Source organism: Anomaloglossus baeobatrachus, chromosome 4 (assembly GCF_048569485.1).
Source record: "Anomaloglossus baeobatrachus isolate aAnoBae1 chromosome 4, aAnoBae1.hap1, whole genome shotgun sequence".
Classification (NCBI taxonomy): Eukaryota; Metazoa; Chordata; class Amphibia; order Anura; family Aromobatidae; genus Anomaloglossus; species Anomaloglossus baeobatrachus.
The window spans coordinates 144,452,638-144,524,726 of record NC_134356.1 but is presented as its reverse complement, the minus strand read 5'-3'; positions in this window follow the sequence as shown (position 1 = coordinate 144,524,726).

The window sequence follows — 72,089 nt, the reverse complement described above, 5'->3', positions numbered from 1 at the left end:
AAGAGGTGTGTAAAATGCACGTCACTATTATAGTTACGGGAACGCTATCACTATCTCCCCAAGGCTAATCAATGTCACAGGTACATCATTCCCTGCTATATGCGCTAAACCGCATGTCTAAACCACATGTCATCCACAGAAAACCCTGGTCTAACAGCCTTAAAACTGCATTAAAATGAATTCCCATAAAGATATTACTGACATCAGTTCATATCAAGGTATTGCAGTCTGTAAACCTGCCGACAAGGGCGGCAACTTAGTTGTCTGGCCTTGTCGGCTGTATGAAAAACAAGCATATCATCTGCTTAATGATGCAAAATGTTATAAAGTGTTAGATAGGAATCCAACTGTAGAGTTTCAGAACCAATTGGTAGCTATATTAGAAAGAGCCTTATTTGAAGGTATAATCCCTAAGACCTTTTTGGACAGCATAAAGAAGCTATTACCCCGCATGCCTACATTATACCTAATCCCGAAGATTCATAAAGATCCGCTTGACCCACCAGGGAGACCGATAATTTCGGGTAATGGCAGCCTGAGTGAAATCGTCGCCGTCACCATTGACCACTTCCTCAAACCTCTAGTATCAACACTTCCATCGTTTATAAAAGATACTACTTCAGCATTGCAGAGGTTAAATCATATTCGTTTGGAGGAAGAAATGGTCATGATGTACCTGTGACATTGATTAGCCTTGGGGAGATAGTGATAGCGTTCCCGTAACTATAATAGTGACGTGCATTTTACACACCTCTTATGCTGTCCATTGGACACCTGCCGTAACTATAGTGGTGACGTGTACCCGACACACCTCTCAGGTCGCTCATTGGACACTTGCCGTAACTACAATGGTGACGTATATCTTACACACCTCTCATGTCGTTTATTGGACACTTGCCACACACCCACCTTTTTTCCTTATTGGTTGCGGACTGATATATTAGCAGCAACTTTCTCCCTACCCGACATGCCCCTCTTGAAAAAGCTGGCGCGAAACGTACGTCGGGGAAAGGAGAGAGTCATCCACTGCTCAGGTATTCATTGGAGTTTGGTTAATGTTTAATCACAAGTATTGCCGATTGCGGCGGAAAAGTGATGTTATGTTGTATGCGATCCGCATGATGCTGTATGATATTGTCAGGCATCCCTCGTGAATTCTATATTGTCAGGGCCATACCTATTACAACCTTTTGCGGTTTCAGGCTGACGGAATTGATCAGCCAGCTGACAGGTGGAGATCCGATTTACTATAGGGGGTATGACAATTCCTCCCCCAATCTGCTAGGTTCACCTCCTGATATAGTGTGAGCCTGGAGCGATTCATGGCCACATAGATCATAGCCGTATACGGTTAGCTGGCTATGAATTAATTAGTCGGCTGAGTGGTAGAGGTGTGTCACTAGTACATATGCCTAAGGTTGGGTTAATTTGCAAAATACTATTTGCTTAACAGCTGATTTTGAGACTTTCTGTGCCATTGAAATTTTTTAAAAAAAAAATATATATATGAGATTTATTCGATGCGGCACAGTGACCCTACCTCTTAACCGCTAGGCTGTATGTTCCTGATATATATCTGTATTGATTAAAAACAAAAATTCGGCTATTTGTATATGTATTCATTACTTCCCATATGTGAAACTTGGCTGCCTTTTTATAACTTAGAAACGATTTTTTCTGACAAAATGGAGATTTTCAGTGAGTAATTCAGATACACAATAATAGTAAAAATCACAAAATAAAATATGTGTATATGTATCTTTTACAGATAGGTAAAGCAATATATTTTCAGTCATTTGCTTTTTGAACCTCTATATAAATCTGTATATATATTAAAAAAATTTTTTCTAAGAAATAATTAAGATGTTGATATATTTCTAAGACAGCCAATTAATGAAATCTAAACCTGGGAATGATGCATAGTAAGAGTACATCTTTTTGATGATGAATTATCGCATCATGTAAATTGAATCGTATTGTATACAAAAATTTTTTTTTTTGTCTAAATGTTCTATAAGATTTTTTAATGCCAAACTTTTGTCAACCTGAGACAGGTTTTTGGATGTAACATGATCTCCTTTGTGGTGTGGTTTATGTTTGAATAAAAAATGATGGAATAAAAATATTTTTTGAAATTATTCTATGATATTTTCATTATTTATTAGCGTTGTTTCAATATACCCAGGTTGTTTACCTAAGGGTGCCTTTCGTGTTTTATGTTCACAAGTTGCATTTTTGATGCATTTTTTTGCATTTTTTCTTCAAGAGTTTTGTGTAAAATGAAAAGCTGATTGGTACAGTACCAGCAAAGTTAAATTTTATAAATCTAATCCAGATCATTGTTTTTTTTCTGACTGAAATAGAAAACTGCTGCATTCTTCAAAGAAGCAGCATGTCACTCTTTCAGCATTTTTGCAGCGTTATTTACACATTCAAAGCAATAAAAAAGTACTAAAATGCAACAAAAACACCATGTTATGAACATAGCCTAAGGGGATGAGGATGCATATTTTTTTATCTTTTTAATTTTTCCTTATATACAGTAAAGAAAATTTCTTAATTTTTTTTTAATTTTAAATCCATTTTATCTTTGGTTTTGTTTATTTTATTGTCAGTCCCTAAATGTGCCTTAATACTAGGGCAACATTGTTCCCAGCAGCAACCTGGGAGTCAGAGATGTGTCAAGGTGTCTTCCACATGCTGTTCCCATTCCATCTAAGCACTGTTTCCATCCATTTCAATGATTTTACTGCCCCCTAAGCACTAGAGATGAGCGAACCGGTCGCGGTTCGGCTCGAGTTCGGTTCACCGAACGGAGGTCTCGTACGAGTTCGGTTCAGCGAACGTTCGACGAACAACTCGAACCGCATAGGAAACAATGGCAGGCAATCACAAACACATAAAAACACCTAAAAAACACCCTCAAAGGTGTCCAAAAGGTGAAAAACAACTCACAACACAACACAAACACATGGGAAAGTGACAAGGACATATACTCATGCGAAAACAAAAGAGCAGGACAAGGAAAAAGAGAAGGAGACACAGATATAGGCATGGCACGCCCTTCTAAAATCATGTAAAACACCGCAAGGTGACTCCAAGCGGAGTCTCCCTTTTTTCCAAAAATTGGGCCACACACACACACCCACCCCTTCAGTGGCAGCACTTGTGCCCCAGTTGTACACTTCACAGCTAAATTTGCATCAAGCACATTCAAAAATACGCCATACTTAACCGTCCCCAGGATGACACCGGGGTAGGTAGCAAAGTCTTTCCTGATCCCAGCTCTGTGCATCTTGGATCATTTTTAAAAACAATGTAAGCAAGGGTTACTCCAAGCGGAGTCTCCCTTTTTTCCAAAAATTGGGCCACACGCACACCCACCCTTTCAGTGGCAGCACTTGTGCCCCAGTTGTACACTTCACAGCTAGATTTGCATCAAGCACATTCAAAAATATGCCATACTTAACCGTCCCCAGGATGTCACCGGGGTAGGTAGCAAAGTCTTTCCTGATCCCAGCTCTGTGCATCTTGGATCATTTTTATAAACAATGTAAGCAAGGGTTACTCCAAGCGGAGTCTCCCTTTTTTCCAAAAATTGGGCCCCACACACACCCACCCCTTCAGTGGCAGCACTTGTGCCCCAGTTGTACACTTCACAGCTAGTTTTTCATCTAGCACATTCAAAAATACGCCATACTTAACCGTCCCCAGGATGACACCGGGATAGGTAGCAAAGTCTTTTCTGATCCCAGCTCTGTGCATCTTGGATCATTTTTAAAAACAATGTAAGCAAGGGTTACTCCAAGCGGAGTCTCCCTTTTTTCCAAAAATTGGGCCACACACATACCCCATCAGTAGCAGCACTTGTGCCCTAGTTGTACACTTCACAGCTAGATTTGCATCAAGCACATTCAAAATACACAACCATTTACTCTCCCCAGGATGACACAGGGGTAGTAAATTCCTTGTGGATCCATGACTTGTTCATTTTGATGAACGTTAGTCTGTCCACATTGTCACTGGACAGACGCGTGCGCTTATCTGTCAGCACACACCCAGCAGCACTGAAGACACGTTCAGAAACAACGCTGGCAGCTGGACACGACAAAAGCTCCAAGGCGTAATTGGAGAGCTCTGGCCATTTTTCAAGATTTGAAGCCCAAAATGAGCAAGGCTCTATTTGCAAAGTAATGGCATCGATGTTCATTTGGAGATACTCCTGTATCATCCTCTCCAGCCGTTGACTATGTGTCAGACTTGTTGTCTCTGGTGGCCTTGCAAAGGAGGGTCTAAAAAAATTATGAAAAGATTCAATAAAATTGCTGTTACCAGCACCAGATACGGTGCTACTGGTACGGGTAGACTGTTGAACATGACGAGACCGTCCCATGTTTGTCAAGTTACAACTGGGAGATTCACTCCCTGCACCTGCACGGTTGTTTGGTGGAAAAGCCGAGCTAAGATCGAGTAACAGCTTCTGCTGATACTCCTGCATACATGCGTCCCTTTCTATGGCTGGAATTATGTCACAAAATTTGGACTTGTACCGGGGATCTAATAATGTGGCAAGCCAGTAGTCATCATCACTTCTAATTTTGACAATACGAGGGTCATGTTGGAGGTAGTGCAGCAAGAAGGCACTCATGTGTCTTGCGCAACCATGCGGACCAAGTCCACGCTGTGTTTGTGGCATAAAGGTGCTAACCGTTCTTTCTTCCTCTGACATCTCCCCCCAACCTCTTTCAACTGAAATTTGACCAAGGTCTCCCTCATCCGCTGAGTCTTCCATGTCCATGGACAGTTCGTCCTCCATTTCTTCATGTTCTCCTGCACCTTCCTCAACATTTCTCCTGCTACCATGCGCCCTTGTTGATCCCTGTCCCCCATGGTCCCATGCCTGCCGCGTTGGTGATGATGAACGTCTGGACCTTGGTGATGTTGTTGTGTCTTGCGCATATGAATCCTCCTGTAGTTCCTCCCCTTCCTGTTGTCCCCCTGACTCCGAATAGTGTTTAGCGTGTGCTCCAGCATGTAAATAACTGGAATTGTCATGCTGATAATGGCATTGTCAGCGCTAAACATATTCGTCGCCATGTCGAAACTGTGCAGAAGGGTGCATAGGCCCTTGATCTGAGACCACTCCATCAGGGTGATCTGCCCCACCTCTGCATCTCGTTAGCCCAGGCTATACGTCATGACGTATTGCACCAGGGCTCGGTAACACGTGGAGAGTCGAATTCCAGCGTGTCGCCACATCGCTTTTCAAGCGATGAACCGGCAGGCCGAAAGACGTCTGGAGCAATGCAAGTCGCTCAGCAGCGGTGGTTGAACAGCGGAAGTGAGCAGACAGTTTTCGTGCCCTGTTCAAAAGGCCATCTAGGCTGGGATAGTGTGTTAAAAATTGCTGGACAACAAGGTTCAACACGTGAGCCATACAAAGCACGTGTGTCACCTTGCCCAGGCGACTGGCCGCACCCAGGTTTGCAGCATTGTCGCACACGGCATTACCAGGCTGCAGGTTGAGTGGAGACAACCATTTATTAAACTCAGTCTCCAGAGCTGCCCACAACTCAGCCGCTGTGTGACTCCTATTTCCAAGACATGTCAAGCTAAAGACCGCCTGATGCCGTTGCACTCTGCTGCCAGCATAGTAATGAGGGGTGCGTGATTCCTTCTGCGCAGTGAGAACGCTGGTGGCCTGACCAGGCAGGCTTGGGGCGGAGGTGGATGACCCAGATGAGGTGGAGGAGGCAGAAGCAGTGGCGGAACTTGGACAGACAGAGGATTGACACACAAGTCGTGGGGATGGCAAGACTTGTGCAGCAGACCCTTCACCATCTATCACCATAGTTACCCAGTGCCCAGTCAGCGACATGTAACGTCCCTGTCCATGCTTACTGGTCCAAGTATCGGTGGTGAAATGCACCCGTTCACACACAGAGTTTCTCAAGGAAGCGGTGATGTTGTGTGCGACATGCTGGTGTAGCGCGGGCACACCTTTCTTAGAGAAGTAGTGGCTACTGGGCATCTGGTACTGGGGCACAGCGACAGACATAAGGTCTCTAAAATCCTGTGTGTCCACCAGGCGGAAAGGCAGCATTTCGGTAGCCAAGAGCTTATAGAGGGATAAAGTCAACCTCTTAGCTTTGTCATGGGTCGCAGGAAATGGCCTTTTATTTGTCCACATCTGAGGGACAGAGATCTGGCTGCTGTGTGTAGACTGTGTTGAGTAGGGTGTCCCTGGAAAAATGCAGGTTTGTGAGGAAAGTGCAGGCGTAGACATGATGTTGCCTTCATCCAACGTTGGTGCTATCGATGTCTGAGAGAGCTATACACACGCACTTGTTTCCCCTTCCAAACCTACCAAGCAAACTGCCTGTTGCGGTTACAGTGGTGGAAGTTGTGCGTGGAAAACCAGGTGTGACAGCTGTCCCCACAGTCCTAGAAGATGAAAAGCGCGCGGATGCACTGGAAGGGGCAGGCGGTGGATGGTTCGCTCCGCTAGGCCGCATTGCAGCACGGTGAGCTTCCCACTGGGACATATGATATTTATTCAAGTGACGGTTCATGGAAGAAGTTGTCAAACTGCTAAAGTTTTGCCCTCTACTAACAGAATCACGACAAATTTTACAGATCACATTATTTGGGCGATCTTTTGCTATGTCAAAAAAGGACCAGGCTAGGCAAGGCTTAGAGGGCATGCGACCTGCTGATCTACCCCGACTAGTGCTCAGAGGCACAGTGGTGGCTGAGTATGCAGTTGTAGACGTGCTACCAGTACTCCGACTCTGTCCAGGAAGGCGCAAGGTAACTTCGTCGTCAGTTGCATCCTCCTCCACCGTCTCTGTTGACCCCCTCGAGGGCCTGACTGTGGGTTGACAGTAGGTGGGATCTAGAACTTCCTCATCAATTGTTGTGTTTGCACTCCCCTCACCCTCAGACTGAGCCTATTCTTGCCCTGACCGAATATTTAAGTTGTCATCCCAATCTGGTATCTGCATCTCATCGTCATCAGTATGTTCCTCATTGTCTATTACAACAGGTGTTTCAGTTTGTGAATAAGGGTCAACATTATGCTCAGAAACTTGGTCATCACGGCCTGAATCAACTACGGCCCTTAAACTGGCAGCATAGTTTGCTAGTATAATGGCTTAGTAACAATGAGTTTGAGTGTGCAATGCAGAGGTGCTGCACATAGGTTTGCACCAGTGGGACACTAATGGAAGTCCAACAGCCACTTTTAGGATGCCACTAATTTTACTCAGTGTTTGCTAGTATAATGGCTTAGTAACAATGAGTTTGAGTGTGCAATGCAGAGGTGCTGCACATAGGTTTGCACCAGTGGGACACTAATGGAAGTCCAACAGCCACTTTTAGGATGCCACTAAGTTTCCTCAGTGTTTGCTAGTATAATGGCTTAGCAACAATGAGTTTGAGTGTGCAAAGGGCAGGAGGGTACAGTGGCAGGGTTGTGGGTCTGGGTAGAGGAAAGGAAGCCTCCCTTTCTATCCCTCCTAATGGGGACATGCAGCGAGGAAATTCCTGACCTTAGCTACACAGACGCTGTCATCTTGTGTAGCTGTTAAAATCTGTTTTCACGGATCTGACTGTCACCTATGGCTCTGACCCTGCCGGTATTAGCCCTTACAAGAACTAATAGAAACTTCTATCCCTATTCTGTATAGCGCTGTGTATAGCGCATACACAGCAGTATCGGAGACAGGAGCTACGCCAGCGGTGACTGACACCAAGACGCAGAAGGCAGATAATGGCGTGCTGGAGGAAAATGTCCGTTTTTATAATGCATGGACATTTGACATGGACATCCTATCACACATGCCGTTGCTTCTCTGGCTAAAAGTCCACTTAGCTGTGTGTGTGTCTGGGATTGGCTGACATGCTGGCCCGCCCCACTACATGCGCGCGCTTAGGGAAAGAAGACAAGGAAAAAAAAAAAATGGCGATCGCCATTATCCAAACAGCTGTGATCTGAATGCGCTGTTCCCGCACACTATACGCTGAAATTTCATAATAGTGTGAATCACAGAGTGACTTACACTATTACAGTGGAAAGCGAGCTAGTAATTAGCTTGTCTTTTTGCTGCTAGAACCGTTCTCGAACGTATCTAGAACTATCGAGCTTTAGCAAAAAGCTTGAGTTCTAGTTCGATCTAGAACAGCCCCCAAAATCACTCGAGCCGCGAACTGGAGAACCTCGAACCGCGAACCACGCTCAACTCTACTAAGCACGCATGGTGGGGTCTGCCGAAAAAATGCTCGACTTTCCAATTGAGCCCGTCCAAGCATCTGACCTGCTCAATTCAAGTATCGAACACTCAAGAATTTTAGTAATTGCTTATCACTAGTCTTTTCATATAGTCTAAAGGGATTTTCTGAGCCCCCTAATCTCCAGTGCCTAAGTGCGATTGTGACCCCTGCACGTAATGTAGTTGCATAGATTCACACCCATGCTGGAATACATTAGGAATTGCATTGGAATACATACTGTATATACAGCTCTGGCAAAAAATTAAGAAACCACTTCAAAATTTACAGTTTTTCTGATTTTTCTCTTTATAGGTATATTTTTAAGTAAAATGTAAATTGTTATTTTATTCTAAAAACTACTGACAACAAGTCTCCAAATTTTCAAGCAAAATATTTGGTATTTATGTTTTGAAAATGAGAAATGGTCAAAATAACAAACAATTGCATTGCTTTCAGACCTCAAATAATGCAAAGAAACAAGTTTGTTATCATTTAGAAACAACAATACTAATGTTTTAACTCAGGAAGAGTTAAGAAATCAAAATTTTATGGAATAATCATGATTTTTAATCACAGCTTTCATGTGTCTTGGCATGCTTTCCACCAGTCTTTCACACTGCTTTTGGGTGACCTTATGCCACTCCTGGCACAAAAATGTAACAGTTCTTCTTTGTTTGATGGCTTATGACTATCCATCTTAGATTCGGTTGGCCATGACAGGGTTTTGATGTGGTGGTCCTTCATCCACACATTGATTGACCTAGCTGTGTGGCATGGCACATTGTCCTGATGGAAAAAACAGTCCTCAGAGTTGGAGAACATTGCCTGAGCAGAAGAAGCAACTGTTTTTCCAGGATAACTTTTTATGCGGCTTGATTCATCCATCCTTCGCAAAGATGTTTGCTGAATTTTCTTTACCTAATTTTCACCTTTGCCCAACACCTGGTCTTCTAATGGTTAGATGGAGACCTGGAGAGGCACACAAGATAGAGTGACTTGCACTCACTGTGAAATTTGGTGGAGGATCGGTGATGATCTGGGGATGCTTCAGCAATGCTGGAATTAGGCAGGTTAATCTTTGTGAAGGACGTATGAATCAAGGCATATACAAGTGTATCAAGGAAAAACAGTTGCTTCCTTCTGCTCAGGCAATTTTTCCAAACTCTGAGGACTGTTTTTTCTAGCAGGACAATGTGCCATGCCACACAGCTAGGTCAATCAAGGTGTGAATGAAGTACCACTACATCAAAACCTTGTCACAGCCGTTCCAATCTCCAGACCTGAACCCCATTGAAAACCTCTGGAATGCAATCAAGAGGAAGATGGATAATCACAAGCCATCAAACAAAGAAGATCTGCTTACAATTTTGCGCCAGGAGTGGCATAAGATCACCCAAAAGCAGTGTGAAAGACTGGTGGAAAGCATGCCAAGACGCATAAAAACTGTGATTAAAAATCATGGTTATTCCACAAAATATTGATTTATGAACTCTTCCTGAGTTAAAAAATTAGCATTCTTGTTTCTAAATGATGATGAACTTGTTCTCTTTGCATTGTTTGAAGTTTGATAGCAATGCATTTTTTTGTTATTTTGACTATTTTTCATTTTCAGAAAATAAATTCAAAATTTTTTGCTTGGAAATTTGGAGACATGCTGTCAGTGGTATATAGAATAAAATAATAATTTACAATCTACTAAAAAAATATACCTATAAAGAAAAAAAAATCAGAAAAACTGAATATTTGGAAGTAATCTCTTATTTTTTGCCAGAGCTATATATATATATATATATATATATATATATATATATATATATATATATATATATACAGACCAAAGGTTTGGACACAAGGCATAAAAACTGTGGATTGACACATGTGGAATTAAATACTTAACAAAAAAGTGTGAAACAACTGAAAAGATGTCTTATATTCTAGGTTCTTCAAAGTAGCCACCTTTTGCTTTGATTACTGCTTTGCACACTCTTGGCATTCTTTTCATGAGCTTCAAGAGGTAGTCACTGGAAATGTTTTTTTCTTCACAGGTGTGCCCTGTCAGGTTTAATAAGTGTGATTTCTTGCCTTATAAATGGGGTTGGGACCATCAGTTGTGTTGTGCAGAAATCTGGTGGATGCACAGCTGATAGTCCTACTGAATAGACTTTTAGAATTTGTATTATGGCAAGAAAAAAGCAGCTAAGTAAAGAAAAATGAGTGGCCATCATTACTTTAAGAAATGAAGGTCAGTCAGTCCGAAAAATTGGGAAAACTTTCAAAGTGTCCCCAAGTGCAGTGGCAAAAACCATCAAATGCTACAAAGTAACTGGCTCACATGAGGACCACCCCAGGAATGGAAGACCAAGAGTAACCTCTGCTGCGGAGAATAAGTTTATTCGAGTCACTAGCCTTAGAAATCGCAGGTTAACAGTAGCTCAGATTAGAGACCAGTTCAACACCATACAGAGTTCTAGCAGCAGACAGATCTCTAGAACAACTGTTAAGAACAGACTTTGTGCAGCAGGCCTTCATGGTAAAATAGCTGCTAGGAAACCACTGCTAAGGACAGGCAACAAGCAGAAGAGACTTGTTTGGGCTAAAGAACACAAGCAATGGACATTAGACTAGTGGAAATCCGTGCTTTGGTCTGAGGAGTCCAAATTTGAGATCTTTGGATCCAACCACCGTGTCTTTGTGCAACGCAGAAAAGGTGAACGGATAGACTCTGCATGCCTGGTTCCCACCGTGAAGCATGGAGGAGGAGGTGTGATGGTGTGGGGGTGCTTTGCTGATGACACTGTTGGGGATTTATTCAAAATTGAAGGCATACTGAACCAGCATGGCTACCACAGCATCGTGCAGCGGCATGCTATTCCATCCGGTTTGCGTTTAGTTGGACCATCATTTATTTTTCAACAGGACAATGACCCCAAACACACCTCCAGGCTGTGCAAGGGCTATTTCACTAAGAAGGAGAGTGATGGGTTCTACGCCAGAGGACCTGGCTTATCAAGAGAAGGCCAAGAGTGGCAAAGCAGTAATCAAAGCAAAAGGTGGCTACTTTTAAGAACCTAGAATATAAGACATATTTTCAGTTTTTTCACACTTTTTTGTTAAATATTTCATTCCAGATGTGTTAATTCATAGTTTTGATGCCTTCAATGTGAATCTACAATTTTGAGAGTCATGAAAATGAAGAAAACTCTTTGAATGAAAAGGTGTGTCCAAACTTTTGGACTGTAATATATATATATATATATATATATATATATGTACCAGTGCTTGTCAATACATTTCAATGTCCTAAAAAACTTAATTAAGTTCAGTAATTCAATACAAAAAGGGAAACACATATAGTATATTATAGACAGTCATTACAAACAGAGTGATCTATTTCAAGTGTATATTTCTGTTAACGTTGATGATTATGGCTTGCAGCCATTGAAAACTCAAAACTCATTATCTCAGAAAATTAGAATAATTACCACAAAACACCTGTAAAGGTTCCTAAGCTTTTAAAATGGTCCCTTAGTCTGTTTCAGTAGGCTACACAATCATGAGGAAGACTGCTGGCTTGACAGATGTCCAGAAGGCAGTAATTTTGCACTCCTGACAAGGAGGTAAGCCACAAAGAGTCATTGCTAAAGATGCGCTCGCTGTTCACAAAGTGCTATATCCAAGCATATTAATGGAAAGTTGAGTGGAAGGAAAAACTATGGTAGAAAAAGGTGCACAAGCAACTGGGATAACCACAGCTTTTATAGAATTGTTAAGAAAAGGCCATTCAAACATTTTGGCCAGATTCACAAGGAGTGAACTGCTGCTGGAGTCAGTGCTTCATGAGGCACCACACACAGACGTATCCAGGACATGGGCTACAATTCTCTCATTCCTTGTGTCAAGCCTCTAATAACCAAAAGACAATGCCAGAAGTGTCTTACCTGGGCAAAGGAGAAAAAGAACATGACTTTTGCTCAGTAGTCCAAGCTATTGTTTTTCGATGAAAATAAATTTTGCATTTAATTTCGAAATCAAGGTCTAAAGGAAAGAGTCTAAAGGAAAAGTTGAGACGCACACAATCTAAGCTGCTTGAGGTCTAGTGTGAAGTTTCCAGTGATGGTCTGCGGAGCCATATCATCTGCTGGTGTAGGTCCACTGTGTTTTATCAAGACCAAAGTCATTGCAGCCGTCTACCAGGATGTTTTAGAGCACTTCATGCTTCCCTCTGCTTTTTGGAGATGAAATTTCATTTTCCAGCAGGACTTGGCACCTGTCAACAATGTGAAAAGTACCAAGACTTGGTTTAATAACCACAGTATCACTGTGCTTGATTAGCCAGCAAACTCACCTGACGTAAATCCCATAGAAAATCTATGGGTATTATCAAGAGGTAGATGAGACACCAGACCCAACAAGGCAGATGAGCTGAAGGTGCTATCAAAGCAACCTGGGTTTCTATAATACCTCAGCAGGCTACAGGCTGATCGCCTCCATGTCACGCCGCATTGGCTCATTCAAAAAGAGCCCCGACCAAGTATTGAGTGCATTTACTGTACAGACTTTTCAGTAGTTTTCAGTGTTTAAAATCATTTTTTTCAGTTGGTCTTATAATTTTTTTTCTTTTCATGAGATAATGAATTATGGGTTTCCATTGGCAATAAGCAAAAATCATCAACATTAGCAGAAATAAACACTTGAAATAGATCTTTCTGTTTGTAATGACTCTATATTATATGCCTTTCCCTTTCTGTATTGATTTTCTGAAATAAATTATATTTTTGAGGATATTCTAATTTCTTGAGATGCATATATATATATAATAGTAGCTGTAGTAACGCCCAGGATAGTAACTAAGTGTCTCTATGTCTCTCTCACTGTCCCTCTCTCTCTCCTTCTCTGTATGTCTGTCTCCCTCTCTGACTGTCTGTCTCCCTCTCTGTCTGTCACTCTCCTTCTGTATGTCTCCCTCTCTATCTGTCTGTTTACCTCACTCTCTCTCTCTGTGTCTCTGTCTCTCTGTGTCTGTGTGTTTGACTCCATGTTTGTGTCTGTGTGTGTCTCTGTTTATGTGTGTGTCTCTGGCTCTATGTGTCTCTGTATGTCTCTTTGTGTGTCTGTTTCTCTCTCTCTGTGTCTGTATGTCTCTATCTCTATGTCTGTGTGTGTGTCTCCGTGTGTGTCTGTGTGTGTCTCTGTCTCTGTGTGTCTCTGCCTATGTGAGTTTATGTGTGTCTCTTTCTGTGTGTCTCTGTGTATCTGTCTCTGTGTGTCTGTGTGTGTCTCTGTGTGCCTCTATATCTGTCTCTGTGTGTTCTTGTCTCTGTATCAATCTCTGTATGTCTCTGTGTGTCTCTGTATCAGTTTCTGTCTCTGTATGTGTCTGTCTCTGTGTGTGTCCGTGTCTGTGTGTGTCCATCTTTGTGTGTGTCCGTTTCTGAGTGTGTCCATCTTTGTGTGTGTCCGTTTCTGTGTGTCTGTCTGTGTGTGTCCGTCTCTGTTTGTTTCTGTCTCTGTTCATGTGTGTCCCATATTACCTCACACATCAGCTGTCTTTTACTAAGAATGTCCTTTGTTGCTGATAACAACTAATCAGAGCTGCTATTAATGACCTGTAGTCTGTCTTTGTGCTTTTGTGTGTCTGTTTCCCTCTGTGTGTGTGTGTGTGTGTTCATGTGTCTCTGTCTCTCTGTATCTGTATATCTCTATCTGTGTCTGTGTGTGTGTCTCTGTGTGTGTGTGTGTGTGTCTGTGTGTGTCTCTGTGTGTCTCTGTCTCTGTGTGTCTCTGTCTCTGTGTGTGTCTCTGTTTGTCTATGTGTTTGTGTCTGCGTGTATCTCTGTATCAGTCTCTGTGTGAGTCTGTGTGTCTCTGTGTGTCTTTGTCTCTGTATCAGTCTCTGTGTGTTTCTTTATCAGTCTCTGTATGTCTCTCTCTCTGTGTGTCCGTGTTTGTGTGTGTCCATCTTTGTGTGTCCATTTCTGTGTGTGTCCGTCTATGTGTGTGTCCGTCTTGCTTGCAGTTGCATTTTATAAGGTCTATTTAGGAGAAAAAACCATTTTTTTTTACTATATGTTATATTAGTAGCTATCTTGGATCTTTACATAGGTTACGGCAGTTATGCTATGCTGTACATTTATATATAAGTAACTAGACTCTGTTTGTATTTCATCAAAAGTAGGTACTGCAGTGAAACATAGAATGGCAGATTACCCAGTTTATCAAATGTGGACATTTAATTGTTTTATAACAATTTTAAAAACCCTAGTCTACGTAATTAAAATTTTGAACACTTTCATATTCATGGTCTTTGATGTGAATATTTTTATGTGTTGCCTTTTGTTTAGTTCCCACATGATTCTACGTTGTGTAGGAATTAATATACCTCTGAAAGAAGAATACTTGGAAAATGGATTCCATAGCAATATCTGCATGTCAACTTACCAACAAAGGAGAAAAACACGAGACAAATATTTTACACGAACTAAAGTTGTACAGTTTTGGTTTAAGGTTGGCTAACTCTCACATAGCTGCAAAAGACTTGCAGCAAGGTTTAGTAGCAGCAAGTACTGAGGTTTTAGCTTACACAATGAGGCGCATTCTAAAAACCTGAAGGTCTTAGTGCTCAAACTCCAAGTCATACTCTGCTACTGACCCCAAACCCCCCCCTACCCCCCAAAGAGATGGCTCCAGTATGCTTAAAACCAAATAAGTTACACAAATTTTACTATTTTTTTCTGTGGAGTGGTGAAACAATTACTGAAACATTTGGCTTTAGATCAATGGTATGTCTGGAGGAAACAGTGAAACATGTCACAAATGTGACTAATAGAGTAAAACCAGATACCATAAAAACCCAGTAGGTGTCACTACTCACAGGGCACTCAGGGGTCATGATACAACAGTGGTCCACAGCACTAGAGTGAGGGGAGCGGGGTCACCACCTGCACTCACCTGCGGTTGAAGCATGCACTCCTTGATGTCCCTACACACGTTGTTTTACCCCGTCACTAAACACATTCCTAAGACCTCATTTGCCATAAACTCCGCCTGCCTAGTGAACAGGCTGACGAGTTCACTAGTCCTGCTTCTACAAAACAGAAACACATGGCTAGGAAAACAGACAGGGGAAATAGACACAAAAAGGGAAAACACTCTAAGCAGCTTCAGTGCAGCAAACACCACTGCTGCACACAACACAACAAATGTCTTCCAGAGCAGGCTCCTTCCAAAGTGAATTACCTATCAATGAGGATTAAATTTCTATCAAATCCATCAGCTTATCAGGCACATGACCTTAAATAGTGAAGAGGAGTAAGCTCATAGAGCCGCACCTAAAATTGAAAACTACAGCCAGCAGCCAGGCAGGAAAGGGTGCTTAACCCTTATAGTGCTATTTGCAAAAAGATGTAATTCAAATAACAGCAGTGGATCTGCCAGAAGCAAGGCGTTGTGACCTTCTGATGCCACTCGCCCAAGGTCTCCCGTGGAAGGGATAAACTCATGACAACAGGGCTTGCTGATGTTTGGGGGCTGATTTGCTTTCTATGACACTGAGAATCTGCAGTGTGTGAAGGACAATACTGGTTCAATCAGGAAATCCTTGTAGAAAATGTCAAGATTTCCATGAAAAAAGCTAAAGGTAGTGCATGATGGAACCATCCAATAGGAAAAAAGATTCAAAGAATACCTCAATGTCCATCAGAGATTGGTTTCAGAAAAAAATCCTGTAAGAATTTGGAGTAGCTCTTACAATTAATTGACTTTAACCCCAACGAAAAAAATCTTTGGTGTTCCTTGAAGAAATTAGTAGGATGTAAACTCTTGAATATTAGTGAATTGCAGGCAATTGCATATGAGGAATGGGCTGAGATTGCTCAGGAACAATTGAAGAAGCTAATGACTTGCTATGCATCACACTTAAAGCATTGTCAAAACATCCAAATGGTGCTCTACTAAGTACTAAAGGCGATTATGAACAAGGGTTGGAATCAGGGGTGTAATTATCGTAATCACAGAGGGGAACATATACACCAGAAAGGGGCCCAGAATGGGAGACGTATACCAGAAAGGGGACAAGGATGGGGCCAAGAAAGGTGTCATATATACTACGATCAGGGACAGATATACAGTAAGAGGCCCTTGAAAAGGGGTATATATACCAGGAACAGGGCCCAGGATGGGGGACTTATATTCCAGAAAGGGGACCAGGATGGGTGACATACAAGGATTGGCATATATACCTGGAAAGCACCTACATCTCAATAAATTAGAATATCATCAAAAAGTTAATTTATTTCAGTAACTCAATACAAAAAGTGAAACATATACTGTATAGCATATGGAGTCATTATAAATAAAGTGATCTACTTCAAGTGTTTATTTCTGTTAATGTTAATGCTTATGGCTTACAGCCAATGAAAACCCAAAAACCATTATCTCAGAAAATTAGAATAATTACTGAAAATCACCTGCAAAGGCTTCCTAAGCATTTAAAATGGTCCCTTAGTCTTATTCAGTAGGCTACACAATCATGGGGAAGACAGCTGAATTAACAGATAACCAGAAGGCAGACATTTGGCACACTCCACAAGGAGGGTAAAGGCCGCTTTACACGCTGCAATATCGTGACCGATATCGCTAGCGTGGGTACCCGCCTACATCGGTTGTGCGACATGGGCAAATCGCCCAGACCCGTCACACTCCTGCCCTGCGACGTCGCTGTGACCGGTGAAACGCCTCCTTTTTGGGGGGCGGTTCGTTCAGCGTCACAGCGACGTCACAGCTGTGTCACTGAACCGCCGCCCAATAGAAGCGGAGGGGCGGAGATGAGCAGGACGAACATCCCGCCCACCTACTTCCTTCCGCATTGCGGGCGGGAGGCAGGTAAGGAGATTTTCCTTGTTCCTGCGGTGTCACACGGAGCGATGTGTGCTGCCACAGGAACGAGGAACAACTTCGTTACTGCTGCAGCAATGATATTAAAGAATGGACCCCCATGTCACCGATCGCTCAAAGGTGTCACACGCAACGGCATCGCTACAGCGACCAGATGTGTGTCACAAATTTCGTGACCCCAATGAGATCGCTAGAGCAATGTCGCAGCGTGTAAAGCGGCCTTAGGCCACAAAAGGTCATTGCTAAATAAGCTGGCTGTTCACAGAGTGATGGATCCAAGCATATTAATGGAAAGTTGAGTGGAAGGAAAAAGTGTGGTAGAAAAAGGTGTGCAAGCAACTAGGATAGGCTTGCTGGATTGTTAAGAAAAGGCTATTCAAAAATTTGAGGCAGATTCAGAAGGAGTCGTTTGCTGCTGGAGTCAGTGCTTCAAGAGCCACCACACACAGATGTATCCAGGACATAGTTTAAAATTCTCACATTCCTTGTGTCAAGCCACTCATGACCAATAGAAAATTCCAGAAGCGTCTTACCTGGGCCAAGGAGAAAAAGAACTGGACTGTTGCTCAGTGGTCCAAGGTGTTGTTTTCAGATGAATGTAAATGTTGCATATCATTTGGAAATCAAGGTCCCAGAGTCTGGAGGAAGAGTGGAGATGCACACAATCCAAGCTGCTTGAGGTCTAGTATGACGTTTCTACAATCAGTGATGGGTTGGGGAGCCATGTCATCTGCTGGTGTAGGTCCACTGTGTTTTATCAAGACCAAAGTCAGCACAGCCATCTACCAGGAAATATTAGAGCACTTCATGCTTCCCTCTGCCAACAAACGTTTTGAAGATTGAAATTTAATTTTCCAGCAGGACTTGGCACCTTTTAACAATTCCAAAAGTACCAATACCAGGTTTAATAACCACAGTATCACTGTGCTTGATTTGCCAGCAAACTCGCCTGACCTAAACCCCATAGAGATTCTATGGGGTATTGTCAAGAGGAAGATGAGAGATAGCAGACCCAACAATGCAGATGAGCTGAAGGCTGCTATCAAAGTAACCTGGGCTTCCATAACACATCAGCAGTGCCACAGGCTGATCACCTCCATACCATTCCACATTGGTGCAGTAATTCATGCAAAAGCAGCCCCAACCAAGTATTGAGTGCATTTACTATATGTACTTTTCAGTAGGCCAACATTTCTGAGTTTAAAATCATTTTTTCAGTTGGTCTTATATAATCTAATTTTCTGAGATAATGACTTTTGGGTTTTCATTGGCTGTAAGCCATAATCATCAACATTAACAGAAATAGACACTTGAAATAGATCACTCTGTTTTTAATGAGTTGCCTTTTTGTATTGAATTACTGAAATAACTTAACTTCTTGATGATATTCTTATTTATTGAGATGCACCTGTATAACGGAAGCGGCTCAGGATGGGGGACATATATTTTTGGAAGGAGGCCAGGATAGAAGAAATATATATTTGGAAATGGCAAGGGATGGGGGACATAGTACAGGATAGGGGACATTGCTACATAATTGGGCGGCAACACGTATGTCTTATAGTATTTAGAATGCATACATATTGCCAACATGCAGAGATGAGTCTTGTCCAAATTTTGCACAGGGGCCCATCAGATTTTAGTCACGCCTTTGGGACTGCAGTGTTAGTGACAAGGGATGCTTGAATACCTCAAATATTCGGCAACACCCATATTCGCCGAATAGGTCGCCACTATTCGACTATTTGTGAATATTCGATGCACAATGTAAGTCTATGGGAAACCCAAATAGTTGCCGAATAGCAACTATTCGGGCTTCCATAGACTTACATTGCACATCGAATATTCGCATAGCGGCGACCTATTCGTCGGATATTTGTGAAGCCGAAAATTGCCGAATATTTGTGATATTCGATCATCCCTACTACTGACACTTTAAGTTACATTTGTAGAAACCATGTTAGATTAATGCTATTTAAATTGTTCTTCTTTTATTGGCTTATTGTAAAGAGTAGAAATATACAGTACTTTCTGTGTGAACTTTCTTGTGTGGTCCTTTACAGTTGCAGAAAGTATGGTCTCTGGAATTTCTAATAAATACAGCACTGTTTTAGGCTTTGAAACTCATATTAGTATTACAGTAAATATCTGGGAGGGTCACTTTATCACTCAGCTATACAAGTATTTTGTTATCTAAAATATACTTTATAAAAAATTCAACGGGTACAACTTTAAATCACATATCTTTGTGTATTTCAGTTTAATAATAGCTTATAAATAACAACCTGTGAAATATGACTCTTCCAAGCCAAGTGCATGTGTTAATCAGTTCTTTTGTGCATGTTCACTGTAACCTGCTATTCCTACAAATAATTAAGGAGGGAGATTTTTGGTAGAAACACCTTAGTGGTTTCAAGAAAAAAGAAAAACACCTGAAAACCCTTCAAGCAGTGCAATATCCAGCAGCTACATGGCATTATCTACAATGTGCGTGGAAGGAATTTTTTGTTGTTGTTGAGCTAAACATGTAAATGAGAAATCCCCTCCAATGAACACTGAGAACTTGTGTATTTGCCAGACAGATCTTTATATACACTATTTTTACTTTCTAATCTACTGCTCATAGCATTGTTTTTGAAATTAGAAGCCTTCATCTACTTTTAGTCCATAGTCTTATAATAATTTTACTAAAACAGACATACCTTTTAAATTCAAGAGATATATATACCATAACATATAATGATGTAGTTATGATATACAAGGTCTGAAACCAATAATTCCTCCATAGAGGACAAAGAAAAGGTCAGGCTCAGGTCATAAAATAAGCACAATATAGTATATGACAGGATATTTACAAATACTAATAATGTTTAATAGATAAACAGTGAACTACACTGCACCGTGCTTAAAGCTACTATTACTTATATAATCCAATATTAACAAAAGTTGCCAAAAGAAAACTACCATAATAGAGTACCTGTTGCAAGTAAACTAAAACAATATAAAGTATGTCTAACGTTTGTGCTGGTTACTGCTTCAGCTGCTAGGCACCGCCACATTGATGTTGTGAGGGATGCTTGATATAGCAATCATATTTTTTTCCTGGCACTTATGGTTTTTGTCCAGTCTGAAAGCTACAGGGTTAATCTTGCTGTTGTGATTTCTGGTTGTTGCCAGCACTGTTCTATATAAACCCCAAAGAGCCAGCTCTCACTGCCAGTCAACAGAGATTCAATCCTGGTTTTTGCCTCTCTCCTGAGTGCCAGTATTTTGACTTGATTTTCCCATTCATTTTCCATTGCTTTACATTTATCTGCTCGCTAATAGTTTGATTCTGTACCTTACATGACCTCCTGAATCTGACCTGGCTTCTTGATTATTCTTCTTGCCAGCTTGCAACACCGAACAACAGCTGACTCTGGGACCCTTACCCAGGGACCTCTGTTTAATTCTAGATTCCTGTACAGGGGTTAAACCCTGAAGGCCAGGTCAACCCTTGGGTTCTGGGAAACGGAATAGCTTGCGCCGAGCCTGATCGTGGTAGCCATCTTGGAGCTGTAGGCTCGTGACAGAAAAACTGGCCTAAACAAATAATGGATATACTCCAGCTTTGATCCAAATTTGGTGGATCAAATGTAGGATCTGGCCAATTCTGGCAAATTCTGGCCTGTTCTTGTACTTCACCAACATTAAACTACTAAGGTCCAAACCTCTGCAGCACCTGTCTTGATTATTCCTGAACTCAAAGTTCACTTCCCCAACCGATTTACATTTCATCATAAGGATCATTTAGGAATAGTTGTCATCTGTATTTCAAGTTAAGCCTACTTTTTGTCTGGTTCTGACAGCCAGAATATGGGAAAAATTATTTCTCTGCTGCAGGCTGACCCCCAGGCTTAGGTCTTCTCTCTATCCCCTGACTCTAGAGTTGATTTTTTTTTTTTAAAACTTTAGTTCTCCTATATGACGAACCTCACTGAGTAACCTTAGGCCAAAGTAAATTAACCGCTCTCCACAAGAGGCAATGTCCTGCAGAGGATTACTGTACAGAGTTTCAATACTGGGCTACTGACTCACAGTGAAATGACTAAGCCCTTTGCTGTCAGTTTTGGGTTGGATTTTCCAATAACATTAAACACACAGCATTTTTTATTTATTTTACACCAGTATAACGCTGTCAGAGAGGATGGGGGTGTGGTCTGACTGCAGCCAATTAGAGACGCCAGTAGGTGAGGAAAGCAGTGAATATGTATGAGGGATAATTATCAGCCCCAGAAGTAGTGGTGCCCTGCTTTAACCCTTTTGCTTCCTTTTATTTTTTACAGTGATGTTTCTGGCCAATCATAGCCATGCCAATACTTAACATGGCTGTGATAGGGTCAGGAGAGAATGGTTTCTGCAAACTGAACATGTACCAATCCAAACAGAACATTTCCAGTTTTTCAGTGAAATGTTTGGTTTTTTGATCCCAGCGGTTTTGTAATTTTCCGATCAAGATCGCTCATCTTTCTTCTCTACTAATCACTACCCCTTGTGTCCTTAAATACCTGCATTTCCCATTGGTGTTTGCTGGTGATAAAGTTAAATTTCTATACCATCTTAAGTGCAAGCAGTCAGCTTGTAATCAACTGGAGAAACATTGTTGTATGTTGCTGTACCTCTACATCCTGCTCGGCGCATGGGTGCATAACCTAGTCTTGTAGGGTCATTGAAGCCAGGGGCCAGTGGAAGATTTAATCAGGGATCAGCATCTCCCCCTTTCTTAGACACAGGGTTTCCCTTCCATCCCTTTTCAGTGTTTTCTTGGTATTTCCTCATACCTAGCGTACCACCTGCCCACTACTCTGAGCAGTTACATCAAAGATTATATTAAATCTTTAAAAATAGTGATTCAGACAATATTCCCAATGGAAATGTTACTGTTATGAGGCAGAGAGAGTCACTTTGAACTTTTGTTTGGCCTGTGGTCCAGGGTTTTCCTTCTTTTGCATCTTTTTAAGCGTGCACAAAAGTGTGGTCAACAAGAGTTTTGTGCTCCCTTGATAAGACAGACACTGATAAACAGAGGCCACTCAGTGTCTGAAGTAACTGCAGCCTAATTATAGTGAATGGATCTATTGTGGGTTTTACCTGAAACGCATATTTCAGAGATGTAGATGAAAACCATGATGTAAGTGCTCAGTATAGAGCACAGGATAAATGTGAACTAATCTAAACTGTTCTGTACTCAAATTGCCACAAAATAGTATTGCGGGTGGAGGGGTTGGGAACGCCGCTCGCCTGGGGGTTTGCTGGCGCTCGGGTCCGGTGCTTCTGCTCCTCGGTGGCTCGAGCACGGGGCCGGACCCGGGGGCTCGAGCAGCGCCTTTTCACCCACGAGTGAAAAGGGGGGAGGTTGGTGGTGGGATGTCGGTTGTGACGCCACCCATGGGTTGTGCTGATTGTGGGCACCACCGCTGCTGGTGACGGCGGATCCCGGGAGCGATGGCGGAGAGCAGCTAAGATGTTGACCCCTCCGTGGGTAGGGGCTGTTGGTCCCGGGGCCCCGGTTGGGCAGTAGGGAGGAGGGATAGGTGCAGGTACCGATGCAGGGAGGCAGCGTGGACGCGGGTGCGACGTTGCGGTGCAGCGCGGTGCCGGATGGCACTGGTGTACTCACTCAGGTAGACAAGAACAGAGTCTCTGGTAAACCAAACAGCTGGAAGGACGGGGTCCGCAGTCGGCTGCGATGTCTTCACTCTCCCTGGACGGGTTGATGGTGGCTGTCATTCCCTGCACCTATGTGTAAGTGTTTGACTCCTATGGCATCCCACGGGTGGTCCGCTCCCCGGCGTGTACGTGTCGGGAGAGCCCGTTTTGCCCGCAGGCGCTGGCCTTTGGATCTCTGGCCCTTGGCGGTGGCTCTTATCCGGACGGGTTGGGCTGTTGCCTTCTGACGGGGACTTGGTTGGGAATGAACCCCTGAGGTCCAGACCGCAATCAGAGAGTTTGACCTTTATGGCGGCTTCCGAGCCTAGTCAGGGTCTGAGTACCCTGCCTTGGTGCTTGGTTTCAATCTGTTCCCCAGTTCGGTACCGGCGGGCCACCGCCTGGCCCCGGTCCTACGGTTCCACTGACTTCCACCAACTCCTGCAGATGGCCACCACCATCTGCCGACCTTGCTGATTGTGCCTGGGCTCCGACCCAGACACACACAGACTTTACTCCTCTCACTTTCACTGTCTATTACAATATGACTACTTTTCCCGCCTCCAGGCCTGTGAACTCCTTGGTGGGTGGGGCCAACCGCCTGGCTCCGCCCCACCTGGTGTGGACATCAGACCTTGGAGGGAGGCAACAAGGGTTTTGTTTGACTGGTGTTCCTGAGGAGGATGTGTGTATGTGGTGTTATTCTGTGACCCCTGGGGTCCAGGGCGTCACAATAGCATTCACCTAAACCCACAAAAAAAACAAATCCACACTCATATCAGTCATTTGTTAACAGAAACATATTGGGCTTTTGCGTTATTGGTAGCACAAAAGGCTATGAAAAAGTGCTATGTCTAGACCCCTCAAAAAAAATCCCTACAAAATCTGCTCTTTCAAATTCAAATGGCCCACTCCATTTTAAGCACCACAATGTGTCTAGACCAGAGGTTCCCAACTCCAGTCCTCAAGGCACACCAACAGTGCATGTTTTCAGGATTTCTTTTGCATTGCATGGGTGTTGGATTCAGCACCTTTGCAGGTGATTAAATTATCACCTGTGCAATACTAAGGAAATCCTGAAAACATGCACTGTTGGTGTGCCTTGAGGACTGGAGTTGGGAACCTCTGGTCTAGACCACCATTAATGTCGACATGTTGAGCATTTTTGTAGTGAGGAAAGCTAACTTAATGTAATGGATGTGTGTCTTCAGAAGCAGGAGCTAGGCACAATGTATGGGCATCACAATGTACTGGGCACTGCAAAGGTTCATTTGCATTTTTAATTCTGCAACATTTACTGCATTTGACTCTATAAGTGTTTTTTTACAAACAAAATCATCACTACACTCATAGATGAATTCCCAGAGGGGTGTAATTTCCAAAATGTGGTCACTTGAGGGGTTTATGCTGTTCAGGAACGTAGGGGCTATGCAAATGGAGTCTTCAAGCTATTCTAGGAAAATCTGTGCTACAAAAGTCAAATGGCGCTCCTTCCTCTCCTAGCCCTGGCGGATGGCCAAACAATACTGTATAGTCACATGTGGGGTATTGCCACATTCAGGGGAAATTGCGTAACACATTATTTGGTCTCTTTTACCTATACTCCTTGTAAAAATTGGAAATATGGGGTTAAAACAACATTTTAAAGTTTTGTGACACCTGTTTTGTCAATATGTTCACTGCACCCCTAGATTAATTTATTTAGGGGTCTACTCTGTAAAATTAGGTTGCTTATGGGGTGTTTGCTTTAGTGGCACATCATGAGCTCTAGCAGTGTGGCGTGGCACCTGTAAACCATTCCAACTAAATCTGAACTCCAATATAGCACTCATTCCCATCTGAGGTTTGCACTGTGCATCAAAAGTAATTTTGACTAGAGATGAACAAGCTTGTTTAAAAAAGTTTGCAAATCTCACATTTGGATTCCCAAACATTTTTCTCAAAATTGTCAAAATTTTGTTAGGTAACTTTGCCCGTTTGCACTTAAGCTTTTCTTCTACCTTATTATGACTTTGGCTTGGATAGTAGTGTTGTATGATTCGGGGGGAGGTGTTTGATGGGGGAGGATGATTATTTACCAGTCTCCACGCTTGCGGCTGTCACACTGCTTCCGGGTCCACTCATTACATTTTACTTTTATCCAGCGTAAATAAAGCAGATGGCTACAGGCTGCAGCCCCCAGCTATGCGTGTTATCTTGGCTGTGTATCAAAATATGATGGACTCCATGTGGCTTTTTTTAAATTATTTAAATAAATAATTTAAAAAAACAACATGCAGTCACCCCAATTTTGATACTTAGACAAGATAAAGCCAACAGCTGGGTGCTGGTAGTATCAGGTTGGGGAGGCCCATGGTTATTGAATGCCCTCCAGCCTCAAAATAGCAGCCCACAGTTGCCCAGAATTGTCACATCCATTGGATACAACAATTATTATTTATTATTAATATTTATTTATAGAGCACCATTGATTCCATGGTGCTGTACATGAGAAGGGGTTACATACAAAAAACATATACAAATTACAATAGACATACTGAAACAAAGAGAAGAGGACCCTGCCCTTGCAGACTTACATTCTATATCATTTTGTGGAGGAGACAGTAGGTGTGGTGTTGGTCTGGTGGCAATTCCAGCACGGCGGTGAGGCAGTACCTATGATGGTGATAAGGCGGTAGGGTCATTGGAGACTATAGGCATCACTGAAAAGATGAGTTTTTAAGTTGCATTTGAAGCTTGCAAGTGTAGCAGATAATCTGACATGTTGAGGCAGGGAATTCCAGAAGACAGGCGATGGAGAGAAGTCTTGGAGGCGGTGGAATGAGGATAGAGGAGGAGAGAAGTGGGAGGACCGGAGATTACGTGTTGGAGTGTAGCGGGAGATTAACTCGGAGATGTATGGAGGAGAAAGATTATAGACGGCTTTGTAGGTCAGTGTTAGTAGTTTGAATTGGATACGGTGGAGGATTGGAAACCAATGGAAGGATTTGCAGAAGGGAGAAGTGGGGTGTTATTGAGGAGACAGGTGGATCAGTCCACCAGTCCGGCAGCAGAATTAGGGATGGACTGGAGAGGTGCGAGGGTGTTAGCAGGGAGGCCACAGAGGAGGATGTTGCAGTAAAGATTGCAGGAAGATTATGGGGGAGGAGCAGTGGTCTGTTATATGAAGGGGTTGTGGTGATTGAGCAGAAAAGACTTGCCTTGTTTGGTCAATCTTTTCTTTGAAATATGTGGCAAAGTCTTGTGCAGAAATGAGGGAAGTTGGAGGGGACAATGGTGGGCGAAGGAGGGAGTTGAAAGTATTGAATAACTGTTTGGGGTTGTGTGTTAAAGAGCATATAAGGTTTCTGAAGTAATCCTGTTTAGCAGAGGTGAGGGCTGAACGAAATTTGTGAATTGCATTTTTGAATATGGTGAAATCTTTCTCCTTCTGGGAATGTGTTTTCTTCCACCGCCGCTCAGCAGACATAGACACTTGCCGAAGTTTTTTTGTGAGGCTGTTGTGCCAGGGTTGTCTATTGATTCATCTCGCTCTGCCATGCATGAGAGGTGCGACTGAATCAATAACTGATGTGAGGGTTGCGTTATAGAAAACAGTGGCACTGTCTGTGTCATGGAATGAAGATATGGAGAACAGCGGTAGGATAGAGTCAGAGAGGGTGTGCATGTTGAGATGTGCAAGGTTTCTACGGGGGTGTGCTAGGTGCTGGACGGGGGGGGCAGCTGATGAGTACAGGGCTGAAAAGGTCAGTAGGTGTTGGTCAGATAGGGGGAGAGGGGAGGTTGTGAGGTCAGATAGAGAGCAGAGACGGGTGAAGATAAGGTCTAGTGTGTGTCCATCTTTATGGGTGGCAGAGGTGGATTACTGAGATAGACCAAAAGATGAAGTGAGGGAAAGGAATTTGGAGGCTGCTGTCTGGCAGGTGTAAGTGTGGATGTTGAAGACACCCATGATGATAGTGGGAATGTCAGTGTGATGACCTGGACTCTGTCAATGCTTAGCAAGGGTTAAATTTCTTAAAATTCAGCCAGACATGAAGATAGTTTGTTTATAGATGGGGGATAATCCCTCATTGTTTCTACAAGACTCTTGTTGACTCGTGTAATTGTTTTCGCCACTGAAGGCCAGACACCCAGATAACTCAATTATGCGAACTTCCCATTGTATTACTAAGTGAATTGCTAGATGTGATGTAACATACCTGTCTCACCCTTGTCTCTGGATATTTGAATATAGCTTGAAATCTAGCCAATAAGAGCCCAGTCTTTTCCACCAATCGTGAAGACCCCAATGGTCTGAATGGAGAGCTCAGGGGTATAAGAAGGAAGACTGTCCATTGCTCAGAGAGACTCTGGCTACATGCTACCAATCTAGGACCTGCGGATCCGATTGGCAAGCCTGGATTACAACACTATATGGACTTCAGCCCTGAATGCAAGGAATCGGCTGTGATATCAAGGACTACTTAAGGAGGAAACCCAGGTTGGGACAATCCAGTCACCTTGTACAGACTTTGCAGACCTCAGCCAGCTTCCTAAATCTGGAGTTATTCCAGTCTCGGTGGGTGCCCGCCGAAAGCGGGGTGCTGCTGGATTGGAGTAAATAGCCCTGGAACTTCTGAGGCACGGACATTCTAAACCCTGGTGAGCCAGCGGAAGGGTGACTCTGTTGCCTTTTACATTTGTGTGTTTTGCTGGTTATGTGCTATGTGCTGTTAATATTTTGGGATCCAATAAATGCTTAATATTGTGATTCCCTCACCCTGTGTTGTCTGAGTAGTATTCCGCCCACGGTTAAGTAGATCGGCGGTCAGTTGGGATGAGCCCTGGGCCATGCTGTCTTTCTAATGGTGGCTGAGCCAGCAGACGAGAGCACCCACTGAGCCCTGTGTCTCCACAGTCAGCAGAGAAGAAATTTAGAAGCCAGGCAGAAAACTGGTTGATGAAGACAGTGGTTGGGCCCGGGGGGTCTGTATATGACAGCCACTTGGAGGTTTGAGGGAAAATAGATGTGGATAGTGCACTTCAAAAGAAGGCAGGAAAAGGGAGGGTAGAGGTGGGATTGGGTTAAAGCTGCAGTCGTTAGAAAGAAGGAGACCCACTTCTCCACCCTGTCTATTGCCAGGGCGAGGAGTGTGGGTGAAGTGCAGGCCGCCATAGCACATCACAACAGGGGAGTCAGTGTCGGAGTGTGTCAGCCATGTTTCAGTCAGGCCCAGGAACGATAGATTACTAGAGGTAAAGCGTTTGTGAATGACATGCAGGTTATTACAGACAGAACAGGCGTTCCAGAGTGCTCCAGAGAAAGGGAAGGGGTTTAATGTGTGAGAGGGGAATGTATTTTATATTGGAGAGATACTAGATACTAGTAGGTGGGGGGGATAAGTGGGTGATGAAGAGGCGTGTACCATCTGCGAGGGCCTAGGATTGGGAAATATGTCGCCAGCAGTGAGAAGAAGTAGAGAAAGGGAGAGCAGGTGTGAGGAGAGCTGTCTGCTTTATCTGTGCTTGGTATCAATATATGTGGGACCCTACAACATTTTATTTATTTATTTTTACACCACTATAGGGATGGATACAGCATGTGACGTTTTAGCCAATCATAGATGCTGTCAAAGCGAGTGGGACTGTGTTACGTCACCACCGGAGTCCGCTCCAGCGACTTCTGCTCTGATCGCCAGGCGACGCCGTGTTCCTGATGTGGATGGTGCTGGTGATGGGAGAGGAGCCGATGCCAGTGGCACCGGTGGGCGCAGGCTCCGATCATCCACTGGGCTGGGTTATCTTGGGATTTGCAGTACCACTGGCTGACTGTGGGTGGCGTGTGTCTTCCAGCTGAAGTTGCCAGTGTTCAGCTACAGCCAATGAGAAGACACCACACCCTTCTTAGTTACTCTCCTGTCTGCTGACCTCTGCCAGAGATAGGTCTGATTTCCTGGCTCCTGGTCCACCCTATACTGTTTAGTGATTCCTGTGTGCTGACTTCTGCGTGTTTTCTGACTACCCTTCTGCCTCTGTTTTTGTACCTCGCTGCCCGATCCGGATTTGACCTCTGCTACGTTTTCTGATTACATCCTTGCCTGCCGATTCTGTCCCTGTTCTGCTATTCCTGGTTTGACGCTGCCTGACGACTACTCTCATTGGACTGTAGCCTTCCACAGGTAGTGATCTCTAGCGCCCTGTGTAATTCCAAATCCCTGTATAGGGGTTAAAGGGTTTCAGGGTTCTCGGGGTCCTGCTTGGTGAGTGGCTTCCCTCTAGCCTGTCCATTACATCCCATCTGAGTCTGTTGATCCAGGCAGGCGTTACAGACTGCTGTCTAACTGCCACCAATCGCAGATGCTGGGACTGATGGTGGGTGAAGCAAAGAATATACAGTATATCAGAGCTAATGATCAAACCCAAAAGCAGGGTTACAGCTTTCTTTTCTATATTTTCTTTCTTTTACAGCCACCTAGTCTTTACTAACACCAAATAAAAACAAATAAGTATGGGTCCCTTATTCTTATATGGGGTTCGGCGTCTGGGTTTAAGTTCGGGGTAAGTGTGGCTGCCGAACACTATTTTTTTTTAGTTAGTGCTGGCGTGGCGAACCCAAACATCCACGGGTTTGCTCATCACTAGTTTTGACCACATTTAAGGTATTGGCTAGCTCAGGAGAAATTTTGTAACAAAATGTATGGCCTATTTTCTCCTAATACCCATTTTGAAAATTAAAACTGGGTCCAAAGCAATGTAATAGTGAAAAAAAAATACATTTTTTTTATTTTCATAGCCAATTGTTATACATTTCCATGAATCACCTGAGGGATAAAATTGCTCACTACACACAAAGATGAATTCCTTGAAAAGTATAGTTTCCAGAATGGGTTCACTTGTAGGGGATTTCTACTGTTTTGGCATATCAGGTGATCTTTAAATGTGACATATCAAAAGCAATCTAATTTTGCCAAAATGGTGATCCTTCCCTTCCAAGTCCTACTGTGCACCCAAACAGTGGTTTTCCATTACACGTAGGGTTTCAGTGAACTCACAAGAAATCACACAACAAATTGTATGGCACATTTTATCTTGTCAACTGAAAAATTTTGTGTTAAAGCAAATTTATTTTTCGTAGTAAAAATATATTTTTTTCTTTTCATGGCTCAACTTTATAAAATTCTGTGAAGTACCTGGAGGCTCACGATGCTCACCAGACATATAGATAAATTCCTTCTGAGGTCTGATTTCCAAAATTTGGTTACTTGTTGGGGATTTTTATTCTTTAGGCACATCAAGGTCTGTGCAAATACGACACGGTGTCTGCAAACAATTCCAGCCAAATTTTGTTTTCCAAAATTCAAATGATGCTCCTTCCTTTTCGCTCTGCTGTGCGCCCTATCAGTAGTTTCCCACCACAAATGGGAAATCGGTGTACTCAAGAGAAATTGTACAACAAATTATATGTTCCACTTTCTCCTGTAGCCCTTGTAAAAATTAAAAAGTATTGGGTTAAAGCAACATTTTTGTGGTAAAAATTAATTTTTTCATTTTCGTGGTTCAACATTATGAAATTCTTTGAAGCACCTGCTGGTTCAAGGTGCCCACCAATCCTCTAGATAAATTCTTTGAGGAATTTAGTTTCTAAAATGCAGTTACTTGTGAGGGTTTTCACTATATATGCATATCCAAGGCTCTGCAAATGTGGCATGGAGTCCGCTAACTATTTCAACCACTTTTGTGCTCCAAAGGTCAAATCACGCTCCTTGTGTTCTGAGCTCTATAAACAGTAGTCCTTTACCACATGGGGAATTGATGTACACAGGAGAAATTGCACAACAAATAGTATGGTGCATTTTCTCCTCTTACCCTTAAGAAAATGCAAAATTTTGGGCTAAAGTAACATTTGTGTGGGAAAACGTAAAACTTTTTCCTTTCACATTGCTTTAGTTCCTGTGAAGCACATCAAGGGTTAATAAACTTCTCAAATGTGGTATTGCGCACTTTGATGGGTGCAGATTTTAAAATGGTGTCACTTTTGGTCACTTTCTGTCACCTCGTCTTCTGAAAATCACTTCAAATGTGATGTGATCAGTTTAAAAAAATGGTTTTGTAAATTTTGTTGGAAGAAAAAAATACTGATGAAATTTTAACCCTTTGTTACATAAACATAACCCAGTCATTGAATGGCAACAGGGTGTTATTATGCACTTGAGCCCTGAGTGTCAGGAGCAATGTTGGTCTTTATCTGTGAACCTGTCTCAAGCCATACCATGTCATTTACCTGCTGTATTTAGAAATTTTGCTGATGTATTTTCTGGATTTGAATCTAAAAAATTTGCTTCTCACAGGGATTATAATTGTCCCATTGTCCTGGTACTAAACTTCCGTCTCCTCTAAAATAAAATATGTATTCGATCTTTTCCAGAATTTCAGGTAATGAAATATTATAGACAGTCTGCAAAAATAAATTTAGCAAAATCAGAAATCACAGCTGTCATTAACCCCTTATATTACCCCGATTGCCACCGCTTCATGGCAATTGAGATGAGCCGTGTAAAGCAGCACAATTGGCACATATGGATGCCACAAATTTGGGGCACCTACTGGCTGCAATTTTTAAGGCTGGGGAGGGACTAATAACCATGGGACTCCCCAACCTGAGAATACCAGACCCAGCTGTTGACTTTATCTTGGCTGGGTATGAAATTTGGGGGGACCACACGTGGTTTTTCTAATTATTTATTTACATTTAAAAAAATAATAAAAATCATATAGGGTGCCTCATTGTGATATACAGACTTCCAGCAATCCGGAAGTGGGTTCATTGGTGGTCACACTTGGTGCCGTGGGAATCCGTCTGTGGTCTCTGGTGACCTGACTGATGTTACCACTTCTCACAACTGGGTCATGATCTGCCCTCAGTGTGTACCAGGAGCTGCAGTGAGTGGTTGAGTTTTCCATAACTGCAAGCTTCTGGATGTAGCACAGAAGGGATTCATTGTGTGAATCTCCCCCAAATTTTTGAATGGCATTTTCTTGACAACCCTATAAAATCTGCAGTTATCCCAATTGCTTGTTTAGCTTTTTCTACCACACTTTTTCCTTCCACTCAACTTTCCATTAATATGCTTGCATACAGAACTCTGTGAACAACCATTTTCTTTAGCAATGACCTTTTGGGGCTTATCCTCCTTGTGGAGTGTGTCAATGATGGCCTGCTGTACATCTGTCAAGTCATCAGTCTTCCCCATGATTGTGAAGCCTACTGAACCAGAGTAAGGGACCATTTTAAATGTTTATGAAGCCTTTGCAGGTGTTTTGTGGAAATTATTCTAATTTTCTGAGATAATGACTTTTGGGTTTTCATTGTCTGTAAGCCATAATCATCAAGATTAACAGAAGTAAACACTTTAAATAAATCACTCTGTTTGTAATGACTCTATAAAATATATGTGTTTTCCTTTTTGTATAGAATTACTGAAATAAGAATATCATCAAAAAGTTAAGTTATTTATTGAGATGCAACTATAAATCTATGCAGATTTCTGCTTTAGCTGCTAGGTGGTACCACACTGTTATTGCTGGTGATGTTTAATTTAACTGTGAGAGTGATGTTTGATATAACAATCCTATTTTATTCCTGGAACTTATGGCTCTGTCAAATCTGGAAGCCACGGGGTTAATGTTGTTATTTTTATTTCTGTTTGCTGTCAGCGCCGGGTGGGACTGTTCTATATAAACCCCAGACATCCAACTCCCACTGCAAGTAAATAGATATTCTATCCTGATTTATGTCTCTATCCAGATTCCTGCATTTTGACCTGATTTTCTCTTTCATTTACCTCAGCTTTACATTTGACTGCCCTCTTGTAGTTTGATTTGTTTCTGAAATGACCTCCTGGAGCTGATCCATTTCCTGACTATTCTTATTGCCAGCTTGATCCACCAAACAGCTACTGTCTCTGTGCCCCTTACCCGGGGACCTCTGTTGAAGTTCAAATCTAGGTAAATGGGGGTAAAAGGTGAAGGCAAGGGCAACCCCACGGTTTTGGGAAGCTATACATGATAGCTATATGCAAATTGCTCTTTTTTTCTTGTGCTTGTGTACTGCTCCGCAGGCTCGGCTGCGACCGCCGAGCGGTCGGATCCGTGCTCTTAGTGCGGGTGGTGGCTCGAGCCTCTCACGGACCCAGGGGTCACATCGCTCTCCAAGGGAGTTGGCGCTACACGCGAGAATTCGGGTGAGGAGTCCCGGTGGTTTTGTTTGGGATGATAGTTCGTGACGCGACCCACGGGTTGTGATGATTGTAGACACCACCGCTGCGGTGAAGGTATGGGGGCTCCCAGGAGCGGTGTAATGACGCAGCTAGGTGTTGACCCCACTGTGGGTAGCGGATGTTGGTCCCGGGGCCCATTAGGCGAGGGCCGGGGTGAAGGGTGAAGTGTTGCGGTGCAGTGCGGTGTGGTGCCTGATGACACTGGTGTACTACTCACTCTGACACAAGATACTGGAGTCGCTGGTAAACCAAACGGCGTGATGAATGGGGCCTGCCGCCGGCTGCAGCTTTTCCCAGAATAGGTTGGTGGTTTCTGCCTTTCTCCTGCACCTCTGTATGTAAATGTTTGACTCCTTTGCCTAGACACCGGTAGTCCGCTCCCCGACTTGTATACGCCGTAGGAGCCCGTTTGCCTGCGGATGCTGGCCCTTTGGGTCTCTATGCCTTGGCGGTGGCTTTACCCTGTATGGTTGGGCTGTTGTCTTCTAAAGGGACTTGTGTGGGATAGGTCCTTAAGTCCAGTCCGCAATCAGTTGATTCAACTCGGCCCTGTCGGTTCAGGGCTTTGTACTGGGTCTGAGTACCTTGCCTGGTGCTCTGGTATCCAGTTGGCTCCCCGGTTCGGTTCCGGCGGGCCACTACCCTGTCCCAGTCCCTTATGGTTCCACCGGTCGTATTCCCGGTCTCCTGCAGGAGGCCACCACCGTCTGCCTCCTTGCCAATGGCGACTGGGCTCTGAAGTCTTTTATCAGGGCATGGACACAGGACTGCCTGTGACCTTGACTGCTCTCGACTCCACTAGAACCTGACTCCACCAGAGCCTGAACTTGACTAAAGGGAGCTTTACACGGTAGCGATATCGCTAGCAATTTGTAGCGATAGCGAGCGTGTAAGTACCCGCCCCCGTCGCGCATGCGATTGTCTGTGATCACTGCCGTAGCGAACATTATTGCTACGGCAGCGTCACACATACTTACCTGGTCGTCGTCGTTGCTGTGACTGTCGAACAATCCCTCCTTCAAGGGGGAGGGACGTTCGGCATCACAGCGACGTCACCGCAACGTCACTAAGTGGCCGGCCAATCAAAGCGGAGGGGCAGAGATGAGCAGGACGTAACATCCCGCCCACCTCCTTCCTTCCGCATTGTGGCCAGCGGCAGGTAAAGAGACGTTCCTCGCTCCTGCGGTGTCACACATAGCGATGTGTGCTGCCGCATAAGCGATGGACCACCTGGATAAACAACCCTTACCGATTTTTGAGTTTGGGACGACCTCTCCATGGTGAACGATTTTCACCATTTTTGAGGTCGCTTAACGTCGCTGGTCAGTGTTACACGCTGCGATATCGTTAATGACGCCGGATGTGCGTCACTAACAACTTGTCCCCGACGACAAATCATTAACGATATCGTAGCGTGTAAAGCCCCCTTAACTGTTTTCCCACCTCGACGCCTGTGAACTCCTCAGTGGGCGGAGCCAACTGCCTGGCTCCGCCCCCCTGGTGTGGACATCAAACCTGGAGGGTGGTGACAAGGTTTTTAGGTTGGATGGTGTTACCTAACCGGGAGGGGGGTGTGGTGTTGTGTGTGACTACCTGGGACGACCCGACTAGTCCGGGGCGTCACATTTGAATTCCATAACATAAAAACTGTACGATTAGCATAAAGTATGTGACACATTGTATGAGATATTTTTACAGTAGTAAAGACAGATTTATAAAAACACTGATAGTTACCTTCAGCAGCTTACACCTAGGTTTGAAAAAAACATGGCTCCTTCCTTTTGCTGACATCCTCTGATTGGGATGATTCGGGAAGCCCAAATAGAGCTACTAACGCGTGGCTAAAATGTGATGTAGCTGCTGTCTTATTGGTCTTTAAACATGACATTTTGTATTCACTACTGAATAAAGTGTGGCGCCCCTGTGGTTAGGCACTACAGGGGAATACAGCACCTTAACAGCAAGGTGCAGTGCTGTTTGGTTACAGGTGAAAGAGAGAAGAAATGCAGAGTCTTATATTAGATTGAGTAACATTGACTCAGCAGCCCCTACCTTCATATTCCTGTGACTGTTCATATAGTAGGTCCATAAGGGGGTGGAGCCTAGCTGAGCGTGAGATGCGACGTGATTGACAGGACGACTGAGTGACAGTTAGTCAGTTAACAGTCAGTCAGTAAGGAGTGACAAGAAGAGACGAGTAAATTGATGACTGAAAGAAGGGCTAGAAATAACATAGGCCCGACGTCCTGAGCGAGGGTACCCCAAAAGAAAAGAAGACACAGGAAAAGGGGTAACCCAGACGGAAAGGGGACACTTTAGGTCTGGCGAGAGCCGACTGAAGAGTTCAGGTCGACACCGGTATAACGGAACCGAGGAGGGTTGTCAGGTTTATCCCCAAACCATTGACTGGTAACCTGGGATCCTAAATTAGAGGAGTCCCGGTACCATCAAGAGTCTGACTACTAACCCCAAGCTGAGTTCACGACGCTGTTGCGGGATAGATAAAGAAATCGTGCAGCATCAGACCCCTGGGAAAACCAGTGACGAGACTAACGAGTGGGTTAAAGAGGGAGTCACAGAGCCCTCAGAGCAGGGACCGAGAAACAGACAAGGAAAGGTTACCTAAGAGAGAGACTATGTCATTAAATCTCCTCCGAAACTTGTGACCATTGGCCTTCTGGTAACCGAACTGTTTCTGCTGTGTACTGTGCAAACAAACCAGATGCTAGTAAAAAGGACTTGTTTGAACTGATGTGAATTCGGTGTGTCGTCTCTCCGCCGTTCGACAGGACCCTGCGACATCAGAGAAGAAGGCAGCCATCACCGCTTGGTTGCTTCCCTCCTTATCAGCGACCCTCCACCCTGAGGTAAAATAGCTCCACCTGTGGGGAGCTGAGAGATCTTAAGCTGCCGTCACCATCGCCTCAGAGGTCGGCCGCGGGCAGCGCTGGTATATCCCGCTTACCAGACACCACAGGTGGCGTCACGTATATCCCCAAAATCATCCCTGTACCCCATTCCACAGCTGCAGAGTGAGCGCACAGGGCACGAAGCTGGGACCGACCACCTGTGATAACCCCATCGAAAGTAAAGTATCCGTAGTCCCAGCGCCAGAGTACCCCCCTACCGAAAACCCTGATGGTCGACTCAATAGCATGCACGTTTTGTCTGGGCACTTCTCCTTCTGTCCTTACAGGTTCATATGTTGTAATTTAAAAAGTGTATTCATGTTAACAGAAATCTCAATAACTAAATATAGTTGCTATCATGGAAAGTACAACATTTTGTTTCCACTTATCTCAATGCACTTTAACTAGATTGCCTGCTGGCTCCTTTTGTACTGGGTAATAATTGGTTTAACTAACATAATTTCAGTATTCATTTCCAATATTACTTTTTTATTTTTAGACAATCCATAAATATTATATATGTGAAAACAATAAACACCCATCTTGTAATATGTTTCACCCCCACCTTATATTTTCTTCTATATTTAGTCATAATAAGGACTGCATAAATTGATGAATATAATGTTTATAGGATCTAGTACTTTCTAAATGAAAGTTATTTTAGGTACTGTATAGATTATTATTTTAATAATATGTCAGAAGGACAAAATTACACCAGAATAGAGATTCTGGAGAGGAGGAAGAAGTACTGTAATTAAGGCAAGGCTTTTCTTCATGTAGAAGGTAGAGCTTGAAGTTATTCACTGTCAACTGGCATGAAGCGCACAGTTATTTATTGTAAAGAATAATGTACCCCCTACAATAATTTTTTATTAAGCAATATCTGAGCTCCATGACATGTTTCAAAGCACTTGGCCTGAGGGCTTGAATCATGACTATAGGATTTAAAGAATACCAAATAAAGAAGTCATGCCCATCTCCTAAGGTGTTGCCCTAGGCATAACATAACTCGTATATCAGTTTTGTCTTCAATGTTCCTTTAACCCCTTATCGATGAGTGATGCAGCTTCTGCTGAGTGACAAAATATAAGGCACTATATTCCCATTGGAACTGTTTTATTTACCAACCAGATTTTGGCAAAAGTGAAGCTTAAATACACAGCTCAGGTTCTAGTGCGTCTACTAGTTCAATTCCTGTCTGACCCTGCCTTAACAAAAAAAGAGTACTAAAACTTTTTTTTATAAAAAAAATAGAGCACCATAAAAATTAGGCTTTTTGGTAACAGCTAGAACCAAAATTGCCTACAGAATAAAGATATCACACATACACAAAAACTTAAAATGACACAAAAATGACTTAAATGGAACCTGTCAGGTGCAATATGAACCCAGAACCACGAGCAATTCTGGGTACATATTGCTAATCCCTGCCTAACCGTCCCAGTATCTAGTAACATACATAAAGAGATCTTTAGAAAAAGTATTTCTAAAGATCCTTTATGATATGCTGATGAGGCCAGCAACTAGTTACAAGGGCGTTAGTTCCCTTGGCTAATCGGCCCCCTTAGCCTGTAAGCACACCCCTGTGGGCGTGCTAACATGCTAATGAATGCATAGCGTCAGAGGCATAGTCACTCACCTCTAGCTGTCACCACGGCCGATGCTGGTTTTCGTCTCAGTGCACATGATGAGACGTAACGGACTTCTGGTCATGCACACTATGAAGCTGGATGTACTCCCAGCTTCAAACTAGTGTAGTGTGCATGGCCAAAAGTCTGGGGACTTATGATCATGTGCACTGACCCTTAGCCCAGTGTTCTGAAGCAGTGCAACAGAAACAGGTACACGCATCACTGCCAATGATGATGCTGGGCAATAGGCAATGAATAACATGTTAGCACACTCCTGAGGGTGTGCTAACATGCTAAGAGGGTGGAACGACCACAGAAACTAATGCCCTTGTGACTAGTTCCTTCACTCATTAGCATATCATAAAGGATCTTTAGAAATACTTTTTTGAAGGCCAGAGTCACACTTGCGAGTAACTCGTGCAAGTCTCGCATCGCATCACCCAGCACAGCCTGCCGCTCTCTGGACAGGAGTAGGTCAGCTGCATGTATTTCTAAGCATCTGACACACTACTGTCCAGCGAGTAACGTGATGCGAGACTCGCACGAGTCAATCACAAGTGTGACTCTGGCCTAAAGATCTCTTTATCTATACTAGTGTATACAGGGACGGTTAGGCAGGAATTACTAATATGCGCCTAGAACTGCTCGTGGTTCTGCGTGCATATTGCACCTGATAGGTTCCCTTTAATTCATACCACAGAACTTTCCTATATAAAGCTACTTAAAGATTAAAAACATTAACTATACATATTTGGAACAGTTACATTTGTACTTACCTGTAGAATAAAGTTAACATCTTTAATAGATTAGTTAAATTGTCACTACACCCAGAAATTCTGATGTGTATGGCACAAGATATTAAACAGAAACAGATATGACAAGAAAAATATACATCCAATAGATGCCTCAATGGATGTCATTTTTTTAATGGATGACTGTGACAGATGCCATCCACCCTCCAGTTGTTACACATAAGCCCTCAAAGAAATTGTAAAAAGTGTACACTTATTACACTAGATTGCTGTGACAGATGCTCTTAACAGATTCCATCTGTCATTAGCAATAAGAGAAGCATCAGTAGTCCATAGATTCCCAATGGAATGCAATAGAACATCATGGCTAGTCATTTCTTACTGCCCTACAAACTATAAAGTATCAGAGACCAACACTAGCATTTCAAGTAGTTCATTTTTTCTACGTTATGTTCCAGGCAGTAAAAAATATATATATTCACATTTATTACAAGCCTTGTGAAGATATAAGGGAATCCGTCACCAAGTTTTTGCTACCCCATCTGAGAGCATGACCTAGTGTCAAGGTAGAGTGATAGAGGAAAGAGAGTGGTGTAGACCTAACTGTTCCCTGAACCAGGCTTACCCTTGGAGGGGTGGGACTAAGTGCCTATCCAGTCTTCAACAGAGCCTCTGATGGTGACAATGGACTTGTTTGACATTAGGCACCAGTTACCGCTCCAGCGCAGCTATTGCAAAAGCTAACACTGTGAACTCCCTGTGCTGAGAGGAGTCTATTTATAACAGAGGTGAAAGGGAAACTCAGAACAGCTGAGACCTGGCTTTTCATCCTTAATTGGAAGGCCAGATGAACTACTGAATCATTACAGCACAGCATCAAGTAGAATTTGCACAGCAAGCATTTTAAACTGCTGTGCCAGTGTATGTAGCCCTACACTGCTATATCAGGACAGCTGAAATAGAAGGGACCACTATCCATGAGGGTACTCCCATGACTAGAGTTGAGCGCGGTTCGTGGTTCGTGGTTCTCCAGTTCGCGGCTCGAGTGATTTTGGGGCATGTTCTAGATCGAACTAGAACTCGAGCTTTTTGCAAAAGCTCGATAGTTCTAGATACGTTCGAGAACGGTTCTAGCAGCAAAAAGCAGGGCTTTTTACAGCTACAGTGTGCAGGAGCCATCGCTGGCAGCCTGCCACAAGCTGGTAACCAAGATAAACATCGGGTATCCAAGCAAAGCGCTTTGGTTAGTAACCCGATGTTTATCTTAGTTACGTGCAGGAAGCCCACACTTTCCCGCTCAGCTCGCTCCGCCCCCTCCTGCCCGCGGCATGTACACATACATACACAAACACACACACACACACACATCCCCCCCCCCATCCCCCCCATCCCCCCCCGCCCGCCCGCCCGCTCGCTCGCTCGCTCGCTCGGCTTACCTGCGGTGATGAAGTCCCGCCATCCCGACCTCAGCGCTGTCACTGTCCTCCATGGCCGCCGCTTGTCACATCACCTATCGCTTCCGACCCGAGACTGACTAGCGGTGACGTCACGGACCTCTCGCGATACTTGCTGTGAAGGCGCCGGTCATTGACCTCAGTGACAGGGGCTGTCAGTGTGCTGGAGATCAGCGCAGGTAATGTACCTCGCTGACAGCAGCACTTGTCACCCCCCTGCAGTGACCTGGGCTGACCCATTGATGTTAGCTCAGGTCACTGCATTGCTCTCCCAGCCAATGGGGAACATCCTGCTCTTCATTGACTGGGACAGTGTGGATCGTCATGGCAACCCCTTGGATTACACCAGACCTGGATTTGTTTTTCAATCTAATAAATTGGTTAAAGAGGGAATGTTTTGGGGAGTGTTTTTTCAAATAAAAATGTGTTTGTCGTCTATTTTTTTTTATTACTGACTGGGTTGGTGATGTCGGGTATCTGATAGACGCCTGACCTCACCAACCCCAGGGCTTGATGCCAGGTGACATTACACATCTGGTATTAACCCCAAATATTACCCCGTTTGCCACCGCACCAGGGCGCGGGATGAGCTGGGGCGAAGCACCAGGATTGGCGCATCTAATGGATGCGCCACTTCTGGGGCGGCTGCGGCCTGCTATTTTTAGGCTGGGGAGATTCCAATAACCATGGACCTCCCTAGTCTGAGAATATCAGGCCCCAGCTGTCTGCTTTACCTTGGCTGGTGATCCAATTTTGGGGGACCCCTACGTGTTTTTTTTTTTAATTATTTATTTAATTTAAAATAACAGCGTGGGGTGCCCTCAGTTTTGGATTACCAGCCAAGGTGAGGTTGCCAGCTGTGGTCTGCAGGCTGCAGCCGTCTGCTTTACCCTAGCTGGCTACAAAACTAGGGGGAACCCTATGTCATTTTTTTTTCATTTTTTTGGCTAAATACAAAGCTAAGCACCCCTTAGTGCCACATGAAAGGTACCAAAGGGTGTTCCACTTTTTCTCCATTTTTTTCTCCACTTTCTCTCCACTTTTTCTCCACTTTTTCTCCATTTTTTTCTCCACTTTTTCTCCACTTTTTCTCCACTTTTTCTCCACTTTTTCTCCACTTTTTCTCCTCTTAATCTCCACTTTTTCTCCTCTTATGCTCCACTTTTTCTCCACTTTTTCTCCACTTTTTTCTCCACTTTTTCTCCTCTTATGCTCCACTTTTTCTCCACTTTTTCTCCACTTTTTCTCCACTTTTTCTCCACTTATGCTCCACTTTTTCTCCACTTTTTCTCCACTTTTTCTCCACTTTTTTCTCCACTTTTTCTCCTCTTATGCTCCACTTTTTCTCCACTTTTTCTCCACTTTTTCTCCTCTTATGCTCCACTTTTTCTCCACTTTTTCTCCACTTTTTCTCCACGTTTTCTCCACTTTTTTCTCCACTTTTTCTCCTCTTATGCTCCACTTTTTCTCCACTTTTTCTCCACTTTTTCTCCACTTTTTCTCCTCTTATGCTCCACTTTTTCTCCACTTTTTCTCCACGTTCTCTCCACTTTTTTCTCCACTTTTTCTCCTCTTATGCTACACTTTTTCTCCACTTTTTCTCCACTTTTTCTCCACTTTTTCTCCACTTTTTCTCCTCTTATGCTCCACTTTTTCTCCACTTTTTCTTCACTTTTTTCTCCACTTTTTCTCCTCTTATGCTCCACTTTTTCTCCACTTTTTCTCCACTTTTTCTCCACTTTTTCTCCTCTTAATCTCCACTTTTTCTCCTCTTATGCTCCACTTTTTCTCCACTTTTTTCTCCACTTTTTCTCCACTTTTTCTCCTCTTATGCTCCACTTTTTCTCCACTTTTTTCTCCACTTTTTCTCCACTTTTTCTCCTCTTATGCTCCACTTTTTCTCCACTTTTTTCTCCACTTTTTTCTCCACTTTTTCTCCTCTTAATCTCCACTTTTTCTCCACTTTTTCTCCACTTTTTCTCCTCTTAATCTCCACTTTTTCTCCTCTTATGCTCCACTTTTTCTCCACTTTTTCTCCACTTTTTCTCCACTTTTTTCTCCACTTTTTCTCCTCTTATGCTCCACTTTTTCTCCACTTTTTCTCCACTTTTTCTCCTCTTATGCTCCACTTTTTCTCCACTTTTTCTCCACGTTCTCTCCACTTTTTTCTCCACTTTTTCTCCTCTTATGCTCCACTTTTTCTCCACTTTTTCTCCACTTTTTCTCCACTTTTTCTCCACTTATGCTCCACTTTTTCTCCACTTTTTCTCCACTTTTTCTCCACTTTTTTCTCCACTTTTTCTCCTCTTATGCTCCACTTTTTCTCCACTTTTTCTCCACTTTTTCTCCTCTTATGCTCCACTTTTTCTCCACTTTTTCTCCACTTTTTCTCCACGTTTTCTCCACTTTTTTCTCCACTTTTTCTCCTCTTATGCTCCACTTTTTCTCCACTTTTTCTCCACTTTTTCTCCACTTTTTCTCCTCTTATGCTCCACTTTTTCTCCACTTTTTCTCCACGTTCTCTCCACTTTTTTCTCCACTTTTTCTCCTCTTATGCTCCACTTTTTCTCCACTTTTTCTCCACTTTTTCTCCACTTTTTCTCCACTTTTTCTCCTCTTATGCTCCACTTTTTCTCCACTTTTTCTTCACTTTTTTCTCCACTTTTTCTCCTCTTATGCTCCACTTTTTCTCCACTTTTTCTCCACTTTTTCTCCACTTTTTCTTCACTTTTTTCTCCACTTTTTCTCCTCTTATGCTCCACTTTTTCTCCACTTTTTCTTCACTTTTTTCTCCACTTTTTCTCCTCTTATGCTCCACTTTTTCTCCACTTTTTCTCCACTTTTTCTCCACTTTTTCTCCTCTTAATCTCCACTTTTTCTCCTCTTATGCTCCACTTTTTTCTCCACTTTTTTCTCCACTTTTTCTCCACTTTTTCTCCTCTTATGCTCCACTTTTTCTCCACTTTTTTCTCCACTTTTTCTCCACTTTTTCTCCTCTTATGCTCCACTTTTTCCTCCACTTTTTTCTCCACTTTTTCTCCTCTTAATCTCCACTTTTTCTCCACTTTTTCTCCACTTTTTCTCCACTTTTTTGTCCACTTTTTCTCCACTTTTTCTCCTCTTAATCTCCACTTTTTCTCCACTTTTTCTCCACTTTTTCTCCACTTTTTTGTCCACTTTTTCTCCACTTTTTCTCCTCTTATGCTCCACTTTTTCTCCACTTTTTTCTCCACTTTTTTCTCCACTTTTTCTCCTCTTAATCTCCACTTTTTCTCCACTTTTTCTCCACTTTTTCTCCACTTTTTCTCCACTTTTTTCTCCACTTTTTCTCCACTTTTTCTCCTCTTATGTTCCACTTATTCTCCACTTTTTCTCCACTTTTTCTCCACTTTTTCTCCTCTTATGTTCCACTTATTCTCCACTTTTTCTCCACTTTTTCTCCACTTTTTCTCCTCTTATGCTCCACTTTTTCTCCACTTTTTCTCCACTTTTTCTCCACTTTTTCTCCTCTTATGCTCCACTTTTTCTCCACTTTTTCTTCACTTTTTTCTCCACTTTTTCTCCTCTTATGCTCCACTTTTTCTCCACTTTTTCTCCACTTTTTCTCCACTTTTTCTCCTCTTAATCTCCACTTTTTCTCCTCTTATGCTCCACTTTTTCTCCACTTTTTTCTCCACTTTTTCTCCACTTTTTCTCCTCTTATGCTCCACTTTTTCTCCACTTTTTTCTCCACTTTTTTCTCCACTTTTTCTCCTCTTAATCTCCACTTTTTCTCCACTTTTTCTCCACTTTTTCTCCACTTTTTCTCCACTTTTTTCTCCACTTTTTCTCCACTTTTTCTCCTCTTATGTTCCACTTATTCTCCACTTTTTCTCCACTTTTTCTCTACTTTTTCTATGGTCGGTCTACCCATTAGCTCTGCCATGCATAGTGTAGCTCTACACCTACTGCACATGTTACTTTATGATTGACATCTCTTTCGTACCAGAGCTGTCTAAGTCTACTCTGACCCCATATTTGTCATTACTATATTGTCCTTGTACTGTATTATGACATTTGTATCATGTGTTTCATTTCTTGCTGTGTTGCAATTTTTTTGCTGCATCCCAATTGTACCTCTACATTGTTCGAGTTTATGTTATTGTTCTCTCACTCTTATGTGATACTGATTATTGTCATTTTTCATGATTACATGCAGATAAGTCCAATCTGACGAAGGCTCAGGCCGAAACGTCATTTGTAACTTGTTTTGGACAAAAACATATATGCTTATGAAAAAAAAATTTTCTTAATACGGACCAATAAAGAGTGATTTTGCATTACTATCCATTGTGACTTACTGACTTAGTCTGGGAGATATAGAGTGCCGAGGTTACTCACTAATTTTATCTATTATTACCTCTGAGCACCTATATACCAGTGAGCAGAGCTTCCTCTACAGTAGTTCTCCTGATTAGGCATGCCCTTACCTCATGAGCAGGGCATTGCAGCTTTGGTAGCAACCATTACGACATGGACTCTGCTGCTGTGGACCCGGGGAGAGTGAGTGCAGATTCATTGCACCCACACTCCTCACATGAAGGGTCCGCACTCCTAGAAAATGGGGGATACGTTCCCTGAGTGTCTCCCCCCCATATTCTAGACGGTCCAGAGTCGTCGTGGGACCCCTTTATTTTTTTTCTTACAATAAATTGGTGAAAGAGGAAATGTTTTGGGGACTGTTTTTTCAAATAAATTTCTTTTGTCGATTTTTTGTTTTTGTTAGTACTGACAGTTTATGATGTTGGGTATCTAATAGACGCCATGACATCACAAACTGCTGGGCTTGATCTCAGGTGACTTTACAGCTAGTATCAACCCGATTTATTACCCCGTTTGCCACTGCACCAGGGCACGGGATGAGCTGGGGTGAAGCGCCAGGATTGGCGCATCTAGTGGATGCGCCACGTCTGGGGTGCCTGCGGCCTGCTATTTTTAGGCTGTGAAGGCCCAATAACTATGGACCTTCCCACCCTGAGAATACCAGACCACAGCTGTCCGCTTTACCTTGGCTGGTGATCCAATTTGGGGGGTCCCCTACTTTTATTGTGTAATTATTAATATTTATAAAATAATTATAAAAAAGAGCCTGAGGGGACCTCCACATTGGATCCCCAACCACGGTAAAGCTGCCAGCTGTGGTTTTCAGGCTACAGCCGTCTGCTTTACCCTAGCTGGCTATCAAAAATGGGGGGACCCAACGTAATTTTTTTTTTTTAACTATTTTTTAAATAGAAAAAATTAATGGGCTTCCCTGTATTTTGATTGCCAACCAAGGTAACGGCAGGCAGATGGGGGTGGCAACCCATAGCTGTCTGATTTATCTGCGCTGAGAATCAAAAATACCGCGGAGCGCTACGTCATTTTTTTAAAGATTTATTTTTACAGCACTGTGATGTCCAGCAATCAAAATACAGGGAAGCCCATTTTATTTTTAGTTATTTAAATAAATAATTAAAAAAAATATATGTTAGCTCCCACTGCATTTTTTGTATTGCTAGCTAAGGGTAATCCAAGCAGCTACTGGCTGCTAACCCCCACTGCTTGGTGTTACCTTCACTGGCAATGGAAAATCCAGGGAAGCATTTTTTTTTTTTTTTGCCAAAAAGCTACAAAAAAAGGACGTGAGCTTCGCCATATTTTTGTATGCTAGCCAGGTATAGCAGGCAGGTGCTGGAAGAGTTGGATACAGCGCCAGAAGATGGCGCTTCTATGAAAATGCCATTTTCTGAGGCGGCTGCAGACTGCAAATCGCAGCAGTGGGGCCCAGAAAGCTCAGGCCAACCTGTGCTGCGGATTCCAATCCCCAGCTGCCTAGTTGTACCTGGCTGGACACAAAAATGGGGCAAAGCCTACGTCATTTGTTTTCTAATTATTTCATGAAATTCATGAAATAATAAAAAAAGGGCTTCCCTTTATTTTTGGTTCCCAGCCGGGTACAAATAGGCAACTGGGGGTTGGGGGCAGCCGTACCTGCCTGCTGTACCTGGCTAGCATACAAAAATATGGCGAAGCCACATAATTTTTTCAGGGGGCAAAAAACTTCTGCATACAGTCCTGGATGGAGTATGCTGAGCCTTGTAGTTCTGCAGCTGCTGTCTGTCTGTATGGAGAAGAGCAGACAGCAGCTGCAGAACTACAAGGCTCAGCATACTCCATCCAGGACTGCATGCAGAAGTTTTTTGCCCACCAAAAAAATGACGTGGGCTTCGCCATATTTTTGTATGCTAGCCAGGTACAGCTGGCAGCCACGGGCTGCCTCCAACCCCCAGTTGCCTATTTGTACCCGGCTGGGAACCAAAAATATAGGGAAGCCCGTTTTTTTTAATTATTTCACTTATTTCATGAAATAATTAAAAAACAAATGACGTGGGCTTCGCCCTATTTTTGTGTCCAGCCGGGTACAACTAGGCAGCTGGGGATTGGAATCCGCAGCACAGGTTAGCCCGAGGTTTGTGGGCGCCTCTGCTGCGGATTTCAGTCCGCAGCCGTCCCAGAAAATGGCGCTCTCATAGAAGCGCCATCATCTGGCGCTGTATCCAACTCTTCCAACAGCCCTGGAGCCGGGTGGCTTGTTGGGTAATCATGAGTTAATACTGGCTTTGTTTTACCAGCCAGTATTAAGCCAGAGATTCTTAATGTCAGGCACGTTTGACCCGGCCATTAAGAATCTCCAATAAAGGGTTAAAAAAAGACACCACACAGAGAAAAAATACTTTAATAGAAATAAATACACAGACACATTAGAGACTCCATCTTTATTACCCCTGTCAGCCCTCCACGATCCTGCTCTTCTGTCTTCTTTCTTTCTAGTGTAGTAGTAGTGACGATTGTAGTGAGGGGCATCACTTGGGGCTGGGGAACCTCCATCCTAACTACAATGCTCACTACAATCGGGAAGCAGCGTGCAGCCTTCACTCCGTGAGTGATCACTGCTGGCTGCTAGCGGTAACAGCGGTAACGCTGACAGACGCGTTACCATAGCAACGGTGCTCCCGGAGCCGCGGTTAGCGGTGACGTCACCGCTAACTGCGTTGCTATGGCAACGGTGATCTCCGTTAATGACCGGCTGTGTCAGCCGGTCCCTAACGGAACGGGGAGTCGACCGTGTGCTAGAGCATGTCGCCGGTACACGGCGATACACATATGTGCACCGTGTACCGGAGAGATGCACTCGCAGGTCCTACATGACGTGTCATAGTCATGTGACCAGTCTGTAGCCAATGAGATAATAGCCACGTGACTGGTCACATGGCTATTTTGACGTCACGATAGGTCCTGCTTCTCTGCTGGCAGTGCAGGTCACCGGGAGGATTCAGCGATCATCGGATGGAATAGCGGCAGGAGACAGAGTGCAGAAGGGATCGCGAGGACCGGTAAGTGTTATGGCAATGTTTATTAACTGTTTGTGTACATTTATAATGCATTTTTATGTGTTTGTGATTGCCTCCCATTATAGCCTATTGGTTCTAGTTCGGTTCGTCGAACGTTCGACGAGCCGAACTCGAGCCAGACCCCCCGTTCGGCGAACCGCCTCGAGCCGAACCGGGACCGGTTCGCTCATCTCTACCCATGACACATAGGGGTAGAAATCCTGATTTCAGCAATATATCCCTGGGCTCCTTTCTGCAGTTTTAATAAATTAATTATTTTATGTACACCAATTTTACCAGTTTTTTGAATGCTGAGCTCTGGATAACTCCGCCTACAGAACAAATTAAAAGATTTTGTGTATATTCTGCACAGGAAAAAAGCTTGAAATCATTGGTGGGGATTGGGTTATACGTAGCTAACGCTTACGGAGGACTACATTGGGGAGCAGATTTGCTAATCTTCTAATTATAATCTTCTGCTGATAAAACAGTGGTGTTATCAAAATTACACTAAGCAGTGACTAGTGATAAGCAGACCCGGACTGTAAAAATCTGTATCCGCGTGGGTTCAAAAGAACTCTAACACAGATCCTGGGCTCAGAGTACTAAGGGAACTCCGGGTAATGATCTGGGTCTGGCAACCTGGTTAATAAAAAAAATCAAAGAAAAAAAAGAAAAGAAGAATAAAGCAATTGCTTCTATTAACTTGTCTCTTTCCGGATTTTTTCCTGCTTCTGGGGCTGCTCATTCTACTTCCAGGGTCGCTTATTATTAGAGTTGAGCGCGGTTCGCGGTTCGAGGTTCTCCAGTTCGCGGTTCGAATGATTTTGGGGGCTGTTCTAGATCGAACTAGAACTCGAGCTTTTTGCTAAAGCTCGATAGTTCTAGATACGTTCAAGAACGGTTCTAGCAGCAAAAAGACAAGCTAATTACTAGCTGGCTTTCCGCTGTAATAGTGTAAATCACTCTGTGACTCACACTATTAGGAAATTTCAGTGTATAGTGTGCGGGAACAGCGCATTCAGATCACTGCTGTTTGGATAAAGGCGATCGCCATTTTTTTTTTTTCCTTGTCTTCCTTCCCTAAGCGCGCGCGTTTAGTTGGGCGGGCCAGCATGTCAGCCAATCCCAGCCACACACACAGCTAAGTGGACTTTTAGCCAGAGAAGCAACGGCATGTGTGATAGGATGTCCATGTCACATGTCCCTGCATTATAAAAACGGACATTTTCCTCCAGCACGCGATTATCTGCCTTCTGCGTCTTGGTGTCAGTCACCGCTGGCGTAGCTCCTGTCTCCGATACTGCTGTGTACGCTCTATACACAGCGCTATACAGAAAAGGGATAGAAGTTTCTTTCAGCCCTTGTAAGGGCTAATACTGGCAGGGTCAGAGTCATAGGTGACAGTCAGGTCCGTGAAAACAGATTTTAACAGCTACACAAGATGACAGCGTCTGTGTAGCTAAGGTCAGGGATTTCCTTGCTGCATTTCCCCATTAGGAGGGATAGAAAGGGAGGCTTCCTTTCCTGTACCCAGACCCACAACCCTGCCACTGTACCCTCCTGCCCTTTGCACACTCAAACTCATTGTTACTAAGTCATTATACTAGCAAACACTGAGGAAACTTAGTGGCATCCTAAAAGTGGCTGTTGGACTTCATTATTGTGCCACTAGTGCAAAGATATTTGCAGCACGTCTGCCTGCATTGCACACTCAAGTTCATTGTTACTAAGCCATTATACTAGCAAATACTGAGGAAACTTAGTGGCATCCTAAAAGTGGCTGTTGGACTTCATTATAGTCCCACTAGTGCAAAGATATTTCCAGCACGTCTGCCTGCATTGAACACTCAAACTCATTGTTACTAAGCCATTATACTAGCAAACACTGAGGAAACTTAGTGGCATCCTAAAAGTGGCTGTTGGACTTCATTATTGTCCCACTAGGGCAAAGATATTTGCAGCACGTCTGCCTGCATTGCACACTCAAACCCATTGTTACTAAGCCATTATACTAGCAAACACTGAGGAAACTTAGTGGCATCCTAACAGTGGCTGTTGGACTTCATTATTGTCCCACTAGTGCAAAGATATTTGCAGCACGTCTGCCTGCATTGCACACTCAAACTCATTGTTACTAAGCCATTACACTAGCAAACACTGAGGAAACTTAGTGGCATCCTAAAAGTGGCTGTTGGACTTCATTATTGTCCCACTAGTGCAAAGATATTTGTAGCACGTCGGCCTGCATTGCTCACTCAAGCTCATTGTTACTAAGCCATTATACTAGCAAACACTGAGGAAACTTAGTGGCATCCTAAAAGTGTCTGTTGGACTTCATTATTGTCCCACTAGTGCAAAGATATTTGCAGCACGTCTGCCTGCATTGCACACTCAAACTCATTGTTACTAAGCCATTATACTAGCAAACACTGAGGAAACTTAGTGGCATCCTAAAAGTGGCTGTTGGACTTCATTATTATCCCACTAGTGCAAAGATATTTGCAGCACGTCTGCCTGCATTGCACACTCAAGCTCATTGTTACTAAGCCATTATACTAGCAAACACTGAGGAAACTTAGTGGCATCCTAAAAGTGGCTGTTGGACTTCATTATTCCAAAAAGGTAGAGCAGAAAGCAGGTTTCAAAATCCGCGCCAGACCACAAAGAATCCAGATGCTTGTCAGTAAATTGTTTCTTTATTTATTTTTTCACAGGTCTACGCGTTTCGAGGACATATCCGTCCTCATCATAAGGACAAAGTACAAAGAAAGACTATCTAGTCCTTCTTTGTATTTTGTCCTGATGATGAAGACGGATATGTCATCGAAACGCGTAGACCTGTGAAAAAATAAATAAAGAAACAATTTACTGACAAGCATCTGGATTCTTTGTGGTCTGGCGCGGATTTTGAAACCTGCTTTTTGCTCTACCTTTTTGGAATACATCTATACTGTGGGACCGCTGCCTTCCACATTTACTACGTGCCTTAATAGGGGTTGTGACTTGCACAACCCCTTCAGGTGAGTGTACTAACACACACTTGCCCCCACGTGTCATACCGGGTAAGACCCTATTTTGCGCCTTTTTTTTCCACAGTTATCCTTATCATGTGGACTTCATTATTGTCCCACTAGTGCAAAGATATTTGCAGCACGTCTGCCTGCATTGCACACTCAAACTCATTGTTACTAAGCCATTATACTAGCAAACTATGCTGCCAGTTTAAGGGCCGTAGTTGCATTGTCAGGGATAATTATTGTTGTTTATTCTGCTGTTCTCAATTTTCACTACCACATTTTAAGTGCACAATCTTGTCGCAATCAAAATGAGTGGCAAAATGACAGATGCTGGTGGAAAGGGGAAGAGGCGTGTTGGAAAAGGAAAAAAAGGGTTTGTCCGTGGGGAAGGTGGCAAAGCTCCATTAACATCTGCTGAAGATAGACCATCTTCCGGCAAAAGTAAGATGTCTACTACTTACCGTGGACAATCCGATGTGCTCCCTTTTTTACGGACATGAACAACTGGAACAAAGGTAGATGATGGCCAAAAAAGGAAAATGCTTGAATGGATCTCAAGTGGTCCAACAAGTGCCCTTTTCGCCACCTCAACTACCTTATCCAAAAAACACCAGTCCTCTGAGTTGTCAGCCCAATCACACTTGCATTCTCCCAGCTCTGAAGTCGCCATCTGCCCTGCACAGTATGGTGGAACTGAGATGGCTGAGTCTGCAGAGCTGTTCAGTCACACTATAGCCTGGGAATCAGAAGTCTGCTCCCAAGCTACAGTGAGTACAGACCAGGAAATGGTCTGCAGTGATGCCCAGAACCTTTGTGACTCTGATTCAGGCCGTGAGGACCAAGTTTCTGAGCATAATGTTGACCCTTATTCACAAACTGTAACACCTGTTGTTATAGACAATGAGGAACATACTGATGACGATTAGACGCAGATACCAGATTGGGATGACAACTTAAGTATTCGGTCAGGGCAAGAAGAGGCTTGGTCTGAGGGTGAGGGGAGTGCAAACACAACAATTGATGAGGAAGTTCTAGATCCCACCTACTGTCAACCCACAGTCAGGCACTCGAGGAGGTCAACAGAGGTGGTGGAGGAGGATGCAACCGACGACGAAGTTACCTTACGCCTTCCTGGACAGAGTCGGAGCACTGGTAGCACGTCTACAACTGCATCCTCAGCCACCACTCTGCCTCTGAGCACTAGTCGGGGGTAGCTCAGCAGGTCGTATGTCCTCTAAGCCTTGCCTAGCCTGGTCCTTTTTTGACATAGCAAAAGATCGGCCAAATTATGTGATCTGTAAAATTTGTCGTGATTCTGTTAGTAGAGGGCAAAACCTCAGCAGTTTGACAACTTCTTCCATGAATCGTCACATGAATAAATATCATATGTCCCAGTGGGAAGCTCACCGTGCTGCAATGCGGCCTAGCGGAGCGAACCATCCACCGCCTGCCCCTTCCAGTGCATCCGCGCGCTCTTCATCTTCTAGGACTGTGGGGACAGCTGTCACACCTGGTTTTCCACGCACAACTTCCACCACTGTAACCGCAACAGGTAGTTTGCTTGGTAGGTCGTCAGTTGGTTTGGAAGGGGAAACAAGTACGTGTGTACACCTATCTCAGACATCGATAGCACCAACGTTGGATGAAGGCAACATCATGTCTACGCCTGCACTTTCCTCACAAACCTGCATTTTTACAGGGACACCCTACTCAACACCGTCTACACACAGCAGCCAGACCTCTGTCCCTCAGATGTGGACAAATAAAAGGCCATTTCCTGCGACCCATGACAAAGCTAAGAGATTGACTTTATCCCCCTGTAAGCTCTTGGCTACCGAAATGCTGCCATTCTGCCTGGTGGACACACAGGATTTTAGAGACCTTATGTCTGTCGCTGTGCCCCAGTACCAGATGCCCAGTCGCCAATACTTCTCTAAGAAAGGTGTGCCCGCGCTACACCAGCATGTCGCACACAACATCACCGCTTTCTTGAGAAACTCTGCGTGTCAAAGGGTGCATTTCACCACCGATACTTGGACCAGTAAGCATGGACAGGGACGTTACATGTCGCTGACTGGGCACTGGGTAACTTTTGTGATAGTTGGTGAAGGGTCTGCTGTACAAGTCTTGCCGTCCCCACGACTTGTGTGTCAATCCTCTGTCTGTCCAAGTTCCGCCACTGCTTCTGCCTCCTCCACCTCATCTGGGTCCTCCACCTCCGCCCCAAGCCTGCCTGGTCAGGCCACCAGTGTTCTCACTGCGCAGAAGGAATCACGCACCCCTCATTACTATGCTGGCAGCAGAGCGCAACGGCATCAGGCGGTCTTTAGCTTGACATGTCTTGGAAATAGGAGTCACACAGCGGCTGAGTTGTGGGCAGCTCTGGAGACTGAGTTTAATAAATTGTTGTCTCCACTCAACCTGCAGCCTGGTAAGGCAGTGTGAGACAATGCTGCAAACCTGGGTGCGGCCCTTCGCCTGGGCAAGTTGACACACGTGTCTTGTATGGCTCACGTGTTGAACCTTGTTGTCCAGCAATTTTTAACACACTATCCCGGCCTAGATGGCCTTCTGACCAGGGCACGAAAACTGTCTGCTCACTTCCGCCGTTCAACCGCCGCAGCTGAGCGACTTGCATCGCTCCAGAAGTCTTTCGGCCTGCCGGTTCATCGCCTGAAATGTGATGTGCCGACACACTGGAATTCGACTCTCCACATGTTACAGCGACTGTGGCAGCACCGCCGAGCCCTGGTGCAATACGTCATGACGTATAGCCTGGGCCAACAAGATGCAGAGGTGGGGCAGATCACCCTGATGGAGTGGTCTCAGATCAAGGACCTATGCACCCTTCTGCACAGTTTCGACATGGCGACGAATATGTTTAGCGCTGACAAGGCCATTATCAGCATGACAATTCCAGTCATTTACATGCTAGAGCACACGCTAAACACTATTCGGAGTCAGGGGGTGGGACAACAGGAAGGGGAGGAACTACAGGAGGATTCATATGCGCAAGACACAACAACATCACCAAGGTGCAGACGTTCATCAACACCAACGTGGCATGCATGGGACCATGGGGGACAGGGATCAACAAGGGCGCATGGTAGCAGGCGAAATGTTGAGGAAGGTGCAGGAGAACATGAAGAAATGGAGGACGAACTGTCCATGGACATGGAAGACTCAGCGGATGAGGGAGACCTTGGTCAAATTTCAGTTGAAAGAGGTTGGGGGGAGATGTCAGAGGAAGAAAGAACGGTTAGCACCTCTATGCCACAAACACGGCGTGGACTTGGTCCGCATGGCTGCGCAAGACACATGAGCGCCTTCTTGCTGCACTACCTCCAACATGACCCTCGTATTGTCAAAATTAGAAGTGATGATGACTACTGGCTTGCCACACTATTAGATCCCCGGTACAAGTCCAAATTTTGTGTCATAATTCCAGCCATAGAAAGGGACGCACGTATGCAGGAGTATAAGCAGAAGCTGTTACTCGATCTTATCTCGGCTTTTCCACCAAACAACCATGCAGGTGAAGGGAGTGAATCTCCCAGTTGTAACTTGACAAACATGGGACGGTCTCGTCATCTTCAACAGTCTACTCGTACCAGTAGCACCGTATCTGGTGCTGGTAACAGCAATTTTATTGAATCTTTTCATAATTTTTTTAGACCGTCCTTTGCAAGGCCACCAGAGACAACAAGTCTGACACATAGTCAACAGCTGGAGAGGATGATACAGGAGTATCTCCAAATGAACATCGATGCCATGACTTTGCAAATGGAGCCTTGCTCATTTTGTGCTTCAAATCTTGAAAAATGGCCAGAGCTCTCAACTTACGCCTTGGAGATTTTGTCGTGTCCAGCTGCCAGCGTTGTCTCTGAACGTGTCTTCAGTGCTGCTGGGTGTGTGCTGACAGATAAGCGCACGTGTCTGTCCAGTGACAATGTGGACAGACTAACGTTCATCAAAATGAACAAGTCATGGATCCACAAGGAATTTACTACCCCTGTGTCATCCTGGGGAGAGTAAATGCTTGTGGATTTGGAATGTGCTTGATGCAAATCAAAACATTCTGTTTGCAACTAGGGCACAAGTGCTGCCACTGATGGGGTGTCTGTGTGGCCCAATTTTTGGAAAAAAGGGAGACTCCGCTTGGAGTAACCCTTGCTTACATTGTTTTTAAAAATGATCCAAGATGAACAGAGCTGGGATCAGGAAAGACTTTGCTACCTACCCCGGGGTCATCCTGGAAACGGTTAAGTATGACGTATTTTTGAATGTGCTTGATGCAATTCTACCTGTGAAGAGTACAACTGGGGCACAAGTGCTGCCACTGAAGGGGTGAGTGTCTGTGTGGCCCAATTTTTGGAAAAAAGGGAGACTCCGCTTGGAGTAACCCTCGTTTACATTGTTTTTAAAAATGATCCAAGATGAACAGATCTGGGATCAGGAAAGACTTTGCTACCTACCCCGGGGTCATCCTGGAAACGGTTAAGTATGGCGTATTTTTGAATGTGCTTGATGCAAATCTATCTGTGAAGTGTACAACTGGGGCACAAGTGCTGCCACTGAAGGGGTGAGTGTCTGTGTGGCCCAATTTTTGGAAAAAAGGGAGACTCCGCTTGGAGTAACCCTTGCTTACATTGTTTTTAAAAATGATCCAAGATGAACAGATCTGGGATCAAGAAAGACTTTGCTACCTACCCCGGGGTCATCCTGGAAACGGTTAAGTATGGCATATTTTTGAATGTGCTTGATGCAAATCTAGCTGTGAATTGTACAACTGGGGCACAAGTGCTGCCACTGAAGGGGTGAGTGTCTGTGTGGCCCAATTTTTGGAAAAAAGGAAGACTCCGCTTGGAGTAACCCTTGCTTGCTGTGTTTTTTAAAAGGAGCCAAGATGAACAAGTCATGGTTCAGCAAAGACTTAGCTACCTATCCCGGTGTCCTCCTGGGGACAGTTAAGACTCCACTTGGAGTCACCTTGCGGTGTTTTACATGATTTTAGAAGGGCGTGCCATGCCTATATCTGTGTCTCCTCTTTTTCCTTGTCCTGCTCTTTTGTTTTCGCATGAGTATATGTCCTTGTCACTTTCCCATGTGCTTGTGTTATGTTGTGAGTTGTTTGTCACCTTTTGGACACCTTTGAGGGTGTTTTCTAGGTGTTTTTATGTGTTAGTGATTGCCTGCCATTGTTTCCTAAGTGGTTCGAGTTCGGTTCGTCGAACGTTCGCCGAACCGAACTTGAACGGGACCCCCGTTCGACGAACCGAACTCGAGCCCAACCACTGCCGGTTCGCTCATGTCTACTTATTATCTTAATGCATATACGCCTGCCCACCGGGAGTCCCTGCATCTCTGATTGGTTTCAGTCAGACAGTGCCCCTCCCTGTGTGACAGGATGTCACGGAGAACCGCATGCAGCTTTTTTTAATTATTTAAATAAATATTTTAAAAAAAAGCATGCAGTTCAGCTCCATTTTGATACCCAGCCATGATAAATCTGACAGCTGGAAGCTGGTATTCTCAGGCTGGGGAGTTCCCTGGTTATTGGGTCCCCTAGCCTAAAAATAGCAGCCCACAGCCACCCAGGATTTTTGCATCCATTAGATGCGACAATTCTGAAACTTTACTTGGCTTATCCCAATTGCCCTGGTGTGGTGATAATCTGGGTAATAAGGGGTTAATAACAGCTCACAGCTGCCAGTAAGCCCTAGATTAGTAATGGGAGTTGTCTATGAAACCCTCCATCTCTAATCTATAAGTGAAAATAATTAAATACGAACACTGAAAAAAATCCTTTATTTGAAATATAATACAAAAAAACACCCTCTTTCACCCCTTCATTAACCTTCAAAACACCCAGGACTAATGTTATCCACTCGAGGCCCCACAACAAATCCAGCTTGCTACATCTTGAGTGACTGCATGCAGGCATAGAATATGACCACCTACTCTGAGCTTCAGGCAGAGACTGAGCCACAATGATGAGCAGTGACGTCACTCAGGTTATTTGCAGTCATAGCTGGAAATTTCTAACAGACCTCTACCTGTGATTGCAGGTAACCTGACCTCTTTGGTCTGAGTGACCTCACCTCAAGGAAAATCCCTAATGGATAGAACAATCCTAGGCAGCTGCAGGCTGCTATTTTTTTTTAGCTGGGGAGCCCAATAAGCATGGGTCTCCCCAGCTTGATAATATCAGCTCCCAGCTGTCAGTTTTATCATGGCTGTGTATCAAAACTGAGGGGGGCCGAACACTAGTTTTTTAATTTATTTATTTCAATCATTTAAAAAAAAAAAAAAGCCACATGTAGAACCTCTTATTTTGATAAACAACCAAGATAAGTGCACGTCTGGGAGCTGCAGCCTGTAGTTGTGTGCTTTATCTGTGCAGGGTATCACAATATGGAGGGGCCCTACTTAATTTTTTATTTTTTTTTATTTTTACAGCAATAGAGATGCACACACAGCAAGACCCTATCCCTTCTACCACTATTTTTAAGCTCCTGATTTGGGTCCCATAAACTTATATGGGCAACGGTATCCAGCCAAATATCTGGGATAAATTCCAGGCCAAACTGTTTTTTTTCTTAAGCCGGTTGGATCCGCTAATCCTGTGTACCTGCAAGTTTGCTCATCCCTATAAGTGATAAATTTCAGAAATCAGTGTGTCTATTCTGACTCACAGATATGTAGAATGTGGTGGTGCCTGAACAGACCGATTTGTCCTGGGCCCTTCATATTTACCTGTACTCAGATTCATATCAGTTTTTCAGATAGCTTAACTCGGTCACAATCTCATTGCAAGAAGACTCCAGGAAAAGATGAATGATTTTAACTGAAAATCTTGTATTGATGACAATGTGACAGGTACAATGAGTAATTCTTCTCCGAAGAGCAGAAAACGTGCATAAGATGGCTGGTACCAACACTACATGGAGAAGAAGGGCAGGGAAAACTGACATCACAGAGCTACAGGGAGAAAGCAGGGACAAATACAAGGAAAGTTAAATATACTACCTAGCAATAGAAAGGCAATACACCCGGCAATACAAAACAGTGAACAATTCCTAAGTCGTGGGATATGACAGTCTCTGCTCATAAATTAATACCGCTCTCAGATTAGGTAACAAAATCCTGGCAACAGAGTCCCTTTAAAGGGAATGTATCATCAGAAAAAAAAAAAAAAAATCAATAACTGAAAAAATGTAAAATAATAATATTTTAATGTTTTGTTTAAATATTTATATTTTTTTTTAATTGAGCAAAATATAAAAAAAATAAATAGTTTAATATTTTCCACCATTTCCACTGTTAAACACTAGCGCGAGCAGCTTCTGAATTCCTACAGAAATTCAACTGTATAAAAAGCTCAGATTACAGCTGCAGTAAAGTGGGCGGAGTCTGCTCTCCTGTGTGTGATGGCACGCCCACCCCACCCTCCTAATCTGAGTGTTTACAACAGATAACAGAGAATGACATGCAGAGACATGTGCAGAGCCATTTTGTTGGTGACCAGAAATGTCTAAAGTGTCACCAAGGACAGCAGGAGTATCACACAGGATAGGATTAGATCCACAGCCCACCAGACAGTATCACACAGGAGAGGATTAGATACACGGCTCAGCAGACAGTATCACACAGGATAGGATTAGATACACGGCTCAGCAGACAGTATCATACAGGAGAGGATTAGATACACAGCTCAGCAGACAGTATCACACAGGAGAGGATTAGATACACAGCTCAGCAGACAGTATCACACATGATAGGATTAGATACACAGCTCAGCAGACAATATCACATAGGAGAGGATTAAATACACAGCCGTGCAGACAGTATCACACAGGAGAGGATTAGATACACAGCTTTGCAGACAATATCACACAGGATAGGATTAGATACATGGCTCAGCACACAGTATCACACAGAAGAGGATTAGATACACAGCCGTGCAGACAGTATCACACAGGACAGGATTAGATACACAGCTCAGCAGACAGTATCCCACAGGAGAGCATTAGATACATGGCTCAACAGACAGTATCACACAGGATAGGATTAGATACACAGCCATGCAGACAGTATCACACAGGAGAGGATTAGATACACAGCTCAGCAGACAGTATCCCACAGGAGAGGATTAGATACACGGCTCAGCAGACAGTATCCCATAGGACAGGATTAGATACACAGCTCAGCAGACAGTATCACACAGGAGAGTATTAGATACATGGCCCAGGATTAGATACATGGCTCAGCAGACAGTATCACACAGGATAGGATTAGATACAAAGCCATGCAGACAGTATCACACAGGATAGGATTAGATACACAGCTCAGCAGACAGTATCACACAGGAGAGGATTAGATACACAGCCGTGCAGACAGTATCACACAGGAGAGGATTAGATACACTGCCTTGCAGACAATATCACACAGGATAGGATTAGATACACGGCTCAGCAGACAGTATCACACAGAAGAGGATTAGATACACAGCCGTGCAGACAGTATCACACAGGACAGGATTAGATACACAGCTCAGCAGACAGTATCACACAGGAGAGGATTAGATACACAGCCCTGCAGACTGTATCACACAATAGGATTAAATACATGGCTCAGCAGACAGTATCACACAAGATAGGATTAGCTACACAGCCGTGCAGACAGTATCACACAGGATAGGATTAGATACATGGCTCAGCAGACACTATCACACAGGAGAGGATTAGATACACGGCTCAGCAGACAGTATCACACACGAGAGCATTAGATACACAACTCAGCAGACAGTATCACACAGGACAGGATTAGATACACAGCCGTGCAGACAGTAACACATAGGACAGGATTAGATACACAGCTCAGCAGACAGTTTCACACAGGATAGTATTAGATACATGGCCCAGGATTAGATACATGGCTCAGCAGACAGTATCACACAGGATAGGATTAGATACACAGCCATGCAGACAGTATCACACAGGATAGGACTAGATACACAGCTCAGCAGACAGTATCACACAGGAGTGGATTAGATACACAGCTCAGCAGACAGTATCACACAGGATAGTATTAGATACATGGCCCAGGATTAGATACATGGCTCAGCAGACAGTATCACACAGGATAGGATTAGATACACAGCCATGCAGACAGTATCACACAGGATAGGACTAGATACACAGCTCAGCAGACAGTATCACACAGGAGAGGATTAGATACACAGCCGTGCAGACAGTATCACACAGGATAGAATTAGATACACAGCCGTGCCGACCGTATCACACAGGAGAGGATTAAGGCCCCGTCACACTAAGCAACATCGCTAGCAACATCGCTGCTAACGAACAACTTTTGTGACGTTGCTAGCGATGTTGCTGTGTGTGACATCCAGCAACAACCTGGCCCCTGCTGTGAGGTCGTTGGTTGTTGCTGAATGTCCTGGGCCATTTTTTAGTTGTTGCTGTCCCGCTGTGAAGCACAGATCGCTGTGTGTGACAGCGAGACAGCAACAACTAAATGTGCAGGCAGCAGGAGCCGGCTTCTGCAGAGGCTGGTAACCAATGTAAACATCGGGTAACCAAGAAGCCCTGTCCTTGGTTACCCGATATTTACCTTCGATACCAGCCTCTCTCACTGCCTGTGCTGCCGGCTCCTGCTCTGTGCACATGTAGCTGCAGGACACATCGGGTTAATTAACCTGATGTGTCCTGCAGCTAGGAGAGCAAGGAGCCAGCGCTAAGCATTGTGCGCTGCTCCCTGCTCTCTGCACATTTAGCTGCAGCACACATCAGGTAATTAACCCGATGTGTGCTGTAAGTAGGAGAGCAGGGAGCCAGCGCTAAGCAGTGTGCGCTGCTCCCTGCTCTGTGCACATTTAGCTGCAGCATACATCGGGTAATTAACCCGATGTGTGCTGTACTAGGAGAGCAAGGAGCCAGCGCTCAGTGTGCGCTGCTCCCTGCTCTCTGCACGTGTAGCTCCGTGCAGTGGTAACCAAGGTAAATATCGGGTTGGTTACCGATATTTACCTTAGTTACCAAGCGCAGCATCTTCCACGCGGCGCTGGGGGCTGGTCACTGGTTGCTGGTGAGCTCACCAGCAAATCGTGTAGCCACGCTCCAGCGATCCCTGCCAGGTCAGGTTGCTGGTGGGATCGCTGGAGCGTCGCAGTGTGACAGCTCACCAGTAGAGATGAGCGAACCGGTCGCGGTTCGGCTCGAGGTTGGTTCGCCGAACGGACCTCCCGTTCGAGTTCGGTTCGTCGAACGTTCGACGAACCGAACTCGAACTGCATAGGAAACAATGGCAGGCAATCACAAACACAGAAAAACACCTAGAAAACACCCTCAAAGGTGTCCAAAAGGTCACAAACAACTCACAACACATGGGAAAGTGACAAGGACATATACTCATGCGAAAACAAAAGAGCTGGACAAGGAAAAAGAGTAGGACACACAGATATATGAGTATATGCAAGGAAACATCGATTCCATTATTGTGCAACTTGAGCCCTGCTCATTTTAGGCTTCCAATGTTGATAAATTGCCTGAGCTCGCCACGTACGTCTTGGGGATCTTGTCGTGTCCTGCAGCCAGCGTTCTCTCGGAACCTGTGCTGCTGTGGGTCTGCTGGCAGATAAGCACACGTGTCTGTCCACTGACAATGTGGACATGGCTCTCAGAGGACTTTTCTTCCCCTGGGTCAGCCAGGGGACGGGAAAGGCACGCGTATTTTTGAGAGTGCTTCATGCAAAGCATCTTTTTCTTTTTCAAAAGGGGGCTCAACCGATGCCAGTCAAGTGGGGTGTGTGTGGCCCAGTTAGTGGCAACGAGGGAGACTGTGGTTGGAGTCCCCTCGCTGTGTTTCTAAAAGAACCAAGTTGAACAAGTCATGGCTCTCAGAGGACTTTTCTTCCCCTGGGTCAGCCAGGGGACGGGAAAGGCACGCGTATTTTTGAGAGTGCTTCATGCAAAGCATCTTTTTCTTTTTCAAAAGGGGGCTCAACCGATGCCAGTCAAGTGGGGTGTGTGTGGCCCAGTTAGTGGCAACGAGGGAGACTGTGGTTGGAGTCCCCTCGCTGTGTTTCTAAAAGAACCAAGATGAACAAGTCATGGCTCTCAGAGGACTTTTCTTCCCCTGGGTCAGCCAGGGGACGGGAAAGGCACGCGTATTTTTGAGAGTGCTTCATGCAAAGCATCTTTTTCTTTTTCAAAAGGGGGCTCAACCGATGCCAGTCAAGTGGGGTGTGTGTGGCCCAGTTAGTGGCAACGAGGCAGACTGTGGTTGGAGTCCCCTCGCTGTGTTTCTAAAAGAACCAAGTTGAACAAGTCATGGCTCTCAGAGGACTTTTCTTCCCCTGGGTCAGCCAGGGGACGGGAAAGGCACGCGTATTTTTGAGAGTGCTTCATGCAAAGCATCTTTTTCTTTTTCAAAAGGGGGCTCAACCGATGCCAGTCAAGTGGGGTGTGTGTGGCCCAGTTAGTGGCAACGAGGGAGACTGTCGTTGGAGTCCCCTCGCTGTGTTTCTAAAAGAACCAAGATGAACAAGTCATGGCTCTCAGAGGACTTTTCTTCCCCTGGGTCAGCCAGGGGACGGGAAAGGCACGCGTATTTTTGAGAGTGCTTCATGCAAAGCATCTTTTTCTTTTTCAAAAGGGGGCTCAACCGATGCCAGTCAAGTGGGGTGTGTGTGGCCCAGTTAGTGGCAACGAGGGAGACTGTGGTTGGAGTCCCCTCGCTGTGTTTCTAAAAGAACCAAGTTGAACAAGTCATGGCTCTCAGAGGACTTTTCTTCCCCTGGGTCAGCCAGGGGACGGGAAAGGCACGCGTATTTTTGAGAGTGCTTCATGCAAAGCATCTTTTTCTTTTTCAAAAGGGGGCTCAACCGATGCCAGTCAAGTGGGGTGTGTGTGGCCCAGTTAGTGGCAACGAGGGAGACTGTGGTTGGAGTCCCCTCGCTGTGTTTCTAAAAGAACCAAGATGAACAAGTCATGGCTCTCAGAGGACTTTTCTTCCCCTGGGTCAGCCAGGGGACGGGAAAGGCACGCGTATTTTTGAGAGTGCTTCATGCAAAGCATCTTTTTCTTTTTCAAAAGGGGGCTCAACCGATGCCAGTCAAGTGGGGTGTGTGTGGCCCAGTTAGTGGCAACGAGGGAGACTGTGGTTGGAGTCCCCTCGCTGTGTTTCTAAAAGAACCAAGATGAACAAGTCATGGCTCTCAGAGGACTTTTCTTCCCCTGGGTCAGCCAGGGGACGGGAAAGGCACGCATATTTTTGAGAGTGCTTCATGCAAAGCATCTTTTTCTTTTTCAAAAGGGGGCTCAACCGATGCCAGTCAAGTGGGGTGTGTGTGGCCCAGTTAGTGGCAACGAGGGAGACTGTGGTTGGAGTCCCCTCGCTGTGTTTCTAAAAGAACCAAGTTGAACAAGTCATGGCTCTCAGAGGACTTTTCTTCCCCTGGGTCAGCCAGGGGACGGGAAAGGCACGCGTATTTTTGAGAGTGCTTCATGCAAAGCATCTTTTTCTTTTTCAAAAGGGGGCTCAACCGATGCCAGTCAAGTGGGGTGTGTGTGGCCCAGTTAGTGGCAACGAGGGAGACTGTGGTTGGAGTCCCCTCGCTGTGTTTCTAAAAGAACCAAGTTGAACAAGTCATGGCTCTCAGAGGACTTTTCTTCCCCTGGGTCAGCCAGGGGACGGGAAAGGCACGCGTATTTTTGAGAGTGCTTCATGCAAAGCATCTTTTTCTTTTTCAAAAGGGGGCTCAACCGATGCCAGTCAAGTGGGGTGTGTGTGGCCCAGTTAGTGGCAACGAGGGAGACTGTGGTTGGAGTCCCCTCGCTGTGTTTCTAAAAGAACCAAGATGAACAAGTCATGGCTCTCAGAGGACTTTTCTTCCCCTGGGTCAGCCAGGGGACGGGAAAGGCACGCGTATTTTTGAGAGTGCTTCATGCAAAGCATCTTTTTCTTTTTCAAAAGGGGGCTCAACCGATGCCAGTCAAGTGGGGTGTGTGTGGCCCAGTTAGTGGCAACGAGGCAGACTGTGGTTGGAGTCCCCTCGCTGTGTTTCTAAAAGAACCAAGTTGAACAAGTCATGGCTCTCAGAGGACTTTTCTTCCCCTGGGTCAGCCAGGGGACGGGAAAGGCACGCGTATTTTTGAGAGTGCTTCATGCAAAGCATCTTTTTCTTTTTCAAAAGGGGGCTCAACCGATGCCAGTCAAGTGGGGTGTGTGTGGCCCAGTTAGTGGCAACGAGGGAGACTGTCGTTGGAGTCCCCTCGCTGTGTTTCTAAAAGAACCAAGATGAACAAGTCATGGCTCTCAGAGGACTTTTCTTCCCCTGGGTCAGCCAGGGGACGGGAAAGGCACGCGTATTTTTGAGAGTGCTTCATGCAAAGCATCTTTTTCTTTTTCAAAAGGGGGCTCAACCGATGCCAGTCAAGTGGGGTGTGTGTGGCCCAGTTAGTGGCAACGAGGGAGACTGTGGTTGGAGTCCCCTCGCTGTGTTTCTAAAAGAACCAAGTTGAACAAGTCATGGCTCTCAGAGGACTTTTCTTCCCCTGGGTCAGCCAGGGGACGGGAAAGGCACGCGTATTTTTGAGAGTGCTTCATGCAAAGCATCTTTTTCTTTTTCAAAAGGGGGCTCAACCGATGCCAGTCAAGTGGGGTGTGTGTGGCCCAGTTAGTGGCAACGAGGGAGACTGTGGTTGGAGTCCCCTCGCTGTGTTTCTAAAAGAACCAAGATGAACAAGTCATGGCTCTCAGAGGACTTTTCTTCCCCTGGGTCAGCCAGGGGACGGGAAAGGCACGCGTATTTTTGAGAGTGCTTCATGCAAAGCATCTTTTTCTTTTTCAAAAGGGGGCTCAACCGATGCCAGTCAAGTGGGGTGTGTGTGGCCCAGTTAGTGGCAACGAGGGAGACTGTGGTTGGAGTCCCCTCGCTGTGTTTCTAAAAGAACCAAGATGAACAAGTCATGGCTCTCAGAGGACTTTTCTTCCCCTGGGTCAGCCAGGGGACGGGAAAGGCACGCATATTTTTGAGAGTGCTTCATGCAAAGCATCTTTTTCTTTTTCAAAAGGGGGCTCAACCGATGCCAGTCAAGTGGGGTGTGTGTGGCCCAGTTAGTGGCAACGAGGGAGACTGTGGTTGGAGTCCCCTCGCTGTGTTTCTAAAAGAACCAAGTTGAACAAGTCATGGCTCTCAGAGGACTTTTCTTCCCCTGGGTCAGCCAGGGGACGGGAAAGGCACGCGTATTTTTGAGAGTGCTTCATGCAAAGCATCTTTTTCTTTTTCAAAAGGGGGCTCAACCGATGCCAGTCAAGTGGGGTGTGTGTGGCCCAGTTAGTGGCAACGAGGGAGACTGTGGTTGGAGTCCCCTCGCTGTGTTTCTAAAAGAACCAAGATGAACAAGTCATGGCTCTCAGAGGACTTTTCTTCCCCTGGGTCAGCCAGGGGACGGGAAAGGCACGCGTATTTTTGAGAGTCCTTCATGCAAAGCATCTTTTTCTTTTTCAAAAGGGGGCTCAACCGATGCCAGTCAAGTGGGGTGTGTGTGGCCCAGTTAGTGGCAACGAGGGAGACTGTGGTTGGAGTCCCCTCGCTGTGTTTCTAAAAGAACCAAGTTGAACAAGTCATGGCTCTCAGAGGACTTTTCTTCCCCTGGGTCAGCCAGGGGACGGGAAAGGCACGCGTATTTTTGAGAGTGCTTCATGCAAAGCATCTTTTTCTTTTTCAAAAGGGGGCTCAACCGATGCCAGTCAAGTGGGGTGTGTGTGGCCCAGTTAGTGGCAACGAGGGAGACTGTGGTTGGAGTCCCCTCGCTGTGTTTCTAAAAGAACCAAGATGAATAAGTCATGGCTCTCAGAGGACTTTTCTTCCCCTGGGTCAGCCAGGGGACGGGAAAGGCACGCGTATTTTTGAGAGTGCTTCATGCAAAGCATCTTTTTCTTTTTCAAAAGGGGGCTCAACCGATGCCAGTCAAGTGGGGTGTGTGTGGCCCAGTTAGTGGCAACGAGGGAGACTGTGGTTGGAGTCCCCTCGCTGTGTTTCTAAAAGAACCAAGATGAACAAGTCATGGCTCTCAGAGGACTTTTCTTCCCCTGGGTCAGCCAGGGGACGGGAAAGGCACGCGTATTTTTGAGAGTGCTTCATGCAAAGCATCTTTTTCTTTTTCAAAAGGGGGCTCAACCGATGCCAGTCAAGTGGGGTGTGTGTGGCCCAGTTAGTGGCAACGAGGGAGACTGTGGTTGGAGTCCCCTCGCTGTGTTTCTAAAAGAACCAAGATGAACAAGTCATGGCTCTCAGAGGACTTTTCTTCCCCTGGGTCAGCCAGGGGACGGGAAAGGCACGCGTATTTTTGAGAGTGCTTCATGCAAAGCATCTTTTTCTTTTTCAAAAGGGGGCTCAACCGATGCCAGTCAAGTGGGGTGTGTGTGGCCCAGTTAGTGGCAACGAGGGAGACTGTGGTTGGAGTCCCCTCGCTGTGTTTCTAAAAGAACCAAGTTGAACAAGTCATGGCTCTCAGAGGACTTTTCTTCCCCTGGGTCAGCCAGGGGACGGGAAAGGCACGCGTATTTTTGAGAGTGCTTCATGCAAAGCATCTTTTTCTTTTTCAAAAGGGGGCTCAACCGATGCCAGTCAAGTGGGGTGTGTGTGGCCCAGTTAGTGGCAACGAGGGAGACTGTGGTTGGAGTCCCCTCGCTGTGTTTCTAAAAGAACCAAGATGAACAAGTCATGGCTCTCAGAGGACTTTTCTTCCCCTGGGTCAGCCAGGGGACGGGAAAGGCACGCGTATTTTTGAGAGTGCTTCATGCAAAGCATCTTTTTCTTTTTCAAAAGGGGGCTCAACCGATGCCAGTCAAGTGGGGTGTGTGTGGCCCAGTTAGTGGCAACGAGGGAGACTGTGGTTGGAGTCCCCTCGCTGTGTTTCTAAAAGAACCAAGTTGAACAAGTCATGGCTCTCAGAGGACTTTTCTTCCCCTGGGTCAGCCAGGGGACGGGAAAGGCACGCGTATTTTTGAGAGTGCTTCATGCAAAGCATCTTTTTCTTTTTCAAAAGGGGGCTCAACCGATGCCAGTCAAGTGGGGTGTGTGTGGCCCAGTTAGTGGCAACGAGGGAGACTGTGGTTGGAGTCCCCTCGCTGTGTTTCTAAAAGAACCAAGATGAACAAGTCATGGCTCTCAGAGGACTTTTCTTCCCCTGGGTCAGCCAGGGGACGGGAAAGGCACGCGTATTTTTGAGAGTGCTTCATGCAAAGCATCTTTTTCTTTTTCAAAAGGGGGCTCAACCGATGCCAGTCAAGTGGGGTGTGTGTGGCCCAGTTAGTGGCAACGAGGGAGACTGTGGTTGGAGTCCCCTCGCTGTGTTTCTAAAAGAACCAAGATGAACAAGTCATGGCTCTCAGAGGACTTTTCTTCCCCTGGGTCAGCCAGGGGACGGGAAAGGCACGCGTATTTTTGAGAGTGCTTCATGCAAAGCATCTTTTTCTTTTTCAAAAGGGGGCTCAACCGATGCCAGTCAAGTGGGGTGTGTGTGGCCCAGTTAGTGGCAACGAGGGAGACTGTGGTTGGAGTCCCCTCGCTGTGTTTCTAAAAGAACCAAGATGAACAAGTCATGGCTCTCAGAGGACTTTTCTTCCCCTGGGTCAGCCAGGGGACGGGAAAGGCACGCGTATTTTTGAGAGTGCTTCATGCAAAGCATCTTTTTCTTTTTCAAAAGGGGGCTCAACCGATGCCAGTCAAGTGGGGTGTGTGTGGCCCAGTTAGTGGCAACGAGGGAGACTGTGGTTGGAGTCCCCTCGCTGTGTTTCTAAAAGAACCAAGATGAACAAGTCATGGCTCTCAGAGGACTTTTCTTCCCCTGGGTCAGCCAGGGGACGGGAAAGGCACGCGTATTTTTGAGAGTGCTTCATGCAAAGCATCTTTTTCTTTTTCAAAAGGGGGCTCAACCGATGCCAGTCAAGTGGGGTGTGTGTGGCCCAGTTAGTGGCAACGAGGGAGACTGTGGTTGGAGTCCCCTCGCTGTGTTTCTAAAAGAACCAAGTTGAACAAGTCATGGCTCTCAGAGGACTTTTCTTCCCCTGGGTCAGCCAGGGGACGGGAAAGGCACGCGTATTTTTGAGAGTGCTTCATGCAAAGCATCTTTTTCTTTTTCAAAAGGGGGCTCAACCGATGCCAGTCAAGTGGGGTGTGTGTGGCCCAGTTAGTGGCAACGAGGGAGACTGTGGTTGGAGTCCCCTCGCTGTGTTTCTAAAAGAACCAAGATGAACAAGTCATGGCTCTCAGAGGACTTTTCTTCCCCTGGGTCAGCCAGGGGACGGGAAAGGCACGCGTATTTTTGAGAGTGCTTCATGCAAAGCATCTTTTTCTTTTTCAAAAGGGGGCTCAACCGATGCCAGTCAAGTGGGGTGTGTGTGGCCCAGTTAGTGGCAACGAGGGAGACTGTGGTTGGAGTCCCCTCGCTGTGTTTCTAAAAGAACCAAGATGAACAAGTCATGGCTCTCAGAGGACTTTTCTTCCCCTGGGTCAGCCAGGGGACGGAAAAGGCACGCGTATTTTTGAGAGTGCTTCATGCAAAGCATCTTTTTCTTTTTCAAAAGGGGGCTCAACCGATGCCAGTCAAGTGGGGTGTGTGTGGCCCAGTTAGTGGCAACGAGGGAGACTGTGGTTGGAGTCCCCTCGCTGTGTTTTACATGCTTTTAGAAGGGCATGACATGGCTTGGAGGTTGACTTTCATCATATGCAAACTGTTGGCTACCAAAATGCTGCCTTTCCAACAACTGTGGTTATAGGCAATGAGGAACATACTGATGAAGATGAGACGCAGATACCCGATTGGGATGACAACTTAAATATTCGGTCAGGGCAAGAAGAAACTCGGTCTGAGGGGGAGGGGAGTGCAAACACAACAATTGATGATGAAGTTCTAGATCCCACCTACTGTCAACCCACAGTCAGACACTCGAGGAGGTCAATAGAGGCGGTGGAGGAGGATGCAACCGACGTCGAAGTAACCTGGCGCCTTCCTGGACACAGTCGGAGCACTGGTAGCACGTCTACAACTGCATCCTCAGCCACCACTCTGCCTCTGAGCATTATTCGGGGTGGATCAACAGGTCGCATGGCCTCTAAGCCTTGCCTAGCCTGGTCCTTTTTTGACATAAAAAAAGATCGGCCAAATTATGTGATCTGTAACATTTGGCATGGTTATCTTAGTAGAGGTCAAAACCTCAGCAGTTTGACAACTTCTTCCATGAATCGTCACATGAATAAATATCATATGGCCTGGTGGGAAGCTCACCGTGCTGCAATGCGGCCTAGTGGAGCCAACCATCCACCGCCTGCCCCTTCCAGGGCATCCGCGCGCTCGTCATCTTCTAGGACTGTGGGGACAGCTGTCACACCTGTTTTTCCACCCACAACTTCCACCACTGTAACCGCAACAGGCAGTTTGCTTGGTAGGTCGTCAGTTGGTTTGGAAGGGGAAACAAGTGAGTGTGTACAGCTCTCTCAGACATCGATAGCACCAACTTTGGATGAAGGCAACATCATGTCTCCGCCTGCACTTTCCTCACAAAGCTGCATTTTTCCAGGGACACCCTACTCAACACCGTCTACACACAGCAGCCAGATCTCTGTCCCTCAGATGTGGTCAAATAAAAGGCCACTTCCTGCGACCCATGACAAAGCGAAGAGGTTGACTCTATCCCTCTGTAAGCTGTTGGCTACAGAAATGCTGCCTTTCCGCCTAGTGGACACACAGGATTTTAGAGACCTTATATCTGTCGCTGTGCCCCAGTACCAGATGCCTAGTCGCCACTACTTCTCTAAGAAAGGTGTGCCCGCGCTACACCAGCATGTCGCACACAACATCACCGCTTCCTTGAGAAACTCTGTGTGTGAACGGGTGCATTTCACCACCGATACTTGGACCAGTAAGCATGGACAGGGACGTTACATGTCGCTGACTGGGCACTGGGTAACTATGGTGATAGATGGTGAAGGGTCTGCTGCACAAGTCTTGCCGTCCCCACGACTTGTGTGTCAATTCTATGTCTGTCCAAGTTCCGCCACAGCTTCTGCATCCTCCACCTCATCTGTGTCCTCCACCTCCGCACCAAGCCTGCCTGGTCAGGCCACCAGCGTTCTCACTGCGCAGAAGGAATCACGCACCCCTCATTACTATGCTGGCAGCAGAGCGCAACGGCATCAGGCGGTCTTTAGCTTGACATGTCTTGGGAATAAGAGTCACACAGCTGAGGAGTTGTGGTCAGCTCTGCGGTCCGAGTTTAATAAATGGTTGTCTCCACTCAACCTGCAGCCTGGTAAGGCCGTGTGCGACAATGCTGCAAACCTGGGTGCGGCCCTTCGCCTGGGCAAGGTGACACACGTACCTTGTATGGCTCACGTGTTGAACCTTGTCGTCCAGCAATTTTTAACACACTATCCCGGCCTAGATGGCCTTCTGAACAGGGCACGAAAACTGTCAGCTCACTTCCGCCGTTCAAGCGCCGCAGCAGAGCGACTTGCATCGCTCCAGAAGTCTTTCGGCCTGCCGGTTCATCGCCTGAAATGCGATGTGGCGACACGCTGGAATTCAACTCTCCACATGTTACAGCGACTGTGGCAGCACCGGCGAGCCCTGGTGCAATACGTCATGATGTATAGCCTGGGCCAACGAGATGCAGAAGTGGGGCAGATCACCCTGATGGAGTGATCTCAGATCAAGGACCTATGCACCCTTCTGCACAGTTTCGACATGGCGACGAATATGTTTAGCGCTGACAATGCCATTATCAGCATGACGATTACAGTCATTTACATGCTGGAGCACACGCTAAACACTATTCGTAGTCAGGGGGTGGGACAACAGGAAGGGGAGGAACTACAGGAGGATTCATATGCGCAAGACACAACAACATCACCAAGGTCCAGACGTTCATCATCACCAACGCGGCAGGCATGGGACCATGGGGGACAGGGATCAACAAGGGCGCATGGTAGCAGGCGACATGTTGAGGAAGGTGCAGGAGGACATGAAGATATGGAGGACGAACTGTCCATGGACATGGAAGACTCAGCAGATGAGGGGGACCTTGGTCAAATTTAAGTTGAAAGAAGTTGGGGGGAGATGACAGAGGAAGAAAGAACGGTTAGCACCTCTATGCCACAAACACAGCGTGGACTTGGTCCGCATGGCTGCGCAAGACACATGAGTGCCTTCTTGTTGCACTACCTCCAACATGACCCTCGTATTGTCAAAATTAGAAGTGATGATGACTACTGGCTTGCCACACTATTAGATCCCCGGGACAAGTCCAAATTTTGTGACATAATTCCACCCATAGAAAGGGACGCACGTATGCAGGAGTATCAGCATAAGCTGTTACTCGATCTTAGCTCGGCTTTTCCACAAAACAACCGTGCAGGTGAAGGGAGTGATTCTCCCAGTTGTAACTTGACAAACATGGGACGGCCTCGTCATCTTCAACAGTCTACCCGTACCAGTAGGACCGTATCTGGTGCTGGTAACAGCAATTTTATGGAATCTTTTCATAATTTTTTTAGACCCTCCTTTGCAAGGCCACCAGAGACAACAAGTCTGACACATAGTCAACGGATGGAGAGGATGATACAGGAGTATCTCCAAATGAACATCGATGCAATGACTTTGCAAATGGAGCCTTGCTCCTTTTGGGCTTCAAATCTAGAAAAATTGACAGAGCTCTCCAGTTACGCCTTGGAGATTTTGTCGTGTCCAGCTGCCAGCGTTGTCTCTGAACGTGTCTTCAGTGCTGCTGGGTGTGTGCTGACAGATAAGCGCACGCGTCTGTCCAGTGACAATGTGGACAGACTGACGTTCATCAAAATGAACAAGTCATGGATCCAGAAGGAATTTACTACCCCTGTGTCATCCTGGGGAGAGTAAATGCTTGTGGATTTGGAATGTGCTTGATGCAAATCAAAACATCCTGTTTGCAACTAGGGCACAAGTGCTGCCACTGATGGGGTGTCTGTGTGCCCAATTTTGGGAAAAAAGGTAGACTCCGCTTGGAGTAACCCTTGCTTGCTGTGTTTTTTAAAAATGATACAAGATGAACAGATCTGAAGGCAAGATGAAGGCAACATCATGTCTCCGCCTGCACTTTTCTCACAAACCTGCATTTTTCCAGGGACACCCTACTCAACACCGTCTACAGACAGCAGCCAGATCTCTGTCCCTCAGATGTGGTCAAATAAAAGGCCACTTACTGCGACCCATGACAAAGCTAAGTGGTTGACTCTATCCCTCTGTAAGCTGTTGGCTACCGAAATGCTGCCTTTACGCGTAGTGGACACACAGGATTTTACAGACCTTATGTCTGTCGCTGTGCCCCAGTACCAGATGCCCAATCACCACTGCTTCTCCAAGAAAAGCATGCCCGCGCTACACCAGCATGTCGCACACAACATCATCACCACTTCCTTGAGAAAATCTGTGTGCGACAGGGTGCATTTCAACACAGATACTTGGACCAGTAAGCATAGACAGGGTCATTACATGTCACTGACTGGGCACTGGCAAACTATGGTGAGAGATGGAGAAGGGTCTGCTGTACAAGTCTTGCCGTCCCCACGAGTTGTTTCAATCCTTGTTCTGTATGTAGAAGTTAATACACTGCTTCTGCCTCTTCAACCTCGTGTGGGTCCTCTACCTTGGCGCAAACCCTGTGTGGTCAGGCCACCCTTCCTTGCAACTGCGCACAAGGACTACCACACACCTCCTTACTATGCTGGCAGCAGAG